General features: G+C 46.1%; 1 protein-coding gene and 2 long non-coding RNA genes across 3 annotated transcripts; all 3 read left to right on the top strand.

The window, feature by feature from the left end:
- The first annotated feature begins 3,694 nt into the window (after positions 1 to 3,694).
- LOC125946536 (uncharacterized) lies at positions 3,695 to 7,101 on the top strand. The gene is made up of 3 exons (XR_007467650.1): positions 3,695 to 3,760; positions 5,668 to 5,724; positions 6,840 to 7,101. It is a non-coding gene; the product is annotated as an uncharacterized LOC125946536 (long non-coding RNA).
- Positions 7,102 to 16,700: 9,599 nt separating this feature from the next.
- LOC119458311 (uncharacterized) lies at positions 16,701 to 29,045 on the top strand. Its single transcript, XM_037720145.2, has 5 exons — positions 16,701 to 16,952; positions 18,637 to 18,692; positions 24,111 to 24,302; positions 26,573 to 26,611; positions 28,894 to 29,045. The coding sequence occupies exons 1-4, from the start codon at positions 16,916 to 16,918 to the stop codon at positions 26,597 to 26,599; spliced, it is 312 nt and encodes a 103-aa protein (XP_037576073.1). The 5' UTR covers positions 16,701 to 16,915; the 3' UTR covers positions 26,600 to 26,611; positions 28,894 to 29,045.
- A 17,260-nt stretch (positions 29,046 to 46,305) lies between these two features.
- LOC119459660 (uncharacterized) lies at positions 46,306 to 51,053 on the top strand. Its single transcript, XR_005193740.2, has 2 exons — positions 46,306 to 46,397; positions 50,761 to 51,053. It is a non-coding gene; the product is annotated as an uncharacterized LOC119459660 (long non-coding RNA).
- Positions 51,054 to 72,089: the final 21,036 nt, after the last annotated feature.

Here is a 72,089-nt window from a genome sequence, read left to right as displayed (position 1 = left end):
GGTGGTGTAACAACGAATGCATGACGACTGAGTAACGGCGATCGGTATGACAATGATGGCATGACGAGAATCTAATGACCATGCTGGAATGACGACAATGCAACTACAACGATTGGTCACGAAATCCGGCAGAAACCCAGTTGCGCAACCTATTAGGCAACATGGGCGACTTATTCGGCGTTGAAGGGGTGATGACGATGGCATGACGAGATCAGATCACGAAGGTCAAATAACGACGGAACGACCGCGGCAGCATCACGACTACGAGCGCATACCTAGTGGTCCAAACTGGCAGACAACTTTGGCCACAGGGACGGGGTAAGGGGTTACTGATAGATGGATGGATGGATGGATCGACAGACAGAGTTAAAACGGCTGAAGCAAATAATGCCTATCGCATTGTTAAATTAAATTATGGGGTTTTACGTGCCAGAACCACGATCTGATTAGGAGGCGCGCCGTAGTGGGGGACTCCGGAAATTTGGACCACCTGGGGTTCTTTAACGCACACCTAAATCTAAGTACACTGATGTTTTCGCATTTCGCCCCCATCGAAATGCGGCCGCCGTGGCCGGGATTCGATCCCGTGACCTCGTACTCAGCAGCCCAACATCATAGCCACTGAGAAACCACGGCGGGTCCATTAGTAACGTAACCTTTAGTACTGTATTCAATAGCCGATATCAAACGATCCAATGTTAATTTTTGCTTTTGTTCTGTGTTTCGCAGTGATTCGACGATGTTTTTATTGTTTTTTCATTGCCGATTGCTCATTGGAAAGAGTTAAGTGCTCCTTACACATCCCATCCAGTGGCACTTGCGTTGCACCAAAATAAGGGTAACCGTGGGGCGGAAGCTCTTTTATTCTTCACCGGGACTGGTTTTCGTACTGAAAGCGCTTTAGTCTAGTAAGATGCTCTAGTAGGGGACCCTACTTTAAACTGCGTTTTTACTATATCTCCAGAGACAATGCCATGAGTCCTCGCGTGTCAGCACGTACTTCGGCTGTTTTTCCATCTTTGGGAACAACGGCGCGTATAAAAGAACACAACAGCTGTCGATCTTCGAGACAGTCTGTAGCTGACATCATGCCTCCGTGTATGTGCATGGTTGTCATATTTGGTGAGTACTTTTGAGCCTTACATCTGCCATAGAAGTCATCGTGGTTCGGTGTTTTTCTGCTGAGCTTGCACTTTAATATCATGGGGTGGTCATATTTATTGAGACTAAACGAAGAATGCATTGGTATTCAAATGCGGTGAATGTTAAACATTCAAGGATGAATAAAATGTAGAGGCAGTTTTTATTTATCAATTTAACTTAAGTCAGACCTTTGGGACAGAAGGTCCACTCAATTCCCACTATTTCTGGGCTCCTTTAACGATATTTGCCTAAAATTAGCATAAGATGTCTTAGTCCACTTATTCACTGTGTCGCTTTTGTATATTTTCAAAGGCACATTGTGTATTTTTGTGGAAGTACGCAGTGCATTAGTACTATCAAAATTCAAGATCACTTTATTGGGCTATCATCAAGAAGTCAAAGCGGAAAAAATCGTATGTGTGTGTATGTACTGTATGTACGCATGTATACATGCATGCATATACTGGGTGTCCCAGCTATCACGCAGCACGATTTTAAAACAGAGGAACGGCGTTACGCGAAGCCAACCTAGTGCGTATTGTTTCCAGTACAGTGGAGTAGCCGCCAGTAATTTTTTCGTTACTTAGATTCCATTATGAATTTGTAATTAATTATCTAACTCGAGAAGTACTGTCCTAATTATCACAATGTCAATGAGAAAGTGGTAGAGCAACATGAAACAACTCCCGATACAGCTTTCCGTTGCTCAATACGTGCTACATAAAAGTGTTTTTCCGAGCATGAAAAAAGCGCGCGAATACACGCAAAGTGCCTCGAGCGGCCAGTCGTGCGGCAATTCTGCGTGTATTCGCGGGCTTCTTTCATGCTCGGAAAAGCAGTTATGTAGCACATATTGAGCAACGGAAAGCTGTGTCGGGAGTTTTTCATGTTGCTCTGCAACTTTATCACTGACACTTTGATAATTAGCACAGCACTACTCGAGTTGGATAATTAATTACAATTAATTAATGAAATCTCAGTAACGAAAAAAATACTTGCGGCTACTCCACTGTACTGGAAACAATACGCACTGGGTTTGCTTCGCGTAACGCCGTGCCTCTTTTTTTAAATCGTGCTGCGTGATAGCTGGGACACCCTGTATACATATACATGTATATATATATATATATATATATATATATATATATATAATTTATTTATTGATACTTCAAATACCCCTTTCGGGGTTTGACATGAGGGCTGGGTATATCTAGTAGGTTATATTTTCAATGAATGCCTTGAACGATGAATGATTGGAGTGGTGCACCGCTTCGGCAGGTAGATGATTCCCGTCTTTCGCTGTTTGAACGAAGAAACAGTTAAGACGAGCGGTGGTGCCAGCTGGAGGGGGATAAACAGCCCTTGAAAGGCTATAACGGAATGAAGTGCTACGCGCAGGTATGATGTCGGTCTGGTGAAGCTTCGAGTGATAAAACTTGTAAAGACGACATAGCCTTGCTGTTTTGCGGCGGTGCTCCAGGGTTGGAAGGTTCAGAGATAACTTTTGTTTAGTGACGCCAATGTGGTAAGAGTAGTCGCAGTGAGTAAACCTTGCTGCGCGATTCTCTATGGATTCCAGTGCTGTGGCCAGGTTATATTGGTCCCCCGCTGAACATGCATATTCCAGTTTGGGTCGGACAAGTGTTAAATATGCTAGTAGTTTTACTGAAGGGGGAATCAAACGTAGATTATGGCGCAGGTAGCATAGAAATTGATTGGCATCGTTGCCAATACATATAAGCACGATCATATACAGCCCACAGGCAATCCAATCCCATATCCATATACAGCCCACAGGCAATCCACACAAAGGAAAGCATCGGTGAAATTAGCTGTGGTTGAACTTGAAATGTAGAAACTACGAAAGAATACGCACGTACGCACCACACACACACACACACACACACACACACACACACACACACACACACACACACACATATATATATATATATATATATATATATCCTGAAATACATATTGAAACGCTTAACACAAAGAAAAAATACTATGTTTTACGCGAACGCTGAGGCCGATGGCCCGGCCTTGACTCCGATGACGGCCGGATCATCGGCCGCAACGTTCATACGATAGTCGTACTTTTGTTGTTGTTAACCGTGCGTATATTTCTTTGCTGAAATTTTCTCCCGGTTCAGCGCACACTTCAAATCGGCTACCTATATCCACATATTAACAACACCAGTTGGCTCCTTGGAGAGTCAGCACGTGTGTCGAATGAGCTCCTGAACAACAGGGTGCAATGTGGCGAACTGGGCTTAAATCATGGATCCGGGGTTTCACAGAGGTGCGACGTAGTGCTAACGCAATTCTTACACATTTACAGCTAAATCGCCACTGAATTTTTCATATTACAACAGAGTCGTAATTCAAGATCACCCAGCACCCTAGGTTTCGCATGTGGCAGTTTCAATGTTAGAATGCCTTCCACTTATTCATGTTGACTCCCTACTTCATTTATATTGCAAGTCATTTGTAGGCATAAAGTAAGAGTTCCTTTGTTCTTATGGTTACACCTTTCTGTTCTTTTTCAGTAATTTCATGTGCTGCAGCGGCAACAGAAAAACCAATTTCCCCGGTGTACTTCCTTTTCCCATGGGTAAATATCGCTATTCAATAAAACAAAGCTTAAGAATTCTTGCCTGACAGTAATCAACGAAAATACAATACCATTTGATTGTTGCCGTGCTTTTGAACAAGACTGGTAAGTTTGTATAAGTTTATTGCGACTATTATCCACATTAGGGACTATGATAGTCGTCTTTATATAGTACAATTGTCATGTGAGCGAGCACCACACAGTGAATGGCAAAATGGAAATTAAAAATGTTCTACACTACTTGCAAGTACGCGATTGACGACATCTCCGGGGCTGAATTCACAAAGCTTCACGGCACCTTATTCACAAAAACATCTTACTTTAACATTTTCTGTAAGAGAATATATCAGCCAATGTAGATACTGGACGTATTATTTGCGAAGACGGTGAGCCAATGGGGCAAAAGGTACTTACGAAGGACTAGCTTTGTGAATTCGGCCCCTCGCTCATAAATGATCTTTGTCATTGACAAGCTAGCTTCGCTAATAATATGCCTTTCATCAAGATTGACAATTTTTTTTGTTACAGGCCACTCAAGGGTAACATGTCTTTTAAACTGAATACGGCCCTAGTTTTTGGGTGGGGTAAGCAGGTATTACATATTTGGTGATGTGATTCATTCTATCCTATGCATTGCCAGAGAAGGTCACAACACAGCATTTCTATGCCGACATCGCATTATGCTTTTGGATTGTTGGCAAGACGCCCCTTTTACAGCCGTGTGGGTCTTTTATCGGACCCTATTTTTTCTTGTGAACCTACAGCATCGAGTTCAGATAGCGGAATTGAGGAAACAGGGTGGAGTCACCAAATTGTATATACGCGTATTGTCGCATTTAAAATATCTTTTTTTGTTAGGCTGTAGGCGAAGATTGAATGTTTATAAAATGTACCTACAACGCAGAGTACGTTACGAAGGCTTCCAGACTACAGAGTCAAGTTAAGTGGTCAAAACTACCGAAACAAATGCTGTCACCTTTATTACTCCCAATTATGTAACCACAAAGCCTAAACACCTGTATTTTACGCGTTGGTACAATACAAACTCCGTGCAATGGTGCCAACACTTGATCTCTACTTTGTTGACGTTTCTGCTAAAGATGTCCAGATGTTTCTCTTAAGCAGTAGTGATTTCGAGGGGTATGAAAGAATATTTGCCGTCTATAATGCATTTTCATGTTCAACTTCACTGGAAGCAATGCGATACATGACGAGAAAGCACGAATAAATTTTCAAGGGTACTTGAGAGGTGCGTGCAGGATTACTGCCTAGCTAATGGCGCTAAAAGCAACATTATGATGAGCAACTGATGGCACTCTAGCCAAGAGCAATTTCTATGAAATTGCTCATAATGACTTAAAAGTTTCGTTTACTTTACCATGCAGTGGAATGTGAAGAATAAGTTGGGTGCGTTTTCCAGTTGAAGGACTGCATTTATATTAGGTCACTCGAAAAGAAACGCACTTGCACGAAATGTTCGTGCGGTGTTTTTGTACTCCGATGGTAACGACGAGCACTGCAGTTTAAACAAATGTGGTTGCTTTCTCTAAGACACTACAGTTCAGGGAGGTAGTCACATACGTCAAAAAATTTACTCTAGAATTCTTGCTAAGAGCAAGTTAAAACGAATCATGACGCTGCACATATCATTAGCCAATCAGAAGCATTACTTACGGAAAGAAAGGAGTTGTGAAATATGCCTCGGAATAATAAGACGAAGTAATTCTAGAGATGGATATTATTACCTCCGAACAGTACGTATACATCTGCTCCTCACGCCCAGAAAGGAGCAAGGTACAGGTACACAAAGAAGCTTCACACCATTAGCGATTATCTAGAACAAAAATGAAGGCAGTGTTTGTGTTTTCAATGCCCATCTTGTCTTTTTTTATGTGTGTTCCTTTTAGCCTGCACACAAGTGCCCTGCTGGAAATAAGAATTTCGACAAGTGCGCAATGAACGAAGTAAGAAAAAAAGACCTTTACATTCTTTGTATGAATGTAATTGTGGTTAGCCTTCTTTTTCTAGGTCACAAATTTCTTTAGTATCTATCTATCTATCTATCTATCTATCTATCTATCTATCTATCTATCTATCTATCTATCTATCTATCTATCTATCTATCTATCTATCTATCTATGGGTGTCTTTAACAGCTTTTTAGCGAAACCGAACGTCGGCTTTTCGAACGCGTAGAAGATAGCGGCCCAACTCACCCAAACCGCCACCCTTGTGGCATGTGAACCTTCGGGTCTGGATCTCCTTCGCCTCATTGATGTATCGTTTTATTTTATCACTATCAGTATCCATCTTAACGAAAACCGGGTCATTATTAAAGGCCTAAATATGACTACCGGAGGACAAATGCTTCTGCTAGCGATGCTAGATACGAAACACTGCGCCATCCCTCTCCATAATATGCCCGGAAGATCCGTAATGCTATAACTACGTGTAAATATTATTACTTTCAATGAAAAAAGTGTAGTGATAAATGTTTACACAGTTTATCTCGTGTCACACAGATTCATCTAAGTAAGCGGAATATATTTGCAAAAATGTTACCCTCATTATGTGGAATCTGCCTTGCATGGGTGTCCTTGAGCATTGGTTCCTCCTTCAGTCAAGCTTCTTTAAACTGTCGGTGTATATTCCCTCTTATGTTGTTCCACATATTTTCACTCAGAAGTGAAATATTATAATGTGGTTCCAAATAGGCTTCATACACTAAGTGAATTAGACTTGCAAAAATGTTCCACCGACATTTAATAACTTATGCAGAATGAGATTAGGGCTTATATATACCGTCCAAATTTCAATAAATGCATGCGCCTCCAAAGAGCTCATGGAGGGATGGCCAAGAATGTAAAAAAGGGAAAATTTACTGCTTGTTCGCACAGACCACTTAAAAATTCTAGTTAAACTAGACGTATAAATAGCGTAGTAATATATTGCCAATAAGAAAATGTACGCCAACTTTCTTTGAGATGCATCCCGAGTTACTTATTTCTGATTTACAACACTCGACGAAGCTCTTCTTTCCGGAAGCACAAATAAAGTTTAACAGAGTTTCGTGTTTGCAGGCCCAACACTGCACCAGTAACGTTGGTTACTGCTGCCACGGCGTATGCCTCTGCTTACGGTCAAGCATCATCATGTGTCCGCGCCTTCAAAAACCACGATACCTCGTTGGCGTGCACTGAATCATTGCACTTATGGCCTATGTATTTCTGCAGAGTAATATGGGCTTTATGGCAGCATAACGTTAAAAGGCGAAACTAGATCGCCTTCATGAATGCCATATCAAGTGAAATGAATACTAATAAAATTCTGCTCACAGGCCTCCGTCGTTACTTTCTTAATACATCAATTACGGCGCTTTTTGGAGGATCAAGATGCACTTCAGCTTGGTAAGGTGGCCAAAGTTCTCCAACTTTGAATTCCAGGCGTTCTTATACGACATTTGATTTCGTCAAGGCGATAGCTCAGTAAATTAGTTGGAAGGAATTGTTTTGCTAAACGTGTAAAAGATTAAACACATGTCAAAGTGGGTGATAAACGTTGAGTCAGCATTTGTTTCAGTTTACTTCACTAACTACCGCTTTATCCCAGCGATAGAATATATTGGTACCGGTCAATCAGGTGGTTGTATCTCATTTTGTTCCGTTAAAGCTGTAGGATACAATTCACCGATATATACTACGGACTTCAATGACAACAGGTCAAATAATGCTTGATGTGCCATGGATATCTGTAGAAAGAAAGTATGAATTAAAATTATCACAACGGATGTGCGTAAATTTATCAATGTAGCTTTTGAACGTATGTTAATTGAGGATAAGGAACCAGCGCGGTTTTCATTGGCTTTCAGTGACTGAAATGAATGTAAACAGTGTCCTATATAAAATGATTTTCGTAGCATTCATATCACTTTGAAGAGCTTGACATGAACTGCTTCTAAAGGGAACAACGTTTATATCGAATAGGCGAATAACATAAATATACATAGAGGTCATGAAATTCTGCGTGAATATTTTCTTCGCATTTGTAGAACATAAACTGTCTATAACGGTTCTTGTACAAACACAATTATGTCAACTCTATCAGCGCCTAATGTGGCTAATCTCTAGTGATTCAGTCTGCCAGTTACGACAAATTGAAGGAGCGTACTCTGTGATTTCCCCACTTTTGTCTCTACTGAGCGTAAAAAGGCAGAACACCCTAATGTATTTCCCACGAATCGGCCGTATAAATGACAGTTATCATTCGCTAAGTAATTAACTTCGCAAGCGGAATGTCACGCGCACCGGCAAGCATAAACGATTCCATGACCTGGAACAGTCGCTGTGGCAATGCTGGCGTGACGGAGAGCAGAAAGAAAGCGGAGTGAACACATGTACTAGCCTCTCCATTCAATGCGTCTCCGAAGCTTGAGAACACGCGAGCTCCAGCACTAGGCGCGAGCGAAGACAGCACACATGCAGACATCAGCCATCTCGGCTACGCAATTTTTGCCCCCGCCGTAGATTGCCTCTAAGATACGGCGCGGGCTACGTACGACCTCAAAGCCGCGTCATGTGCAGCCGCGGCTTGAGTACAAGATGAGAGGTGTGCTGCCCCCTTCGGCCCCCCTCCCCCTCTCCAAGCTCGCGCTCATTTAGAAGGCGCCCTGAGTCCAGCCACTATCCTTCTCGGGTCACCCTAGCATGCTTTTCCTTGCACCTACCGTTAGGGCACACGGTCACGCTCATTTCCCACTTGAGCATACGGAACGCCGACATGGATATCGACAATGACAACCGACGGCAGAATTTCGTCTGGAGTGAGATCATAATTGCTATCACAATAAAACAAGGAAGGCGGGGGGAGTTCAAGTGGACACAATAAACGGATAACCTCTTAAGAGTTAACAGACAATACGAATAAACAAAAGGACTAAAAAAGCTACACATGGAACCAATTAACACTTTAGGGTGTTTTAGAATAGGGATCCAGAGCTTAGGGTGCACCAACAAGCGACTGCTTTGCGTTCGTGGTCTGCCCCGCCGGGAACGTGCTTTGGGGTTCTCGGCTTGTGTTAGCCATACGCGAACCCTTCCTGCCCGTGGAAGCAAAATTAAAACATAAGCACAGAGGAAAACAAAATCAAAAAGAACGCGCAATAATATAATCCATGATATTTCACTGGTAGAAAATTATACTTGAGAGCTTATTATTTTCAATGAGGAGCCGTTGACGCATTTTTGCTGTTTTCCCGGCTACGTTTAGAAGGCGCAAAGCAGGTTTGGACCACCCACCTTATTTTTTGTGGGACGTGCACCGAGTGACACTCTTGTTTATTGCGCAGCAACTTCGGGTTAGGCAGCGACTTCCGGTTTGTCACAGAGGTGGGACGAAATTAAAAATACATCATAAAATTGAAAACATGTAGATATCGATGGTTGTACTTATGGATGATGTTGAAAACCAGGAACCGGAGCAGAAGTGGAGAGCGTCTTGTTTATTTGACGCTTGCAAAAACAACTAAAAAATCCATAGCCCTGTCCCTACTGTGAAGACAGAAGCCAGCGAAGCTGTGACAATGGTGGGTCTGCTGTAGTGAATATTGTCCCCATGATAAAAATGGGCGTATCGTAGTTGGGCATCACCCAACCGGACATGTCTATCATGAACGTTCCGGTTGGGAAACTCGCGTTGTAACCTGGCCGTCACACCGGGGAAGTTGGCGCTAGCGTTGCCGAGTCGTGGACCACCGTTATCGCATTCATGGAGGGCAAGATGACGCTGACATTTGGCCTCATCACCGCGCTCCCGCCACTCGGGGCCGGCGGCTCTTCACTGACGTTTGGCCTCAACATCGCGCTCCCTCAACTCGGGGTGCGCGGCTCTTCGCTGACGTTTCGCCTGGGCTTCGGAAACCCTCACGCTACATTCGGCACGTCGACGATGAGCCCTTTCCCTAGCGCGTTCGCGGCTATGTTGCTCAAACGCGTTAGGACACGTCGTCAGTTGCTCATGGATGGCTCATACCCTATTAAGCAATGGCTCATACCTCCGTAAACACGGCCTCCACGTTACAACGACAGAAGGCAAGTGAACTTCTATGCTTGAAGGATTAGCGGAAACGCAGCCAGCTGTGTAAGCAGACGACGACGAGTGCGTGCAGAGCGCGTATCTAATGGCACATACGCAAATCGAGGCGCATCAAAGAGCCAGCTGCGGAAGAAGAGGATGATGCTCGAGCCAATGCTGATGATGATAGCTTTTTTTCTACACGTGGACACGATTTCCGAGGCACTAGCCCTTAACAGCTGCGCTGTAAAGAAATGAGGGCGTGCGCTCGTTTCCACGCTTGCTTGTCACTTCTTTTCGGAGCATAATATTTAACAGCTCCCTGCCGAACAATTTGCGTGTGGTTGCTTGTTTTCAAGAGGAATCCTTCTAAAGTATCGGAGCTTGTTCGGCAGATTCCAGGTGGTACAGCATCTGTACCGGTCTCCGCAACGTGTAAAGGTCGTTGGTGTTACTTCTTGACCAACAACTTCCTGAATGTTTCTGAAGGAGGAAGCTGAATGGGGTGCTTGGACCTTTCTCGGAGGTTGCTGAACTGAATACGACCTCCCAAGCAAAGAAGCCCTAATTCGTCGTAATATGGTCTGAAGCGCTGGAGTGTAATGTCCATTCTCCTGACATCTGGTCCAAATGCTTTATTCTGTGTGCGACGTGTCCAATAAATTTCAGTCTTCTGTACTTCAGTTGCATCTAGAGGTCTATTATTTCTGGCGTCTGTGTACCTGCAATTTCTAGCAAACCGCTGTATCCATGCAGTTATACGCATCAGTTGGTTATAAGAGCTGTAGTCGTTGATTTTTACAATCGTAAGCACTGCTCGAGCGGCTGCTTTCAAACACGTAGTTTCCTCTTCTAGGCCAACTGTATCCTGAATTGCTGCTGCTGTACAGGTAGTTTCTTCTATTTCGACTGTATCCTCGGTGTAGCAGGGCTCGTCGAAAGTCGTCTTAGTGTAGAGAAAGTTTAGTCCTTTCCAGCAAATCGAACTTTGTAAGAGTTGCTCCGCAGTGGATCCTATAGACAGTAAATCGGCTGGATTTGGATCACCCGGACAATGTCTCCACATGTTCAAATCTGTTACAGAGAGTATCTCTGCAACTCGGTTTGCTATGAACTGTTCCCAGCGTTTCGCTGAATGGCGTAGCCAATGAATCACGATCATAGAGTCTGTCCACATAACTGTTTCAACGCCCTCTAGGTTTGGGGCACGTTTCACTGTTTCAGTTAGTCGAGCTGCAACGAGGGCTCCCACCAGTTCTAATCGTGGCACAGTTGTCTTTTGTAGAGGTGCGACTCTCGACTTGGCTAGCAGTAGCTGAACTGTTGCGGCTTTTTGAAGTCTCGTATCTGAAGGTAGAGCATGGCACCGTACTCCAGTGGGCTAAAGGCGTAGATGGTAACCCGCACATTCTTGTCCAGGAGGGAGCGACCAAAATGTCTCTTTAGTTCCAGCTGATTAACAGTTCTGAGGTCTTTAGTCCAAGCTGTCCACTCTAGAAGAAGGGACTCAGCAAGTGGCGCTTCCAAGGTGTATTTGTCTAACCACAGCCGTTGTGTAAATAACTTGACTACCAGAACGAACGACGCTAAGAATCCAAAAGGATAGTACATGTGTGAGGCAAAACTTAAGATCTGTCTCTTCGTAACCTTTTGTGCGCTCAATGATTCAAGCATCTTCGTTATTGATGGCTTTAAGATTTCTTTGTCCGTATCCGAAACGAGACCAAGAATCTTCTTTTTGTTTTCTACGTCACACTGTTCCTTTAAGCTTTTACTATTGTAAAAATTTCGTAGGTGTCCATCATTTTTTGTCCACTTTGATAGATGCCTCCCTGCCTCTTTCAATATACTGAAACAATCAACGACTTGCTGTGCTTCTTCTTTGTTTTGTGCTCCGATGTCCAAATCATCAACGTAGAAATCGTCTTTCAATAGTTTGGCATTAGAAGATATTTGTCTTCTACCAGCTGGAAGTGGTATCGCAGAGTTGCAGCAAAGAGAATAGGACTGCTGCAGGCACCGAAAGAAATCCTTTCATGCGCAGTCCTTCTACATTTCAAGACCCTTCTTCAAGCCAGGATTAACGAAACGCGTCACGGTCGTGTTCCGCCAGCGACACTTGGAGAATGGCTTTTTCATGTCGGCGGAAATTCCCTTCTTGACTCTGCGAAACTTCAGCAGTAAGTCGAGGATGTTGGGGTTCAAATTCGGCCCTTGCCACAAGACGTGTCTGAGTGATGGTGAGTACGAAGCACTAGAAGAGGTGTCGAATACCACCCGTACTTTCGTCGTAGTTCGGTCGCGTCTCACTACTGCTCGGTGTGGCATATAGTACGTGATATGTTCACTCGTACTGTCCGTTGTGATCTTCTCAGCGAAGTCGCTGTTGTAGTAGCTAATAATGGCAGTGTCATATACCTTCTGAAACTCTGGTTCTCGATGCAGCCTTCTCTGCAGAGACTCCAGCCTCTTTAACGCGACATTCCCGGTTGGCTTTAAGCTGGGAAAAATTGCTGCCCCAAGGCAGTTCAACTTGATAGCGTCCATTGTTTCTAACAGTTGATTCCGTGAAGTTCTTCAGGACATATTCGTTATCTATCGAAAGAATCTCTTGGTTAGCCAGTCCCAGGTGTTCTTCTTCCCAGAAAGACCTCAGTTGCTGGGAAACGTTGGTGTCCGTTGAGCCCATATTGAAGTTTCTTACGGTTCCCGACTTGTAGAACTTAGGTAGACTTCTGGTAACTTCCTGAAGTGTCCATCCTATGATAGTTTCGACGGCGGTCAAGAAGTCGTCCAGTCGATGAATTATGCCGCTGATGAGCTGCCCCTAATAGTCTGCACCTATAAGCACGCTAATTCCAGGCTCAGGCGAGACCTGAACTGCGTTGACGTCAGCCAAACGTAAGTTTTGCTTTTCAACTTTTAAAGTACATTTGTCTTTGTAAATTCCGACAAGTCATTGCATATTTCGGGAACTAATACAACCTCTACTTCAAGTGAGTTTGAGTCGTACTGACTGTGCAGCTTGACTCGTACTCCGCTAATATTTCCGCGTTGCTGAAACGTTTCCAAATCCCGAGATCGTGAGCTGCTCTTCGGATAACACGGTGGCTTTTAGCTTCCTAGACAATCCTTCTGTGATGAAACTGCGTTGACTGCCACCATCAATCAACATTCTCACGAGGCGTTTGCTTCCAGTGTCCAGAGCCCAAACTTGGGCGACTGGAGAAGAACGGTGTAGTTTAGCGTGTCTGTTGATGAGCTGGAAACAGTTGTCTGCGTTTCTGTATTGTGCTTCCATTTTGGGTCGCACATCGTGGTGATATGTCCCCCCTTGCATTTCGCGCAACTTTGTGAAATTGTCTACTGTAGTGGAAGAAGCATCCTAGTTTGCGTAGTTTCTGCTTTTTCTCGTGTAATGTTAGTTTCGTTGGGAAGACATCCACCGAGTGATTTTTGTCTCCGCATAGTATACAACTCTCTGGAGTCAGTTTCACGGTTAACAGAGATGCAGAACCTGTTCACTGGATTGTCGTTATGCGGTTGAGGCTTCTTCCCTCGTCGAAAGTCATCATTCAGCCTGTTCCCAGCTTTTTACTTCAATGCTCAAGAAGTCTAGAAGAACAGACATTTCTCTAGCCTTTCACTAGTAACATCAGTATTTGTCGAAGACAAGCTGCGCTCAGTATAACGGAGTAACATTTCGATCGGAAGATTTTCTATTATAGCAGTTTTCAGACGTATTGGAAATTTATTTTCTTCGAAGCCAAGGTTATGCAAGGATCTCACGCGAGTGTGCACTTTTCATGCAACCTTTGAAGCCTTTAGAATTCTTCGCAGGAATGATTTTTACGCAGGTTTAGGAGACGGCGCATGTGGTCGTTAACAATACGCAACTTACGACCGAATCTTTCTTTGAGAAGTTCTATAGCTGTGCTGTAGCTCTCGTTAGTTGTCAACAGGCCGCTGATGACAGCTTCCGCTTTACCTGTCATGTAGCTCCGAATGTATTTCAATTTTTATACGTCTGTTAGATATCGGTTCTGGTGAACGTTGATAGATATGGCATCGGAGCACAGGTTTAGTACCACAGAGAGCTAATTGAGTGCAAGGAATAATTAGAAAGAATTAAGGAAAGCCTAATTGCCGTACACCAAATCACACACTCGTGCACTTTAGATACCCACCACATCGGTACAGGTTACCGTGAAACTCGAAGACCAGAAGTGACGTCATCTGGGACGTCACACTTGAACCAGGGCTACCCACTCACTATTAATTAAAATAAAACAGTCGCAGTTTTGCTCGAAAGCTGGAGCATCAATTGTGGTAGCAAACTAGTAGATAACTATACGGATTAAGAATAGTAGTTATACGGGCTGCATAAACTTGGACACATTCGCTTACTAACTGAATTAACAAGCATGGTGTCAGCGTGCTCAAGCAAACATGAATAGATCACACTCGATGACCGCAGACAACCACTGTCAAAACCCTGGCGTGAGCAATCGCTGCTGCAGTAGCGAGGGAAGGTTCGTGTGGTCTATCGCTTCAACGGAAACTGAGCGGCGAAAGTACAGCGCGTACAAAGGCAAGAGCCATGTGGAGATCTGTTTCAAGACACGGTGCGCGCAACAGCCTGAAGCCGCGCAAAGTACAAGTACGCAGTTGCTGGCAGAGTAGAAGCCGCACCCCCTCCCTCCGGCGCTGCCCTCCCGCTTTCCTCCTTTCGTGTGGGTGATTGAGGGGTCAGTTCCCCTTGCGCCCGGTCGCAAGATACGCATTTGCTGCCGCAGCTAAACGTCGCCTCCCATCCCCTCACAGCCTTTCGCACGACGGAAGATTTCGCGTTTGCTCTCCGGCGTGCATTCGCTCTCTGCGAAAGCTCGCGTTCTTCGCGCGCTTTCACGCGCACATACAGCATACGGTGCGCGGCGACGATTTTATCGGCCTTGGCTTTACACGGAACCTCACGGCGACGGCGACGATAACGCCGATGGCAGAAATCCGCTTGGAGTGTCCATATATTTGCTATGGCAATAAAACGAGTTACTTAGAGTTACACATCACCTGGAACAGAGTAAACGCGTGCCTAACACAGCCGAGGGGTGACGTCACTCCCTCGTCTCTCGCTTCTACTCTTCCGGCACGCACCTGCTCCGTCGCTATCTCGCGCGCGCCAGCTGCGCTCCGGCTCTCGCTACGCGCTCTCATATCAGCGGCGGAGGGGCGCGTAAGGTGCGCTTCGTCCGCCGTCCGCTAGGGGGCTACGCATCGCGCCCTCCTTCGCTCCCTCGCCCGCTCCCTTGTGCGTGGCGGTTTCCCGCTAGTTCCGTTTGCTAACTCCTCCGAGTTTGGTTTCCCACCCTACACCAGGGTTACACCAACCCCGAGGTTCGAGTGCCACTAGCAGACACCTAAGTGAAGGATTAGGGTCTTTAATTATTTTTTTGAATTTAGTGTTAGGGCCGTGCGAAAACACAAATCCAATGATACTGTTTGGGCTCGGTGAATGTGCTCTGGAGAGCACTAATCGTTAGAGGTCACCTATTTTTTTTTGGGGGGGGGGGGGGCGGGGGTCCCTATTCCCGCTCAGACTCTTCCAGTGTAAAGACAAATAGAATGTTTTGGAGGAATAGAATATAAGCAGGAAGTCAGCAACCTTATTTTACATATGGGAAGTACATTGACTGAAACGAAGCCAAGAGCATAATCAGTCACGCTTAACATTTGCTCTGTTGATGGTCACTCGCCCAAAGAAAAACAAGCGTGCAAAAAATTTTGAAAAACAAGATATTTCTGCGCTTGTGTGAATCAACAATACAAAATAAAAAGTTGCAGTTTCGCATGAACGCGAAGCACTGACAGCGAGAACAAGTTATCAGACAGCTACGGAAGTAAGCTATGAAACCTTGGGCAACCGCAACACAGTACGGCAAACTAGGTTCACAAATTGTCTGTTTCTTACCATTATCACGAGATTCTGAGAGAATTATGCTGAGAAAACATCGCTTTTTCGCATTCTACGCGCTTTATTTCAGGCCATGAGCATCTTGTGCTTCAAAGCTGCAATTCTGGTTTGGTAAAAGCGGTGCCTTTCCTCCACTAATCGAGATAGAGATAAACAGTTGACTTAGCCCAGTCGTTGGATGCGGTATCGATCTATACTTAACCAATCTTTCATTGGAGCGAGTGATAAAACGTACGTGCTGCGCTTCCTAGAGCTGCAGTAGTGATTTTATTTTCTGTGACCCAGGCATTGTTTAAATAAAGCGGTTCTCTTGATAAAATGAACTTTTAGTTGTCAACAGCTTTTGACATGTCATCTGATCAACTTGTCACTGTAGGACGAGGAGACAGCAGCAGACATTCTCCAGTTGTCCACACTTCTGTCCAAGAAGACGTATATTGATTTTGTTTCGACATTATTGGCTCATCGCCTTGGAGAGACCACCTGTACAGTTTTTTTTACCCTTATGACTTTTGAGTCTCTTTATATTTTTATTGTGCTATCCATATCCATTGGTATTTCAAGACCTAAAGAACAAGCGCTCACATTTTTTTGGAAGAAATGAGCCACGGGATTTCTCTTATAAGGGTCGCTCTTTTTCGCGCGCTCTAGAAGCTCGCAGGTGCACCATTGTTTCCTTAGTGACAAACTTTTTTTGATCATCATTTGCTCTGCATTGTTTTCCGCAATATTTCCTAGAATTCCTCTATTCCTGCCAGAATATATATTTTCTTTTCTATAACACAGAACGGTGGAAAACGCACTTATTTGAAGTAATAACCTAAAAGGCAAATAATACTCGTATGCGAAGTGGTTCCCGCCTCACCTCGCGTTATTGTTCGAGAATCTTCAAGTTGAATGGCCACGTTTCTTTATTTCGTAGGTTTGAGGGGTCCGATGCTGATGGCAAATTACAAGCGCAAAATATAAGCAGTTGATCTTCACGGAACGTAACTTGCCCTCGCGGATTTCGCGTAGGACAGCTTACATTTTCGTCAAGCCTTGTGCTTTGCGTGTTTGTTCGAAATCTTATTTAAGAGCGTAAGGCAGTAGTGGACGCTGGAGAGGTTGGTGAATATGGGGTACCCTAGAACTGTGGGGCTGGTCGCTTGTGGTAAGTCTTCGCATGGGCGTGGCTTTCATTTCATTTTGATAGCTCCCTACAAGAAGATGGTGCACTGATGTTAACATAAATGGTGCCATAAAGCACTCTTTTCCAGAAAAAAAATGTATTCTCCATTTATTTGGACCAACATTTTCCCGCAAGCATGCGTAAAGATTAAAATCTCGAATTTATTTTACTCACTCTTCCAGGGCTTACGTTAGGTGAATATTTCGCTGACAGAAGATAATCAGGTAGTTTCAAGCAATACATCATTACAAGCAGAAGTAGTAAGATCAGTGTCATATGGCTTAATTAATGAAATTACATGGCTGAATATACAGCTCCGCTGGTTCGTATAGGTTTCTTTGCTCCAAACATTGGTTAAATCTACGCTGCTCTTTGCGACACAGAAGCTACAACTACAGGCCGTTACTTCTGTGCACAAAACTGTGCATAGAACTTCATGAACCAATGCACAACAGTGTGAAGCTAATCACGGTTCCACTAAATAAAAGTTTTGCGTTCAACACTTTGTACCTTTTGAATATCTGCAGTCGAACTGAAAAAGATATTCGTTCATAACAGCTGTCTGTAATTGACCGGTCACCTACTCTAATAAGTTGTCTAACATCATCATCAGCTGACATCCCAGTTTGCGAACAATTCCAGACTAAAATAAATTTTTACAAACACGGACTCCGTCGAAGTTATTCAACAATCAGGAAGGCGGCGCCGCATGCGCTTGGCTCGTACTGAATGGGCATAATTATTACAATGCCTATAGTAAATGATGCGTGCTGAGGCCAAGCTAGAGTTTGGGCACATGACAGGCCGAGCAGGCATGTGTTCTTAAGCAAAGAGAACTTATGCTGCAAAAGCCGCAGGAAGGTCAACCTAAGGAATGGATACACTCATTGATAGCATACTAGAGAGCGCGGAGACGCCAATAAGTTGTTTACCTACGCTGTCGGTTATAATCACTTGATATATTGTGGAGAACTGACAAAAAAAACCCAAATCTTTCTTCGTATACTGCACGATTGCCTCCCAGACTTCAGCACCTCCTAAGTTCAATTGTTAAAGCTGTTGTGCTAAAACGCCTGATATTGTGGCAATACCAATGTAGGAAGAATTAAAAGTTCGGGAAGCGCCGGCGCAATCTACGGAAAAGAGCTAATGTAAGAACTCTGCGTCCCTAAACAAACATCGAGATTCGGTAAGAGTGTGGCACTGTGCAAGGTGGGCGTAAGGTAATTAGCGCTGTAATTTTTTTATATTAAAGAGACGGACTCTAATACAAGTTCACTAGCTTCGTGATTAAGAATGAAGGCATCTGTCATTAAATACAACCAAACACGCCTACATTGGGCAGATGCCCTAATCGCCGTACACCGCGGCTGCTTATCGCGCAAACCCAATATTAACAGTGGCTCCCTGCCGGTAAACTTTCCTTTGTTCAACACTCCACCACTCTAGCGAATAAATGTTTGCCTGTTAATTTACCCTGTGTTCACCAAGTGATACACACTTGCGTTCGGCATATCTGTGAACCACACTGCAAATGTGCTAAATTAAAGGCATATATCTCACATTGAAGTGTTCTGAAAGTGGCGAAGTAAAAGTAGTTAGCGATTTTGGTACATTAACCTATGTGCTGACTGCAGTTTAATAATGCTATATATGTGTATTTCAGTGATCGTGCTTGCGGTAGTAGCAGATAAAGCCTACGGAAAAGTGGTTGAAGAAAAGGTGAGCTGCTCGGCTACCCTAATATGTTATCATTTACACGCAAGCGGCATTTTACTAATCATACGCAGCCACCCACCCCTTTGGAGGCTGACAACCTGCTTCTCCTTCGCTGTGACTGTCTCGTTAATGTTCTTGCGTTGTGTGAAGTCCGCCTTAAAGCATTGCACAGGCCACTTCGCTACGCTGTTCTTCCTCGTCTTGACGAAGCTGAGCCCTCCGTTCGTGGTGTAATTCCATGTTCTCTTCTTGAATGGACTTGGCGGGACCTTTATTGAGCATCGCTCAATAACGTCGTTTCAAACCTGCTTCTGCAAACCGCCTCTCATCTGCTTCATGTTCTAGTTCCTGTCGCTGTTTCCCTATTTGCGACACCGATATGCCCGTTGCCATTCGGCGTGCTTACGCCGCTTTCCGTTTCACCAACCTTACGTAGTTTCACCTTTCCCTGGTGTCGGTGAAGGAACACATCTCGACCTATCCTATACCTTCAAAGCGATCGTATCAAGTGAGCCGAAACGGTGTCACAACCGTATTTTTTTCGCCACACCACAGCTATGTTTTTTTTTCTTTTATCTATTTCCTTTTTTTTGTCATGACCGTGACACGGCGACACTGACGTCACCATGCGACTTTTTTTTCTAACGCTACCACTCATCTAGCATTACGTTATTATAGCAATTACATCTGTTAAATCAACCAATTATGCATTCAATTTACAGATATAAGGCGTCACGGGACGGACATATTTTGCAGGGGTACTCGCCAAAGAATGCTTACGCATTAAAAAAACCCGACAGAAGCTATTTCACAATGATTGTCGACCGTAATGCGACTAGCAGTCAAGCATTGTATGACACACCGAATTGCTGAAGTCACGTTTACTTGAAATGTGTGGTGCTCGTTGTGAGATTTCCGCAGCTTTGGGTATATGCGACGGACATTGCCTCTAGTATCGTGTCACTTTTGTGTAGCGCTCGGTTGCCGAGGTAATCGATGAGCATGACGGCATGATGAAGACTGTATGACGACGACGAAGTGACGGCGATGCAATGACGAAGAAGAAATGACGTCAGAGGAAGAGAAAGACGGTGTAATGATAGCACCATGGCGACGATGCGCTGATGAATCTAAAATTATGATGATGGTTTAACGATGGCGTGAGGGAAGTCGGATGGCGACGTATGATGACAGCCAGAAGATGTATCGGACTGAAAACGACGACACGGCCATGATGACATGAAGATGGCGGCATGACAACGGATGCGTGACAGCAACTGTCTGAAGATGATGCAAGGACGACGATGGCATGGGAACTGCGGCGTAATCACGATTGAATGATGCCACCATGATTTCGCTAACGTGGCTCGAACGACGGAGGCAGTGTGAAGAAGAAAAGCATGATCATAAAGGGATGACGTTTCAGATGTGATGCAGATGGTAATACGAAAGTGTGACGACGATGCTATGATGACGACTGTGACAGCATCAGGAGAGTGGGATGACGAAATAAGAATGACGATGATGCAACGACCAGGCCGGCGTCACGACGACGGTATGTGAAGGAACGCTTCACGACGACGGTATGACGTTGACGACATTACAATGGTATAGGAAGACAATTGGATGACGACGATTGTATGTCGATGATGGCGTCACAACCACCGTATTACGTACACTTTATGACGAAGATGGCGTGACGAGGCCGCAATGACGAAGGTCGAAAGCCGAAGCTCAGGTGACGGCAATACAACGGCCATACCGATATCACGACAGCTGTATGATGAAAATGGCACCTACGACCGCATGACGACGACAGTATGAAAATGGATTCACGCGAGCAACTTTCTACCGATGACGCAATGACGGTGATGGTATACGGCGGGATAACAAAAAGTGGATAACGACGATGTATTGAAGACTACTGTATCACGACTACTGTATAACGACAATGGTGTGACGACTACGGCATAACGAGAGTCAGATGACAATACTTAAAGGACGACCATGCAAGAATTACGACAGCATCACGACTACGTGCACTGACCTAGTGGCGCAAGGTATTTAATAACTTGGGCCACTATGGCCGGCGTTGAAAGGCTTGCCCACGCCGCTATGACGAAAATTACAGGACGAAGCTGGAAGGACCATGATGGCGTCACAAATAACAACGACGAGCACCTATTTAGTGTACAAAGCTGCTAGACAACTTGGGTCACTGCGTTGGCGTAAGCCACTGCAGAGATAGATAGATAGACATACACAAAATGCTTGAAGGATGCAATGAATGATAATCACTTTACTAGATAGATAGATATATAGATATATAGATAGATAGATGAAATCGCCCGAAGGAGACAAAGAATGCTAATTTCATTACAACGCACAATAGCACTCCAAGAGGAACTCGGGTGGATGTCGCCAGTAAACAGGGCCCAAGAATTTGGTTTTCCGTAGGCGAACGGTTCTGAAGGTTGTCGAGCGTGGTGATTATCACGTTTCGTTGTAGAGTTCTTAACAAGAGTGAAACGCAGGACATGATGTTTAGTTTCTAAAACGGAAATCTGAACAAAGGAAAAAAGTATTATAACAACACACTTGAGCCTTATCTGAAGGCTTCTCATGGTTATCTTTACTGCTACACTTTTCCATTCTCTATCATGGCAATGACATGATAACCTATTTTATATGCCTCGGCAAACGCTTTGAACATTTCGGCTTTGACTTTTCCTTTAGGCGCTTGGCTAGCTTACGACTACATAGCTGGATTAAGCAGTCAATCGCGGCAAACAAGGCACTTATGAGTGTATGCCAGTGCGTTTTGCGCCAATACATCTATTTAAGGCAGTGTCAACTACCGTCATATTTTCACATTATGGAATCCTCCCAGTAGGGTAGCGGCTTCTGGTCGATGGTGATGCTTCATAGTACTTAAAGTAATGGCCTCTTGCGCTATAGCCTTTATATCCTGCACTGACTGTCCCCAACTAACAAGAATAGCTTGGGAGTGACACGTAACAATTGCCCGCGTGTCTGTCACAGCGTTCCTGTTACGAATGAAGGAATGGACCCGCATACAGATAAGGCACGTCGTTCAAACGAAGAAGAATTTCTCGAGTATCATTCAAACGCAAATCATTCCGAATTCAGGCAAGATGTTTGCGAAATTCTACTTACCATCCTCAAAAAGGCGACATAGATCATGCCACTACCGCTCTCTCCATGGAGGCTGCCACGTCTGCGCATTCGAGAGATAGCTCTGCCTGTGATCTTTTCATTCCTTCGACAGGCCAGGCATGTCCATGGCCTTTAGAAAGGGTGACGCATGCATCATATCAGCTGTATGCGATGAAACGGGCGATGAAATGGGTACTACGGCAACTTCAACAGCAACGGACAATTTTCACGGAGTCGAAAGCAGCATTGAAAAGCCTTTGCACGAAGAGCACTAGATGAAGCAATTACATTTTGGTCTACAGCAAAGGATACCTACACCACTTTGCATCTAACGCCAAACATGCGATGGCATTTCAGTGGCTTCCGGGACATTTCGGTATAATAGGTATTGAAAAAGTGTACGAGGCTGCCCGCAAAGGCCACGTTCACATCAAATTTATAAGAGCGGCTCTTGCAAAAAGTGAGGCTTCATCTTTGGCGAAGCGCTACTCAGTGAACGGTATCTATGCTTGCTTTTGTCTATCTAATCATCTAATTTTGTGTTTAATCGTTTTACTGCCCACTTGGTTGACTGAGTAGTACGCGGTCAAATTGGTAGCGCATTGGAAGGCTTAGCTGAGGTAAGAGGGTTTGAAACCAACGATCGGATTATCTTGGGTCATGGAGTATGCATGTGGTAATCTGTACATACCTGCCGCTCTACAACGAACCTATTTCACGCCGGCATGGGCCACTGTAGGTACGTGACTGTCTAGAAATTCTTTAACGTCACATGGTCTGTGCTGGTCTTAAATGAACCCCTTCTATGCGAACTTGGGTCACTGGGAATGTGCAAGTAGGTGTGTGCCGATCTTTCGTGAACGACTCCGACAACAATTTGCGTAACTAGCCATGTGCCAATGGGGATGTTCCGCTTTACCATGAAGAAAAAGAACATTTAAATTTCTCCGATGCTGAGTGTAATCGAACCCACGTCCCAAGGGTTCTTAAAGGACTGCAAGCCGAGGCATTAGGAGGCTGCGCCGCAAATGCACAGGGTATGTGCCGATTTTGAATTAACGTCTTTCACGCCAATGCTTTAACGAGCTGTGCCGGCAATGCACTGCATAGGTGCCTCTCCTCAATGAACCTCTCGCCAAATTGGGACACCGAGCATTATGTGCCACTGGTTGTGTGGCAAGCGAGGGAACAATTCTCAGCGTTCGCATCGCATCTCAGGCCACACGTACGACTTCTCGGTATTGCCACTAGGTGGAGCAGCGATTCCGGTAGGAAATGCGAAAGAGCAGCCCGTTTTAACCATAGCGAGCTTCTCAGCGTTTGGACGCACCGGCGCACCATTCATTTTGGAGGCTACACGCAAATTTTATGGCGGCGGCTCGAGATGGCGCCGAGTATTGTTTGCAAAGCGCGAATGGTAATCTTGCTGCAGTACAGGCCTCATACATAACTCGTTTCGACTGTGGCAATACGTTGTGTCGCTATATTTATTCAATGCTAAGTCGACAGTCATCGCCTGATCGGTTCGGCCGCTGTTTGTATAATTGATAAATAGGTTTGCTCTCTAAACAATGACTCACACAATTGCCTCCCTTCATCGTCTCAGACTCAGATTCTGCTGCTGATAAAATCACAGGACCTGCACATTGCCCCCCCCCCCCCCCTTGTTTTTCTGCCACTTCTAGGGCCTTTTATTTCCTCCTTAGTAGCATCCTGGCGCAAATAGCCTGGCTTATTACTGTGCTTTTCATTAAACAAATTTCTCTCGCTCTCTTTGTCATTCTAGAATGGTTAGGAAATGGTTGCAGAAGCTCAATTCTATGAAGTCGGCTTTTATGCCATCGTCTAAGGAATAGTCTTCCACAATTCTACGGCTTGTGCGAGATATTCTTCTACTGAAAGTTGAATAGTCGAATTCCACATTAAGGCGCTATTTGACAAAGCCGGGAATAACAGCCTGGCGTTGAGTAGCTGGTTAGAAGGCACTCCTGGAGTCACCCTTTCCGCCTTTGATGCCCAATGAGCTCCATGCTAACATGAGAGTACCGCTAAAGGATAATGAGAGAAAAGAAAGGACAACACAAGGGCTTACGGTGTCATTTCTTTCCCCTCGGTATCTTTACGCGCTACCCTCCTTTTACCATGGAACCATTCCAACTCACCTACATGTCTGCCTGGCTATTCTATGAGGTCCCCTTTTTTCACACCACGTACTCCTAATATATACTTCACTTCTCACCGCAGAAGAAACTGGTCGTGCCTTTGACTGCAAAAAAGGGTGGTGACGCCGTCTCCCCACCGAAGCAGGCGCTAGGAAAACCACCTAGCTTTAGCTTCCCTCAAGCTCCCGGCCCCATCCCTACCATCACATTGCCGAAGGGTCCATGGAAAGGAATTTACCTCGTGTACCCGCCGATCGACCTTAGACTGGCTCCGGTAAGTTTTGAAAAAAAAAGGGCTGACGGCAGCTGCTTGGCTTTGTTGATGGCAATTTGCTTTCTCTACAATATGCTATTAACTCACGGCGCACGGTTAAAAAATATCAGGCGTCGTATTTTTTTAGGATATACAAAATTGTTTATAGCGGCTTGTGGTAGAAAACAGCATTTGTGTCCTTGAACTGGATGCTCGAAGAGACCGGCATTTTTTGCACAATATAGAGGCATATTTGACAGTTTAACAAAATTTTCCCCTGCTATGTTTTTAACCAATTATACTTTAATGCACACACTGCAATTCAGACATTGTGATCAGTGTGTTGGTAAGGCACACTTTCTTGGAATGAATCATCATTGCGGAGTTATGAAGTTCGAAACTTGATAATCAACTTTCTCATGTTTGAAATTTTGAAAAAAAAATGTTTCAAAAAAGGTTGGTGGTCGTCATCGTAAATGTCCTTGCTACAGTCACTAGATTTCGACCTTTTCTTTTAAATGGAACAGGTCTCAATAACTTACATGGAGCAGAGACTGAGCAAAAGAATTTCTATTTTTCGTGTATTTACGTGTGTATAATTGAGCACTCCTAAGGCATAACTCTTCGGAGCAGAGTAGATAAGTCTGAAAGTAAACACCGGAACACTGTTGCAGTCAGCCCGAAATGAAAACTGAGTTCACCGTGACGGAGAACAGAAGGAATGCAGACGCCTGCGCCGCATACTGTGATCTCTATACGAGCATTTCTTCTTCCCGTCTAACTTCGCAGCTTCACATGGAATTAAACTTGGATATTTACCGCATAAGCGATGATTTGAGGCTTGATTTCACACTCTCTTTAGGTGTCAGCGTTAAATTAAACATCGTCGTGGCCCTGACGGACGTGTCTCTGAAGCCTGTCCGTTTAAGGTTACACGCGCATCAGTTCCTACGTATTTTTGATCTTTCACGGAAAGTCAATGGCGCTATATAGTTTCACTTACCTTCATCTCATGTACAGAGTAAAATTGAGATGTTGCACGTTCGGTTCCCTTCAGTATCATTCCTGATATGGACAGGTGAAAGCCCAGCAACTAGCTGAGCCCGTCGTCATATCAGTGACTTGGACTTGCACGTCTTTAGCAACGCATACCAGAACACATTCTCTATCGTTCATGGTAGTTCACGGATTGTAACTATTCAGACACTCATTGGCGCACACAAATTCACGAAAACATCGAAACGGCTCAAGGCGCAGGAGAGTAACACACCAACTGAGCACTGCTTCACTCGCGCGACTGTGCAGCTCAAGAAAAAGAGTATTAAATTTTCTGTGTTTGTTTTGTCTATGCCGTAAATTCCCGATCGCTGGAGTTTACTTTTGATGAATCGAATAAGCAGCCTTTCGCTTGCCTATTATCCTTCTTGCTCATCATTTTATAAACAACAACAAAAACAACCTCGCGGCTGGAGAAGACTGAAACACTAGTTGACGTTAATAAGCGAAAGAACTTCTTACAATAACTTCCTATTCTTATCAGTTTTTTTCTATCTAAACGCACCCCCGACGATCGTCCTAGATTACGCGGAGGCAATATCAAAGTTAAAGCACTCTAGCTTTGATAACTTCTTTCTCTGACGACTGATGACTGAGCCCATGCAAGAAACGACCATGTTGCATATGGAAATCTATCATATTAAGGCAACGTCACATTCTGCTTAACCAAATAGCATGAGCGTTACATGGAAGAAGCTGAGTGTGGGCTTCGTGGTACTGTGTAAGATCCTGGCATGGCTTCGTCTGGCGAAAACGCTTTGTCCTGTGTAAGGAAGGACCAGTGTGAGCATGTGAGTTTGCTGGCTTAGCCTTAGCCGCGCTTCGCGACAGCCTGGTAGGAACTAGTTATTAGAAAACGCTGTACCGATGATAGAGAGCTCGACGGATCAAGCAGTTTTCTCAGTAAAACAGCAATGCTAAACGTAGAATGCAGGACCCAACTTTAATGTTGCGACTACTGATCTAATAAACGAGTTTTATTGCACACGAAGCAACATAGATTTGGCCGCAAAATATCGGTGTTGTAATCATGGAAAAAAATAGACGCATAAGCATAAAGAAAGATATGGCTTCTAAGGACAGTCATCATCTGTAACTGCACGGGGTCACTTAAATTTATACCTCAGCTGGTATGCAGTTGTTTACTTAGGTGTGGCGTGTTTTATCCGTGCTAAGGGAATCCAAATGCATATTTGGGCCCTCCGATAATAATTTTCTGTGAACCTCTTTTCCAGACAAAAGTCAAGTGGGATACGCTGTAAAGAATTCTGGAGGTGAGAATATTTCCGAATCTGTATTAAGGTCAGAAGTGGAAAATAAATGTTACACCTAGAGAAATGCCGTATTGGGTTACATCAAAGCCAACCCGGCGTGCCCGAGCGCATAGCGTGTTTCGTGACACTCCAAAAGAATTGAATAATGTTAACCCCGCGTCTTCAAAGTAGGTTCATATATATGGATTCCAAGTTGCTGAATGCGATGTTAAAGTAAAAGCAAAACTCTTCGGTGGCAAGGAGTGCCGTTAATCGCATTTTGTGCGCAATCGGCAAAAAAGGTGACGAGCACACGGCTTCACTGATAACATCTTTAGTCTGTGTGTGTCCGTATGGTATTTATATTATTCTAACTTGGATTATAACACCTATTTTGAGGATGCCTATGACGCGTTATTAAAAAGCAATACCTCGCGGCGCATGAGTTCACATTTTTTCTTACATTTCATAAGAACTCAATATGTTAATAATTTATACTTTGTTATTTGCTGTTTTCGTGCTTAATCTTAACTTATACCGAGATTCCTGGTACCAAGGTAGTCGAATGACTCAAGACCGGCCGAAAGGATAGCGTTACTCAGAGATTAGGTGATATCTGACGCTAGAGGACAGCCGTCATTTCGATGGGTACCTGCATCTTTCTTCCCGGTAAGTTTCCCGGTCACCCGGAAGAGCTTTGGGGCACCAAGCTACCTCTAAATGTTTGGGCGTTGTGCGCATACGCACCTCCTAAAGCAACTTTCAGGTTATGGTTTACGGATGTCAAACCTCTTAAGACTACATCTAATTTCGCGGATCAATACTGGTAGCTCGCTAATGCGGGTAGCAACGCTCTTAGATTCCTAATAATAATGCTGTCTAATATTTGAGTGTGTGATGATAGGTTTCCGTCCCATGTCCCCCAGCGCAGCAGACGGATGTTCTAGCCATTCGGCATAGCTATTTTGACATTCTGTATGACATCGAAGCGTCTCTGGTATTGACGAAGTTTGACATATCGGCAACAAGACACTGTAGAGGCCAGTCTTTTCACGCGTTGTCTACAGTTATCTGTCGTGCTATGTACTCCAGGTTGCGTACTCTTAATCCAGGGAGCCTCCATGAGTGTACCTATGTCCAATGCATTTAAGTATATTTGTGTAATCATGAACCATCCTTAACCCAATCGCTGCCTCCGCGCAGCGCCAGTAAAATGAGTTCTATGCAGGCGTTCGAGATTGACGTGAAGCGTTCTCTTCCGGGTACTTTCTCGTTCACCGCAAATGATGCTTCTACTCAAGCGCCACCTGCATGTCTGGAGTACTTCCTCGTTCTCATAACGTTTGCATGCGTGAATGCATTGTATTCGAGTTCACGTCATGTGTTCTACTAAACATGGAGTGGGGTATACCGAGGTTATAATCATGCTTATAAAGCCGTACTCAAAGGCAATGCGGGAGTCCGTGTTTCATCGCCCCAATTAGCGGGGCCCAGCAGCGAATGTGAACTATGCACACATCAAAATTTAAGATGTTTTATTACATGGATCACAGAGAAAATGCTTCACATTACCATGCATACACAAAATCTTTGAGTTCTGGTATATTTCTTTTTATTTTTTGGGTGACATGAAAGAGCCTAAAGAATTGATTTTACAAAAGCGACAACCTTTGCAGACCAAGAATAATAATATATATGTGCCAACTGTCTACAAAATTAAAGAAAACGGAAAATCAACGCATTGAAAAACAATATAATTTCAAAGACTCAATGACCGATCTTAAGCAGATTCTCTAAAAGTGTACCTCTGCGGTTAGAGGTTTAGCCTGTAGCGTAAATTGTTTGAAGCCGCATATTGAGTGGTGAGAATCTTAATAAAACATAATAAGAAGCACAATAATAAGATGGAAAGACGAAACTAAGAACCTTGTCACCAATGGCGTTTAGCTTTGGTAGGAGAAAGTGGGGGAAATGCCGAGTCGAACAGAAAATCGAAGCTTATATGGTTATAAAGTATTGTGGCCATTTCATCTCGCTTTCACGTGCACTTTTTCTCCACGGGCGTGTCCTCCGAAAATTGTGTTTGTGTTTTAAGCGAACTTAATGCTATCTGCTCCCGAAAGAAAAAAAAAATACTTTTGATGTACACCTGCATATTTGTTGCCCAATCGGTGTGGCGCTGTCCTGCTGCTTTTGAACAGCCCTCTGTTCTGACGTAGGGAAACTCCAGGGAGTGGAAGAGGCATAGCGAAAGGCTCTAATAAAATATATACTGCACCTGTTTTCTTGTTTTTTTTTTTCAGATGTTGAAACTGCATCGCAACTGATTGCAGATGGATGATACTGAATTTCTAGGACAATGATGTGTTCATCTCCGATCCGCCGAAAATAGAAAACCTGTTCATGATGTTCCTTTTTCTGTCTTGAGCTGCAATAAACTTGGCCAAAATATTTTGTTTTGTAGTGCTCAATATTTTGTTTTGTAGTGGCACTCTGGCCAGCGTGAAGAAGCGCGTCACCGTCGCATCGCGACTCCCCCGCCTACCGAGGGAGCACTATAGAATCATCGTTAGACCCCGAGGTGGCCTTAACGTCAAGAATGTAAGCCAAATCAAGGTGGCCCACGCCCTGGCGTTTGGCAGCGCAACTCACTCCGGCCGAGATAGCCGACGACATTGTGTGTTCCAACCCTGTGAAGAACATTCTCATCGTGAGTACGCCAGTCGAAAAGAACGCCCGAGCATATTCTAGAATCGAAGCAATCATGGTCGGGAAGGCCAACTATGAGGTCAGCTCTTACTTGGCCCGCACCGGACAACACATGTAAGGGAGTCGTCAGAGGCGTCGATCTGGACTTTAATCAAGAGCAGCTCAACAGCATGATTGTGCAGCCCGAGAAACCCCAGAGCACTGGAAATCAAGCGCATCAAGACGACTACAACGGTCGTCGTTCTCTTCGACGGCCTGAAGGTGCCCAACTGCGTCATGTGCGGGCCAAGTATGTTACGGTGTACGCTTTACTGTCGACCAAGGGATGTGTGCTACGCATGCGGAAGGTTAGGCCACCGGGCCGACGTCTGCCCGGCGCCCGAAGATGTGATTTGCAGAAGTTGCGGAGAGCCATCGCCGTCCGAGGATCACACGTGCACCCCCGAGTGCGCCCTCTGTGGAGGGCCTCACCCTACAGCGGACAAGCTATGCAAGCAGCCATTCCAAGTTCCATATGTGGTTCGCAGAAGAAGACACGAACGTCAGTGTGCCAAACTACCTGCGCCGACCGGCGCAGACCAGGTGCGGAGCCACAGCAGATCCCCGTCGAGAGGGCGCGCCGGCGAACCGACACCACGCTCTTCGTCCAGGAATGGGCGCTCCTGCTCCAGAAGGCGCTCGCGATCCAGGGGACTGCCTGCCGTTCGACTACAACCACCGCCCACTGGAGAGACCCGCTGGGCAGACTGTGTCAAGGGAACGTCATCCACGGTAATGAGGGAAGTATCACCACTGCCAGAGCATGGCGCGGCTAGGATCGAAGAACTCGAGCGCGAAAACGCTTTGCTAAGGAGCGCCTTTGAGCGTCTTAAAGCAGAGGTAGCCGAACTAAAGTTGGCGGCCGCGTCGCCGCCTTCGCAGTCGCCTCTCCCATCAGGAACGGTTGACATGCATATTGAGACCCCGTCGGAGACGCCTGCAGCTGGGCGCCCCACTAAGAAGAGAACCCTGTCCGAACCCTTACGAGATGAGGGATTAGAAGAGCTCAAATCTGAGTTTAAGGAATTCAAGACCGACATGAGAGAGTTTCAGACCGAATTAAGGAATACGCTCAAGTCACTTGGCGAGGCGTTCTCCGCTCTGAGCGTGAGGGTCGGAGCGCTCGAATCTGCGGTGGGGATTGGGTCGTCGGATTCGGCGGTTAGAGAACCGTCTTGAAATTATGAATCATGGAGGGTCGACCTAGCAACATCGTAATTTGGCAGTGGAACTGTTGTGGATCCCAGCGTAAGAAAGCGGTCCTTCAGCAATTCATTAGATCTCATCCTAACAAGCCGCACATTATCTTACTCCAAGAAACGTTGACGGGATCATTCACCCTATCGGGATATAGGTCTCACTGTATTTTCGGGCAAGACAAAAGGGGCCTCTGATCCCTTGTGTCGAAGAAGTTCACCACCATACTTCATGATCTTTCCATGAACCATACCAAGACTGAAAACTTGCTAATCAAGCTCGTACCAAACGGGCAGCTTAGGAACAGCCTCTTCATTCTCAACATTTACAGTACTCCTAGGGACATGAGACAACGCTTCACGTCACTGACTTCACGAGGCTGCTTCCGACCACAACCTCACTCTAATCACTGATCCCTGCTTCCCAACCGGAATTGGCAATTCATGTTCCAGAGACACCACTCCGCATCTCACCTTTGTGGTCAACTCGAGGTCGGTAATCTGGCAAAACCTTAACGAAAGTATCGGTAGTGATCACTACATTCTCGCCACCTCGATGGAAGTCCACAGCAGGCCCCCGAGAGAATTTAAATTCACAGATTGGGAACTTTTCCGCACAATCAGGGAGCAGGGTGCTGAGGACCGCCAGTTGCCGGAGTCTTTCGACCACTGGGTAGCACAACTCAAACAGGATGTGGCTGCGGCCACCAAGTTCATAGTTACTGATCTTAAGGTCCACAGGATGGACAGCCGTCTAGCACACTTGCTCGAAGCAAAAAACGCACTTCTAGTTAGGTGGAAGAGACAAAAGCTCAACCGTAGGCTCCGCAAAAAGATCTCTGAGCTGAATCGCGAGATTGAGGAACACTGCCAGACGCTCTCTAGGCAACAGTGGGACGAGGTTTGTAGCTCGGTCGATGGCCAGATGCGCACAGGGGGCAAGTGGAACTTGCTTAAGCACCTGTCTAATGAATCAAACTCCAAACCCAACCAGAGAGGGGCAATCGACAAAATCCTCCATGTGGCCAAGCAGGAACACTCGGAACAAAAAATACTCGAAATACTCGCGGAAACATATCTGCCGGTTGATCTCTCGGGCGGCGCCGACTATCCTCCTTACGGGGGTTCGCACGCGGATTCTCTAGACGAACCTTTCAGCACGGCTGAAGTGAGCGAGGCCCTCATGGTACAGAATGGGCGATCGGCCCCGGGCCTGGACGGGATCTCTAATAGGCTCTTTCGTAATCTGGACGATGCTTCCATACAAACGCTCATGGACGAGATTAACAGGGTGTGGGAACAGGGAGCCGTCCCAGAATCGTGGAAACTGGTGTCAGTCATTCTTATCCCGAAACCGGGACGCCCCCTTAGTCTCCCTAATCTCAGGCCCATATCGCTTACATCCTGTATAGGCAAGGTGGCCGAACACGTCATTAACAAGCGCATTTCTAAACACATTGAAGAGCATGGTCTCTTTCCGTACAACATGATTGGCTTCCGGCTGGCACTCTCGACCCAGGACACCATGATGTTGATCAAACATCAGATTATCGACGTGCAGACGAGAGATGTCAGGGCAATCCTGGGCCTTGACCTGGAGAAAGCCTTTGACAATCTCTCGCACATGCATATTCTCAAATCTATCTCCAGTCCTGGCTTGGGGCATAGATTCCATGCATTCATCAGCTCCTTCCTCAAAAGCAGAAGGGCCACGATTAAGATAGCAGAACTCAAATCAGAACCACTCATTCTTGGCTCCAAAGGTACGCCACAAGGTTCGGTGGTCTCACCACTTTTATTCAACATTGCTCGCTGTGCGCTCTCCAAGAGGCTCTCTCAAGTCGAGGGCATAAGTCATACCCTTTACGCCGACGATATCACTGTCTGGTGTACGGGCGGCAGAGTAGAGGAGGCATTTCAACAGACTGTGGATTACACCGAGGCTTTCCTTAGTGGAACCGGACTCCGACTCTCTCCGAGTAAGTCGGGACTTTTGCTGTATAGACCCAAGAGAAGGGGTGTCAAACCTAAGGGCTGGGTCCCCCTTTCGGACGTGAATGTAAAGTTTCGCACCAGCTCTGGTCATCTCATACCTAGGGTAGAGGTCATCAGAGTTGTTGGCATGCTTATAGAGGCTAATGGCACTAATGGGCAGACCATAAACAAGCTTACAGCTCAAACGGAAAACATGGTTCGGCTTATTACTAGAGTCTCCAACTCTCGAGGTGGAATCAGGGAGGACAATTTAATAAGGTTGTTTCACGCTTATTTAATGAGCAACATGACCTACGTTGCTACCATGCACTGCTGGCAGTATCATGAAAAGACTAAGGAGCAAAGGGCTCACATTACAGTCTCTCCTTTTCCCCGCAACGTGCACCCGCAGCACAATGCAGGGAGACGGAGGGCCAGGGGAGAAGCCCTGCTCAAAGAAGTTCGTGCAAACCCACATTCTGCACTGAACGCCTCATGCAACTGGGTATTCAGCACACTTTGGAAGAGATAATCGAGGCACAGCATACGGCGCACATGGCCAGGCTCTCCTCCTCGGCCTGATCCGCCAGAGCATCCAGAGTGTGCTAGGACTCCCTTCGAGCACTAGCACGGAACGCCTCATGCAACTGGGTATTCACAACACCTTGGAAGAGATAATCGAGGCACAGCATACGGCGCAGATGGCCAGGCTCTCCTCCTCGGCCTCGGGCAGGAGCATCCTAACCGTCCTAGGATGTAATCCAGCTCTAGAAGAGGAACACAAACATAATCTCACTAAGGAGCAAAGGGCTCACATTAGAGTCTCTCCTTTTCCCCTCAACGTGCACGCGCAGCACAATGCGGGGAGACGGAGGGCCAGGGGAGAAGCTCTGCTCAAAGAAGTTCGTGCAAACCCACATTCTGCATGCTTCGTAGACGCCGCGCAGTAAGGCCGATCGGCCAACTTCTCGGCCGTCACGGTTGATCATACAGGTTCTGTTCTCCTCTCTGCTTCTATCAGGAACGCCACTCCCGCTAAGGCTGAGCAGGTAGCTATCGCCCTCGCTGTTCTTGACGATTCTAAGCAACAGATCTACACAGACTCACGAGCGGCGGTCAGGGCCTTTGCGTCCGGGTCGCTATCAGCTGAAGCAACTCGCATTTTAGGTCATAGGGATATTTCTCCTCATAGAATCATCTGGTTTCCGGCTCACCTCGGATCACATCTGGCCTCCATGGCCAACTTGAACGAGATCGCCCACGCCCGAGCACGCGAACTGACTTACCGCGCTGGGCAACCTGGGGGATCTTCAGACTCCAATTAAGCAGTCTTTAGGGACGTTCTCCTCACTTTTAATGAAATCATCAAGCATTATCAGTTGGGCAGGAGGGTCTGCCCCCTTCCTCACACGAAGCTCCCTAGAGCACAGGCATCTACCCTCCGCATGCTTCATACCAGGTCATATGCTAGTCTTTATAACCACAGTCAGTTCATCGAAGCCCTTGATCCAGCATGCCCGGATTGTGGCGCCGCTTGTACGTTACACCACATGCTCTGGCAGTGCCCCTCATTACGGGGTCCTCAACGCACAACCGAAGAGGAATGGAGCTCCATGCTCAGGAGCTCAGAACTTCCACATCAACTCAGGGCCGTCCAGAGGGCCCGCGACGTGGCGGTGAGGCTCGGCCTACCCGTCCCGATGTGGGAGTGGCCCGCTGCTCTACCGTCTTGAGCGGTAGCGCTCCTCAGGACCTAAATAAAGTTCTCTGTCTGTATGTCTGTCTGTAGTGCTCAAATAACATATTACTTAAAAGTGAATTGATCATTACAGACGTGTCCGAACCATCTTATCTTTAAAATTTACAGTCACGCTCAAATGAAAGCGAGCATCAGAAAAGCTACGCGTCCCATTTCTCTTTCACATTCTCTAAAATGCGAAGACTAGTGCAACCTGCCGTGGTTGCTCAGTGGCTATGGTGTTGGGATGCTGAGCACGAGGTCGCGGGATCGAATCCCGGCCACGGCGGTCGCATTTCGATGGGGGTGAAATGCGAAAACACCCGTGTGCTTAGATTTAGGTGCACGTTATAGAACCCCAGGTGGTCCAAATTTTCGGAGTCCCCCACTACGGCCTACCTCATAATCGGATCGTGGTATTGACACGTCAAACGCCATAGTTTAATTAAAACTAGTGCAATTCAAATACATTTAGTTTTGAGGTAGAGTGCGATAACATTGCAATCTGTGATAATGGAAAAGCTTGTAATGTCATTTTGTTGCATTAGACGTAGTATCATTTGGTTCTTCCTGCTAGCATTTAAAATCGGGGCGATTTTAAATGCTAGCAACAGATCAGCATCAGTGCTTTGCGTTCGGCTCGGAATGTTCTGCATTATTGTGATGCGTGCGTTTATAATTTTACCATATATTGCGTATGCTTGAGGTATTTAATCTCCCAATAATTTTTCAGTATTGTCAAGTAAGTAGTTGAAGGTGATTGTGCTTAGCTGAGAGGTACTCCGATAAATGCAGTGAGACAGACAGACGTCCCGGAAGTGAGCAGGTCATAAGCTTGAAAAATAAGTACATTTCATCCAAAGTTACAAAATATATGGCAGAGCTGTTAATTAGGCTAGCTGAAGATAATTAAAATAGAAAATTATATACAATGATAATCTAATGAATGAGAGAATGTGTTCTGGGGGTTATACGTTTTCAGGAATGGAAAATGCAAAGAAAAAATAGGGGTTTTAATTTATATTTGTGTATCGTGTGATTCGAATAAGCATTCTGAACTATCACCTCCCAAAGATATTTGGGGACTACGTGTATATGCGAAGGCACAAGGTCCGGCTTTGTTTGACCTTTTTTTGTGCTGCTATGGCAGTTTCATGGTTGACAGAGAAAAAAAAACGAAAGACAGGGAGGTTAGCCAGGTTTTCCTTTCTTTGCTACCCCACGGTTTGGGCAGTTGAAGTGGCCAGAACAAAAAAAAAACGGAGAAGCAAATGAATAAGAAGTAATTCGCGCGCAACACACATAATGACATTAACCGTGTAATGAATGGTGCTCGCAGAGCACAGACATCGGTCACAAAAGTGCACCATTGCTCGCATGATGGTCGAGTCAATCGTTACATTGGGTTTAGAGTGCAGCTCTTAAGCACCTGTTACTGCATTGAGTATCGGTAGGTAAGTGGTTCTTGAGGGAAAGGGAAAGGTTGGCGCTATCTTCTGCAGCCCTTGAGGGAGCACGGCTCAGCGCCATTGAGTATCGGCGTAACTTGGTGTCCTCGGCGTAGCCAAGCAAACGAGCACAGCGAAGGATGAAAGAGCGAACGCGGAGTGCAGCAGGGGATGAACGACGGCGAGAGCGAAGAGGGCGTGAAGACGAAAGCGGCTGGAGGGTGCAGCAGAAGCATGAGGAAGAAAGCGGAGGAGGAGAGTGTGGCGAAAGGGTGAGGAGGAAAGCGGAGTGCCGCAGGAGACCTGCTTCACGGCGGCGACCCGACATGCAATGAGCACGTCAATCGATACCATATAAGGAAACCAAGCGCTGGCGTAGGCTTCGGGCCTACTGCGCATGCTCTACTTCGCCTGTGCCACCTCTGCTAGAGAATGCGTTCCGCGCGAGCCTCGCGTTCCCGCGTTCACGCTTTCTTTCTGAATAGTGAGTGCCGCAACCTTGGAAATGCTTCGCCTGCCGCTGCTGCTAAACGAGCTGCCCATGCAGAGGTTCAGCGCAGCCACCGAGAGGACCCTGTCCTTCAGAATCAGATTCATAGCCACAATACAACGCGAATTTAAAACACCTAAACATGCACCTGTTTACGCCAGTGCAAATGCATTTACGTTGAGATTTTTCTAAAAGTGTCTCTTAGTTGAATGAAGTTATGCTAATAGGTTTGATGCTATTGATTTTCTGTACGAACGGGAGTTTCTTTTTGCGCCTACTAAAGATATTGACCTAATGTATTTTGTTTATTTTCTGCATTTCTCTTGAATAGTTACTTGTCGTTTGTTGTTTTCTTTTGTACAATTCAACGCCCCTCCTGTGTTTACCAGAAAAGTGATTCACCTTATGTATGAATCAATAAATATTGTTGCAGGAAGAAAGCAGGCCCACAAGTGTAGCATAATGTATAATGCAACTGATGTATATGGCGTTCAGGCAATGGCCAGAACCTTCGTCTTCCACTAGTTCGTGTCACCTTCTTCGTTCCCTTCACCGTAACATCACCCTCCCGGTGTGGTTAGCTGCGTCCCGGTGCAGGTTATAGAGCCTCACTTAATGTGGGGACATAAGGCTCGAGCCTGGCGACGTGAACAACATCGCTGGTGACGTTGGGAGACATTGAAGACTGACCTACTGGGGCGATCTCGTCTGTCACGTCGGAGAGTTTATGTAAGATCAGGTACGGACCAGAATACTGGGAGAGTAGTTTTTCCGACAAGCCGACGCGACGTGAAAGCTTCCAGAGAAGGACAAGGGAACCAGGTGAAAAATGGTGGTCTCGGTGCCAAAGGTCGTAGCGTCGCTTTTGAGAAGCTTGCGAGACCGTGAGGCGATGACGAGAGACCTCTCGGGCCTCGGTGGCTAGGACAAAAGCATCGCAAGCGTAACCAGTATTAGATGATTGTACTGCGGAAGGTAGCAACGTGTCGAAGGGCAAGGTGGGGTCGCTACCATAAAAGGTAAAATGGTGAGAATCCGGCAGTGTCACGACGGGACGAGTTATATGCAAAAATCATGGTAAAGCGACGTCCTAGTCGTGCTCATCGTCGTATACGTACAGCCGCCCTCAGAATATTTAGGAATATGGAAAATGTGAATAAGTTGAATTTTCTCGCTATACTTCACTACAGAGTGTGAAATGTATGTCAGGAATGTGATGATTGTGCGGAGAAGTGTCAACTCTACCTTTCAGTTGAAGGACTTGTGCCTAGGCTGGGATGAAATTTAGATTTTACTCGCATCTCGTGTTCCGTAAGCTTTTGAGGAAGTGTGTACATGGCCAGCATTTCAGTTCGTGTGCGGTTGAGTCATTCGGTGAGGCTGTTCGTTTGAGAGTGGTACGCGGTAGCAATCTTGTGTTCTGTAGAACAGGAGCGGAGCAGATCATCGTCGACCTGCGATAGAAAGTAGCGGCCGCGATCCGTAAGAAACTGGCGAGGGGCTTCTTGGCGCAGAGGACGCAGTAAAGAAAGAAGTCGGCGACATCTGTAGCGCAGCTGGTTGGCATTGCTCCTGCGATAGCATATCTCGTAGCATAATCTGTTGATACAGCAATCCATTTGTTTCCTTTAATGGAAATTAGAAAGGGGTCAAGAAGGTCGAGGCCCACACGGAAGAAGGGCTCTCTAGGGATATCAAGTGGTTTAAGCAAACGAGCAGGGGACGTAGCAGGCGTCTTCCGGTGCTGACACAGGTCGCAAGAAGGAACATAACGGCGCACAGAGCGATAAATGCCGGGCCAGAAGAAGCGGCGCCGCAGGCGGTCGTATGTACGAGTGATGCCCAGATGTCCAGCAGTAGGAGTGTCGTGAAGCTTCTGGAGCACGGTGAGTCGGAGATGGTTTGGAACAACTAGGAGGAGCTCCGGGCTATTAGGACGAACGCTACGACAGTATAATGTTTCATTACGCAAGGTGAACATCCGGTGGGAAGGGTCATTGGGCAAGGAGCTTAGACGTTGCATTAGATTTCGAAGAACAGCACCTTGGCTTTGCTCGTCACCAATATGTAGAAAGCCAGAGAGGGACCGAATACTGATGTCCAAGTCTGCATCGGTATCACCCGGTTCGATCCACGGGATACGGGTGATCCACAGGCAGTCAGCGTATTTATGCAGGCACCGACTTATATTTAATAGAAAATGTATATTCTTGTAGACGCAATGCCCAACGTGAAAGTCGTCCAGTTGGGTCCTTCAAAGAAGAGAGCCAGCAGACGGCGTGATGACCGGTTACGACGCAGAAGCTCCGGTAAAAGGTACGGTAGAAATTTCGCGACCGCCCTTAGGAGCGCGGGACATTCCCTCTCAGTAATGGAGTAATTTCGCTCGGGCGTGGAAAGAAGGCCGCTGGGGTAAGCGATGACACGGTCTTGGCCCTGTTGACACTGAGCGAGGACAGCACCGATGTCATTACCACTCGCGTGAGTTAGTATTTCAGTGGGCGCAGAAGGGTCAAAGTGTGACAGAATAAGGGAAGTTGTAAGCCGCTCAATCAGGGTAGAAAAGGTTTTCTCCTGCAGTGGTCCCCAACAGAAAGAGACGTCTTTCTTAAGAAGGTCAGGGAGTGGACGAGCGATCTCGGCAAATTTTTTCACAAATGGCCGGAAATAAGCCAAGAAAACTGCGGGCATCGTTCGTTGAACAAGATACAGGAAAATTTCGCACGGCTTGAACGTTCTGTGGATCATGTTGGATTCCGGCGGCGTTTACGAGACGGCCGAGCAGAGTAATTTCACGGTGACCGAAATGGCACTCGGACGAGTTTAGATAAAGGCCAGCACTGCGAAAAACGGAGAGTATAGTCGTCGGGCGCTGCAGGTTGCTCTCAAAGATCGGCGAAAACACGGTCACATCATTGAGATAAGAGATACATGTAGACCGCTTCAAGCCGCGCAGGAGAGAGTCCATCATGCGCTCGAATGTAGCTGGCGCATTGCATAATACAAAGTGCATGATTTTGAGGTGATAAAGACCGTCCGGCGTGACGAAGGTGGTTTTGTCGCGGTCCATATTATCGGCGCTAATACGCCGATAGCCGGAACAGAGGTCACTTGATGAAAAGTATAGGGATCCGTGAAGGCAGTCAAGAGCGTCGTCAGTGCGAGGCAGGTGATAAACACCCTCCTTCGGTATCCTGTTCAGGTGACGGTAGTCAACGCAGAAGTGCCACGAGTTGTCTTCTTTCTTTACTACGACATCCGGTGATGCCCACAGGCTACTGGAATGTTCTATGATGGCCATCTTGTCGACCTCTTTCTGTATGATGGCCCTTTCTGTTGCGGAGACACGATATGGCCACCTATGAATGTGGCTGGCGTCACCGGTGATTGATGCGATGCGTGACAGCAGATGTCTGGCCAAGTGGATGGTCGTACAATTAAAGAATCCCGATAAGATGACAGGAGGTGACGAAGAGCTGTTGTTTGCTCGGAAGGAAGGTGAGGGGCGATCACCTTACAAACATCGTCCGCAGGCGTCGAGCACGAAGGAATGGGTGACAAAGGTGCGTTGGTACTCGGGAAGGATTCGGAGGCCAAAGAAGAAATATCAAATTCATCCAAAGGAGTGATGAGTGCGATGGCAATACCATGTGGCAGCACATGCGTCGAAAATACAAAATTGAGGATGGGCACCCGGGCGCAGTTTTCGAGGATCCGGATTAAGGAGCTTGGTAGGGGAATATGGCGTGACAAAACCACGTCAGTAAGCGGCGACACGACGTACTCGCCATCAGGTATGGGAGGACAGGGCGTAGCCGCCTGTGGAGACAGCCTTGCAAACTCAGCAGAACATAAGCGGGGTGAAGCACAAGTTATTGCGTCTGCGTCGGCAGAAAGCGGCAGATCCAGCTCTACAACACCTGCGGAGCAGTCAATTTGGGCAGAGCGTTTCGAAAGGAATTCGAGGCCGAGAATTAGGTCGTGTGGACCGTGCTCAAGGACGATAAATAAAACAACGCTATAATGGCCCGCAATGGTCACACGTGCTGTGCAAATTCCAAGAACAGGTGAAGTATTCGCATCGGCGACTCGCACAGTGCACGGTACGGCGGGCGTCAGAACCTTTTTGAGCCTTCGGCGGAGAGCAGCGCTCATAACTGAAAGCTGCGCTCCTGTGTCAACGAGAGATGTAACTGGAACACCATCAACTTCAATGTCCAGTAGGTTTCCACGTGTAGGCAGGGTCAACAGAGGATTTGTGGGCCGGGTCGGAGTTGCAGCTTCACCTCCGGGAGCTGCACCGCCTAGTTTCCCGAAGGGAAGCGACCGGTTGCAGATGGGGACGAAGAGCGGTGAACGCGAGGCGAATGGGACCGACGGCCTAGCGGAGAGGGGTAGCGGCTGGATCTTGTGGGAGAACTGTCGGCGTTGATGTTCCGAAGGGCGAGAAAGTGCGACGGTCTGGCACTTGGCGGTAGTGACTCGGAGACAACCACCGAGGAGGCGACGACCAGTGGTTGCAGCAATGACGGGCGATGAGTCCAATACTTGAGCAATTAAAACAGATGGGTCTATCATCCGATATGCCCCAGTCAGCTGGGTTGCGACGGAGTGCCGGAAATCTTTGCGTCTGGGAGTGAGCGGCCGGAGAAATCTGGTAGGTGTTCGTATGGCGGACCTAGTAGAGATATGGAATGCCCAAACTCGCTATTTCATCCTGAACGACCACTTGTATAAGCGAGATAGCGGGCACGCTTTCCCGACAATTGGAATGAACTCGTGAGGCTTATAGCGCATGAAAAGACAAGAACGAAGGGTGAGATGACACACACAGGCGCCTGTGTGTGTCATCTCTCCCTTCGTCCTTGTCTTTTCACACGCTATAAGCCTCACGATGTCAAACCAACAAGCCCAAATCACTGCATTATGGAACGAACTGGAGCCGGAGCCTTGGCCTCAAGCTCACGGCGAACGATGCGCGTTCTCTCTTCCGGTCCTGTCGGCTGAACGAACTGCAGCGGGTTTTCGCACGAAGATGTTGCGACGGTATTGGGCAATCTGTCAAAAGTTTGAGTGACGCGGAGGCCCTTCGCTTGTGCGAAGCGCCGGCACTCCTTTATAATTGCATCCACAGTGTCACAATCCTTTCACATCAGGAGATTGAACGCATCATCTGCAATATCTTTTAGCATGTGACTAATCATGTCTGCCTTGGTCTTGCGGTTATCAGCCTTGCGACAGAGGGCCAGCCCATCCTGTATGTACGCGACATAGGATTCTGTTGACGTCTTAGTGCGTCACGCAATTTTTTTTTTTTTGCTGACAACTGACGACCGACCGGTCTGCCAAACAAGTCTCGCATTTTTTTCTTTGCAGACATCCCAGCTCGTTAGCTCAGCTTCATGTGTATCGTACCATTGCTTCGCAGTTACGCTCAGATAAAATATCAGGTCTGCTAGCATCATTGTTGGATCCCACCTGTTGTCGCACACTCGCTCGTACAACGTAAGCCAGTCCTGGACGTTGGCGTTGTCCGTGCCACGAAATGTCCCCAGGTCCCGCGGATGAGTGAGGATGACCGTTGTCATGGACTGCTGAGGCGTTGTCGCTTGTGTCGGTTGTTCGGCCATTGGGTGCGGCAGGTAGATGACGTCCACTGCGACGTTCCGCGATTGTACCCGGCACCTCCACCAAAATGTTGCAGGAAGAAAGCATGTACACGAGTGTAGGATAATCTATACTTACAACTGATGTATGCGGTGTTCAGGCAACGACCCGAGTCTTCGTCTTCCTCTAGTTGGTGTTATCTTCTACTTTCCCTTCAGCGTAACAATATTTCAACATCAACGAGTATTTAATCTATCATGCTTCACTCTACAAAATTTTTTTTCATGGGCGCCGCCATATTGCGTTGGCAGCAGCACCATCTATGAGTGGTCGCCCTGCTTGTTTGGGCTGCACTTTGTTGGGTAGGCCAGGAAAACGCTCGGCGGCATTTGCTGGTAGTTGTTTTCGTGCTCAGAGCGCCTGCTCAGTATGACGTCGCGTCTTTTACATTGCAAACAGTTCTACATGAGATGGTCTGAGGAGATTTAGCTCGGAATGGTCGAATTTTCTTGTGATGAGGCGGATGTAGCACCCTGCCCAATTTGCGCGCGTCTTATAGCCGACAAGCGGCCTTGGAGATAACCTGCGTATTTATGAATATTCGTTTCACAAATGTGTTCTTACTGCAACGGTCTCCGTGTTTTAAAAGCTATAGTTTAGTATAAGCGTTATCATACCGAATAAGTTGCGCTGTTTTCTTTGGCCGATCTTCTGCCCGATGTAGCATTTGCCACATCATAGGGGGATGTAGTCATGTGGCAAATACTACATCGGCCAGACCGGTCGTTGCGTTAACGACATATTGAGAGAGCACAGTGTGCAAGTCCGTGCACTAGCGAGATCCGGTCACTTAGGGGAACATTGTAAAATATGGAACTGCACAACAATATTAAACAGCACACGTGTTCTAGGCAGGTATAAGGATGCAAAGTGCCGTTTGATTCTCGAAGCTTCCTGCTTTCAAAAAGAAAACGATAAATGTGTCCGTACAGCTTCTACCGCTCTGTCAATGAAGGAACGCAATTAACCTGCATCAAAATATGTCTAACATTCATTTTTGCTAACTAGCTTCAAGCATGCGCTACAGTTCATGTTCCGCCGTCTGTTGGCGCATGCTCAGTGAATGTATATAACTGCCCTTTTCCTTCTTCTTTCTGTGGTTTTACGTGGCAAAACCAGTTCTGATTATGAGGCACGGCTATAATGGAGGGACTCCAGAATAATTCTAACCACCTCGAGTCCTTTAACGTGCACTGCCACGCAAGCACACGGGCGTTTATTGCATTGCGCCTCCATCGAAATGCTGCCTGTCGCGGCCTGGGTATCGATCCCGCATCCTCGTGCTCAGCAGCGCAACGCCTTAGTTGACTAAGCCACCTGGGCGGGTGACTGCTCTTTTTTATGCACTACAATCAGTAAGACCAGCGTCCTACCTGTCTTTGCATATTTCCTTTTCTCTTAATGTTTTCCTATTTTTTTAAGCGCTGGAAATCTATGAAATGGCCAGGACTTCCGTGCGCGAAGGCTTCTTATATCGCTTTTCTGTATACTAGTAACGGCGTAGCTGAACTTTATTTAGTGAGACGGTGATAGCCTATAAAGTTGTTTTTGCACCCCTGGCTAGATTTTTTATTTATTTTCTTGCTATATTGAAACGTAAAAACTAAGTGTTATTGAATCGATTTTTATGTGTACAGAATAGACAAAGCTTTGGAGGAGTTTCCATTTAAATGAACGAGATGGCAGAGCTGTGTTTACGCACTTACTGTGTGGCCTACAGGTGCATTTATTACACCTTCGAAAAATAAAGAGAACACAAGTTCGGAGCGGGGATCTAAAATTAAGTAGTGTAGTAGCTCAACGAAATGCCGTAGTGAGGCACGAAATGTGATTCAGGAATTATAGGGCAATGAAGAGTTAGCGAGAAGCCTTGGCAATGTGTAGTACCAAAAGCTTCGGCAGCAGAGAGATTCTTAGCAAGACGATTCAAAATTCTACCGTACGTCAACGTCAAATACCGTAGCAAATGTTGAGCGCATCAGGAACTTACTCCATGTATATCGCCGTGTTGCTGTGCGAATAATATGTAATTACCTTAAATTATACAGAGATGTCTGTAAGCAACACTTGCACGTATTCCCAGGCACAAGCAATCTCCAAACTAGTCTCACATATTGACCTATACACACAGACACCACAAGAACAACTCTTGTTTTAGGCTCAGAAAGTATTCGGTGAGGGTGTCCCGCTTTTGCGGTAAGGGAAGCTTTAGTTCGGGAGCGTCTGTGTAAATACACGGGTAGAGAGCAACCACTTACCTTTACAGTTTTGATTTAGCCCATGCATTTCAACAAATGCTTGAAAACTGCAAGATTAAGGAAAATTCAGCGTCAATTTTACACCTCTGTAACACAACAATGAAAAACAATACCAAAAGCGTGCAAACTAAGATAATAATACATCTAAAGCGGACAAAAAATACGAATTAAAAGCAGGTTTAATATAGACTACCCAAATGAGAGGCGGCCTTTTGGAAAACTACTGTAAACATTTTAACAATTTCACCTTATCTGTACATGCAATACTTCTAATTTATCAGCTTTGGATTCTCCACCAGCTGTAATTTACAACCTTGCAAAGTTTGGTGCTGGCGCTGAATTACTGATTTGTAAACTGCGCGCTACTATCTTCTTAACTTTCCAATTTTCTTGAAATTTTGTAAAACATTTTAGGTCATTTGCTTATTATATACTTAGAATTAAAACTTTCCTGACAAATGGGAACAAATTTTATTTGAATCGGTCTAGGACTTGCCTGATAAAAACATTTCTGCGATTGTGTCTTTTTTCAATGGGTAATAAAGTTATTCTCAGGCAAAGTTTTCCTCTTAAACATCCCTACTTGATATGAAAGTTGATAGTAACAGTGTGACCCTTCAACAAAACAACAAAGCAGGTAATGGAATGGTCACTGTATACAGCCTCTAAAAAGTGAAAGAATAAAGATATAAAGATACATTGTTCATCGAATTTTTCGATGATAGAGACTTTGTGCAGATGGACAGCTGATAGAAGCTAACAATGAACCACAACGTCTAGATTGACGTGTTAGGACGCCGGCGTCAAGTTATTCGGCGGGGACATCATGGCTAAACACTACACACTTGATATTTACTGGACTGATCGCTGTGCGATTTGTTGTTGCTTCCACATGTGGAATTACCGCCGAAAGTGCAGCGTTATGAAGACATCACAGTGATCCACACTGCTGTGACTAATGAGCTGAAGAATATCTCGTGTGAAGTTTTGCTTCGTACGGCATATGGCTGGATTTGTTGACCACTGTGCGTATAGAGCCAAGCGGAGTACCCTGACAAAATTTAAAAGAACTCGCTTGTAAGTTGAATGCGTTTTTTTATAATGAGACCCGTAGCGCTTTTGATATAGGTGTAATTCGCTACTGGTGTAGCGTTCTCTTTGAAAATGTCTTCTACAATGTCATCATTTTCTACAGCTACTTCAGTTTCATTTTAGTGCATCGCAATCACAAGAACTGCTTCACTGCAAACACCGTCTAAGCGCACTCGTTCCATGTGTTTAGTTTTGTGCTCACTCTTCCTCTGAGCTGTGATATGTTGTCCTTCGTTGTACAGTTTTTCCCTGTTTCGGAGTGGGAATTGCGTTTGTTCGGAAGTCAGGCGCCCACTCATGTATAACTGTTTTCTTTCAGCGTATAGTGCAGCACGACGTCAACGGATGGTTTCACTTTAAAATAATTTTTTTGCGACTTTCCTAAGTCGTATATTCCGTGAGGTACCCAAGCCTAGATGTGGTTCGAGCATGAAGCATTTACTAAAAAGAAAGGATACCGCCACTTATTTGGACTGTTTTGGCTATGACTCAGTATTTCGCACGTATAAGAAGTATGAGTCAGAAGCTTTACATATATCTGTAGCAACATATAGGCGCGTACATAAAACCCAACAAAGAGGTTTAAAAAATCGTTTTTGGATTTTCGAAATGAGTCCACATAACATGCTTCTAACTATATACATAAGCCTTTCATATTTCATCTGTACATTTTACTGTTCTCGCGTCATTTAAAAAGAATAATGTACTGCTTCTTCCTAACAGCACTTTTTCATAAGACCAAATGCTCTAGTATAGGGAATTCGTCTCCAATGCAACGTGGTACATATCTAGAAATAGATCTGTTTTGTATTCATGAATAACGCTATAAATTCCAGCCAGCTGCGCTATTGTAATGCAGACATCTGAATAGAGGTTCGTCGACTTGCGTAGAAGTGATGTCCGAATAACGAAGCTCAAATAAAACAATGACCCTGTTTTGCCAAAAATCATGTGTGATGTTGTTTGTGTGTCTGTCAGTGGCCAAGGCCTACTTGTCGACATTTTCTAGAAGCCTCCTCTCGAAGCGTTTTTCCATTTTTGATAAAGCACAAGTATCTGAAGAAGTGTTATAAGAAGAGATTTCAGTTGCGAGCGGCAGTCGTTGCTAGGACATTTACTGAGCCTTTAGCTCCCTATAGAGAACAGCATCATTACAAGCATCCAGGTCTCCAAAGCCATGCGCGTCTTCACAGCTGGTGAGTATGAAGCTTAATACTAGCTTGACAACTGAATGTGCTTGGTCTGCTGTAATCACATAAAATCTGCTAGGACGCAGTCCCTATGTATATTCTCACTTGGAATACCTGCACTTCCAGGAAGCCAGACCCACTATTCAATATTAAATAAAATACGCATAGAAAACATAAAAGGGTGCACAGTGGGAATGGGCCCATGACGCTTGTAGATATTGCTGATTGTAATCACAATCTTACTTAATTACTTACTTAATTAGTGGCGTCACTCTTCTCTATACCCGGGGTAGGTAACGCAGTTTATACGACATTGCAGAACATCCTTGCTGAAACACATGAGAAAAGGAACTTGGGGATATTCGCGTTTCTTTTCTTACAGCGAAGCTCTGCCTACCATTTCCGCGAAGGTACCACAAAGTTGCAAAGTTGTGTGGCGGTCTCGCCGAGCTTCATAGAATAAAAGTTGACTATTGTATACGGCATTCAAAAAGGCAACCTTTTTCATGCCATACTTAACGAATAATCAGTATTTGTGTTGCTTAATTTGTGTTTTAGCGGTTCCTCTTTAAGAGGCCCACTGGGAGGAGCTCGAATTTCGTCGGTACTTATTTCAGAAGTTTAGTTTTAGTATCAGTACTTTTGAGTACGTTTGTTCCACAGCGTATGATAACGCTTTGTAACTTGTTGACTTTAAACGTAAAATACAAACCTCTGTACAAGGCTCGGATACAGTGAATCCTGAAAAAAATGTCACAGTTTCGCCCTAAGGGCGAAGCAATGAATGCGATAGCAACACAGCAATGTCATACGAAGTAAGGTGAGCGGCCTTGGTAGCAATATGAATTGTAGTAAACATGAGCTGATTAAGTAAGCAGGTGTGCTGCGGCGTAAGTAGACCGACATGAAGAGAGACTCGTTGACCACGAGAAGGCGCGTGTGAAACGGTGGTGTTGATGAGAAGCGCTTACCGCGGGCAGCGCGTGCGAAGGGACACACCTGTAGTGCTGCACTGCCGATCTGGGCAGCATTGCATGTGTAGCGTGCGTTGGAAAATGTGGCCCGACTATTACTAACTGAATGAACAAGCGTGGTGTGAGCGCGCACAAACAAACATGAATAGATCACACTGAATTACTGCAGCCAACGACTGTCAAAACGCTGGCAGCGAGCGCATACGCCGCGCAGCGGGCGAAGGTACGTGCGGTCTATCGCTTCAACGGAAACTGAGCGGCGAATGCACGGCGCATAAAGGTCAGAGCCGTGTGGAGATAAGAGACGGTGCGGTCGAAAGAACGACGAGCGTGGATTAAAGTTTGTCTATTCATCCATCAGCCCAGTAGCTATTGCCGTAATGTAACCTGTGATTGTCCACCAACAGGAAAACTTCTGTAAGTGAAATGCAAATAAGAATAACCAGTGTAATATTTATATTCATAGAAGGAATCTTTCGGAGAAGCTTTACGAGATCGAGAAAGCAAGATAGAATTATTTATTTGCAGTAATTTGTATGGTGTATACGAGGCTTTCCATCTTCTCATGTATTCGGCACAGTGTCAGCGAAGGCTCGCAACTTTGGTGGTGCCAGTGAACAGTCGAGTGCCAATCACAAATGGAGTCTTTCAATCGTAGGTAGATTAGTGTCCCGCCGTGCTTTTAAACACTTATTGTGTGTATATGCGTCAAAGTAGCTGCCGTCAAACAACTCGCCAACTGTTTTGCAGCCCCTCTGATATTCTAGGCTTCACTTTCATGCTGCTGCCCAAGATATCAAGTTATGTTGATATCCGTTGCCCTCTAGCTATTGTAACCTGCAGTTAAAAGTTATTGCTTAGTAACAATTCTGTAATTTATGGAGTACCACTTAATTTATTCAAGCCATGTCTATGCAAACTTGGCAGCTTCTCGAGTATTTTGGGACGACACCAAGTTAGGCCATTGCATTGTGCACTAAAAACTGCCCAGACATATAGTTGTACAGCTCTCTTTTTGACCACAGATTGAACAAGAACATTCTCACGGATACTTTTGAGGTACGGCGTATCTTACATGCGTTAGAATAATTTTGGATTTTCTTTCACAGTTTTTCGATTCGTCTAAATATGCTTGATTTAATATGCTGATGAAAGATTCGAAACTTAACAGGGGCGTTTAGTAGGGTTGGGAGGCACCCCAGTATTGTCGCAATGACAAAAAAGGATTTGGCAACGGGAGAAGAAAGCGATGAGTGCCAAATATACAAAATAGATGTTGGCGATGAATGATCATCCGCAATATTACGGAGCGCCAGGTAATGCCAAACGCGCATTTGAATTTCTCTCTATTTCTAAATTTATGTAACCAAGGGAATGCACCTTAAATGAAGAATTGTCAAGAGTCAATACAACCTTTTAAATTTTGTAATGCGTAAATTTAGAATTGTGTAATTTTGTAAATCTAGAGTGGTAAAATAAAAAAAAACTGTGCAATAAGAATGCCTTGGCTGCATTAGAGCGGTAAAATTTTAACATCGAAGCTGTTTAACCTGGGCATCTGCCGTCGGGTGTAACGCCGAAATGTGGGCCGATCCTGGTTGTAGTGCTGAAAAGGTCTAATCGAAATGACACATTGCCCTGTGAACTAGCGAAGCTGGAGGATGGTTCGTCGAGTGCACGCCGCAAAAGCTCCGCCTGGCGATGACGTCACCATGCGTCGCCTAGCAACGCTTCGCCCAGCTGCGCCAACCGCGCCGAGCCTTGCCACAGCTGCGTGAGCCGCGACGTCATCGCGCGCGCCGCATCGCTTCACCTTAGCTTTGCTGATCCATGACGTCACCGCGCCGTACGGAGTGGTTGTCGCGGCTGTGCAAAGGCGGCGGTAAGCCGTGACGTCACTGCGCCGACCCACGGGATATATAGCTCCGCGTCGCCGCCGCTGCGACAAAAAAGCCCCGCCATCTCCGCGCCGAGCACATCGCCGCGAAGATGGGACGGCCGAAGAAGAGCGTCACTCCTGAAGAAAAGGAAGCGTGGCGCAAAACTCGAGAGAGTGAGACAACTTCGGTCCGATCCCGGGTATCGCGCCGCCGAAGCGGCGGCGAAACAACGGCGATTCGCAGATCGGGAGTTACGAGCCCTCGAAGCCGAGAAAAAAGGGTTGCAGCGTGCAGTAGCGTTCATATACTTTAAAGACCGAGTGTTCGTTGCTTCTTGGGCTGTCGACAATTCCGGAGTGATCTTGCGCAAAACGAGGCCGAGTCTCGAAGCATAACCTCGCAACAACTTGGCCGAACCGAGATAAAAGTTGGTGGCGTCGCCAACTTCGCTGTTTGCCCCGTCTTTGCACCACTAATGTGAAGCTGCGCCTAATTTTTATATTGTGGATTCAAGGGTGACACATAGGAAATTATGAAATTTACGCGTCTGGGTCACCGTCTGGTACGACTGAATAACGTAAATATTGGTGGTTTGTGGACTATTTCGCAAATTTACACTAAACTAATAAAATTTAGCATTCTTAGCAGAAAGCGCGCCGGATACAATCAGTATATCAATCGCACGCCTATTCGTGGCACCATTGTACATTTGCATTTGATGTCGGGGCCTTTAGCGAGCTCCTTATAAACAGTCGTTGATGTGTTACTTTGTGTAAGCGATGAGTCAACAGGTAAGCCGGGAAAAATGTGCACTCAATAAAATTGTGCCCAACGCTTTTAATAAGCTACTGAAAACAAATATATAGTCAAGACAACCTTTTTTGAAAACAATAAAAAAAGCTAAGTCGGTTGGTCAACAGTAGTACCTGAAACCAATATCACGTGAGCTTCCCCTGCACCGCCAGTCGTATATTTGTTGTTGAGCGTCACCACGTATCACGTGTGTACTTTCTCTTGTGACGCAATACAACGGCGTTATATTAAAATAAATAATTTAGGAAGAAATTCTGCATTCGGTCTTTTGTTGTGTAAGTCTTCAGCAGCAATGTGAATGTCACTTGTGTTCAAGCAATAAAGTTTTAACAATAAATGAAAATTCGAATATGTGCTTGCCTACACGGTGACAACCGTAAAAAAAACGTAGGCGGCCCTAATCTTTCACTTAGGTGTCTCTTATTGGCACTCGCACCTCGGTGTTGGTGTTCTGTGGTTTGGTGTGCAGTAATCAGTGATTTCTAATTATGCCAGACACTTCAGTAGCTCAACTTGTAACTAAACTTATACTCTGCCATCATATCTATAATGAAACCCATGAATTTTGAACTGTACTATATTTTCTGATTTATTTTGAATTTCGTCCCCGGTCGGCTCAGGAGGTGAACCGGAAGTGCTGAGCAAGAAACAAGAGTGTCACTCGATGATCGTGCCACTAATTACAGCAATATTTTCTTGCAGCCAGTACACTCGTACTGCTCCTGCTTGCGCTTTCTCGTGCAGTGTCCTCGCGATCACTGATGCCGATGACACTCCAAAGTGGGCTCTCCTCGACAGGATCTTCCATGGGGGGTGAAGGTACAGAACTTGAAGAAAGGTCTCTCGCCGAAAGGAACCTAGCCACAGAGCGGCTCTTACCAGAAGAACGCTCCAACATGGAGTCGCCCCTGGTTGCGTATCCACCCTTCAAGTGAAGATGTTTGTCAGAAGCTCCTAATGTTCGCAAAAATTTACTGCGAAAACCCTCAGGGTGCCCTTGACCCATAAATAAATAGTATTGCCCGTATTTGCGCGTCTGCTGTGCTTACTATTATTATTATTTGATTTGTAAACATATACACAGGAAAGAGAAAGCGATAAGCAAGGCTGGCAACTGCCACCAGAAGGGGCACAACGCCTGCCTACTCTTCGGAAAGGACGAAAGAAACATAGAAGGAAAGATAGGAAGGAGGGGAGGAAGGAGGAAAGGAAGAGCGAGATGACAAATCACAAAGAATAAAGTACAACATACAGTAGGGCCCGTCCCTGCAGGTCAAGCTACTAGAGAATGTAAAATAAAAGAAATAGTTGCTGCGGGTTACAAACGTGCCCCTAAGTTCGTTGCTTCTAGAAAAGTAAGGAGAGCACGATGAGCTTGATCACGTCGAGACGCACAGCCACTGGGGTATAAACATTCATCTAGAGTCGTACACCGCAGGCCAAGGAGTTGATAGTCCCTCACCCGCGATATGCATTGCGCATTGAAAGCGGGTCATTCCAATATCAGGTGCTCAAGCGTCTCGCAGCCACCGCAAGACGTACACGATGAGCTAGTCACACGTCCTTGTCTGTGTAAACGTTCGTGCACATTAACACAGCCAACCCTTAGCTTGAGTAGCTGCGCTCTAGCGCGACGAGGCAAGCCTCGACCGCGGACACGCGGCGGGAACGTTCCATTTGCTGTGCTTCTCCCTTCATTGTTTTTAATGCATTAGCATTCTTCGGGCACTTCAAGCACTTTCCGGGGAGAATAAATCAATCAATGAATCTATCTACGTTTGTATCTAATCGTTTTCTCTCGTACCAGAGTCACTGGGTAGTCCGTGGTCGTAAGGTGAGAGCGTCGGGCTGGTGTGTGGAGATAACAGGATTAGAAAACGACCATCGGACCAACTTGGGTCACAGAATATGTGCGAATGTATACATGGGTGCCACTCTTTAACGAACCTATTTCACCCGGACATGGGTCACAAGATGCGGGACAGGGTAGGTACCGCTGCTCGAAGGAACTCTTTGATGCCGACCAGGAGCACTGGATATGAGACATTCGTTCCGGGCCGGTCTCCAATGAACTTCTTTTATGACAACTAGGGTCCCTGATTATGTGCTAGTAGGTGCGTACCGCTCTTCCAACGAACGTTTTTGACGGCGACTTGGCTAAAAAGCTAGGTTTCACTGGAATGGTGCCACTCTACAATGACGAAGATTCCTCGAATTCACCAGATGCTGAGCGGAATCAAACCAACGTTACAGGGGTTCCTCAAGGACAGCAATCTGACGCATTAGCAGGCTGTGCCACCAATCGACTGGGTTTATGTGCCGCTTTCAATGAAAAAATTTCACGCGAGCGCTTCAGTGAGCTGCACCATGAATGCCCTGGGTATCTGCCGCTCTTCAATGAACTTCCTTCCAACTTGGGTCATTGAGTAGGTGCCACGATGGAACAATTTTCAGTGTTTCCTGACACCCGCGCGCCACGCTTGTTGTCTCGGAGGCCAGTGCGACTTCTCGGCAGCGCCAGCAGATGATGCCGCTTGTCCAGAAAGAAGAGCGAGAGAGGAGCCTGGTTGCGACATGACGCGGCGTTTCTCAGTGTTCGTACGCATCAGCGCGTCATGCAGTTTGTAGGTCGCGTGCAGGGTTCGTGGCGGCGGCTCTAGATGGCGCCGAGTGTTCTTAGGGACGCGCGAAAGAGGATTCCAAGTGTAGTACACGCCTCACACATATCTCGTTTCAACAGTGGCAATACTTTGTGACGTAACGCACCTTAATGTTCGTTAGGTTGTTTTTACATGTGCTATCTAGCACTTACGGCAACAGTGCAATAAAGTGATTAGACAGTTTTAGTTTAGCGTTTTTACGCTCCGCTTAGCTGCTGAGCGGAGCGGAAGCACGGATGCGCATGCGCTCTCCGCTTAGCCGCAAGCGGGCTAGCGGAGCGAGAATCACGGTCCGTTTACAAGCTGCCTAAGCGGAGCGGGGAGCGTTGCTGCCGTCTTCCGCTAGCGAGGGTGGGCGATGCACGCGCCCTCTCTCGCGCGTGCAACGAAGCACCTTGCATCAATGCAAGAGTCGTGCGAGCGCGAATAACTTGTGTAATACACCTCCAACTTGTTCTTTAAGGAAATAAAGTGAACCGCACAGCTAACAAAAACGTCGCCTGCGCATTGGCGTCCCAAAGGATTGGATTGGATTCGAAATGTAACCTCGCTGGCTATCACGTGGGGTTCACCAATTCGAAGCTTCATTTTCCACTCGGTAAAATGGACCGGCAACGCATTGCAAGCACCCTTCTAGATACTTCATGAACAAATAAGTTATATATATTCGTTGTACTTTGTAAAAGTGACAAAACGTTTTTTTTTATTTTGTTTCACTACGCTGAATATGGCCAGAGGGCGCTGCAACTACGAAAGGTCCGCTCCGCTACGCTACACGCATAACTAAAACGTGAAAATCGCCCGCCGCTCCACTGTGGCTTAGCGGGGCAACTCTGAGCGGAGCGGACCGTAAGACACTCAACTAAAACACTCTATTTAAACGCATTACCGGACGCACTGATAGGTGTGACTGGCATAGTTGAAACGACGCACTGCTTGCCACCATGTTTCCTTGGGAGATGTAAATGGCAAAAATGTTTGTGCCATGCCCGGCATAATGGCGCCTAGGAAATAAACAAAAATTGTAGTTTGCTGTGACGGAACCCGAGTAGCCTAGTGCTTTATACGTATTCGAATCTTCTTAATTCTAAACATTCATCTCGATTCTGTACAGTAACAGAGCAATTTCTAAGGGGGTTTCGTACTAGCGTATGGCCACCGAAGTTACCTACAGCACGCAGATTTCTTTTTAATGTTCGCACTGAACCTCACCTAAAGCACTTTAGGTGCAGCCTCAGTCAAGTCCTGGATAACATCCTGCACGTAATTGTTCCCCTTCATCTCAGCAAGAAAAAAAAAATGTCGCAGTTTCGTTGGAAAGGCGAAGCATCGATTGCGTTAGCAAATTAGTAGACAACTATTCGAACTATAAGGATCGCCCGTAAATACTTGTAAACATTAGCTTACTAAGTTAACAAGCATGGTGTAACGCGTGCACAGGTAAACATGAAGACATCTTGCTCGATGATCGCAGCAACTCGCTTTCAATACGCCGGAGTGAGGAGGCGCGGCAGCAGCAGCAAATTAAGGAATTATCTCTCGTTTAAACGCGAAATAAACGTCGAAAGCACAGCGCATACGAAGCTGACGGCACTAGTTGCACTTTGTCCACATCGCAGATGGCTTTGAAGATGAGGCCCGCACTGGTTCCCCCTTTTTCCGCGTCGCAGATCGCTTTCAAGACACGACGCGTGGGCGTCGTGTCTTGAACGCTCCCCTTAAACGGCCCCCTTTTCTCCCCCACCCCCCCTCCATGCCTCGCGCGCGACAGACAAAGCGCGATTCCGTCCCCGCCTTTCTCCTTGAGCCGCAATCGTCGGCTGACCATCGCAAGCTTTCACTCGCACATACAGCGTACGGCGCGCGGCGCCGATGTTACCATGTTTGGACTTTATGCACCCTAGCTCGAAAGCGGGCTCAACGTTCCTCTTTAGAGGCTTTCACGCGGATGGCTAATCGTGAGGGCAGCCGTATCATTCTGACTTGTGGTATCAAAGCCGAATAAACTGCCAACAAGTGTCTTTCTAAATCACGTTACTACGAACACCATTTCAGCGCACTGTGAGAACCGTGCAGGCTGCAATAGAATTTAGTGCACTCTACTTTGTCTGTACACAGCTACAACCTACTGATCGACGTCAGTGAAGAAACGCAATAAAGGGTCTCTCGGGTTTATTGTCTACTCATGGGGGCTCCGTGGTGCATTAGGGGAGTCTGTACCGGTAGATAACACTGTCTGGTGCTGCGTTCATGAAGTGCGCAATATTCAAATCTTCAGTGACATGCATTACTCTTCCAGAAGGCAGCGCGGAAATCTATTGCCAACAACAGCGATGCTTTTCACGACATAAATGTAGTTCTTGTTTCACAAAAGTGCTCGCACGAAGTTTCTGGCACAAGGCCTTGCAGAATTCAGCAATTAGATGTCATTAACTAAATATTGAAAATTTCATTTCTAAAAATTCGGTATTTCACAATACATTACCAATTTTTGCGCCTAATATGATTCTTGCCGATGCTGCAATGTTTCGTCGACAAAAACAATAATTTTCTTGGGAATCACTTTTAATAATCGAGACCATCCTCGACCAAAAACGTGGGAGAGAAAGATCAGGTAGATGAGCGTCCAGTTTGCTACCCTACAATGGGGGAGGGGAAAGGGAGAATAGAAAGAGGAAATAGGGAGAGTGAACACTGTGCGTGCACGCTGCACTTCGTGCAGCAACGCACCTTGATAGCAAAGTCCAAGCAAGTGTCTTGCTTATACGTACATTAGGCTGCCGTCATTCTGCTGTGTGAAGCTAATCTTTGTGCTTTCTCATTGCTGGTGATGTACGTTGAAGTCACCTCGGATGACCAAGAGAGAAGTACTCATTACCAGTACGTTCCAGTAAGTAGCAGTAGGTCATTAGAGTAAACCGCGGCTTTTTGTTTTTTGTTACTTCAGTACGAATAGAGTGCTGCGGATGAGCCCCGGTGCTCACTGAAGACTTGCAAGCTCTCGGAGTATGCAGCTTATTCAAGAGCATTCGGAAGGTAATAATCAGAGACTGGAGCATCACAAACACCTGCCGGTCTTCTTGGAGCAATATTTCAGGAGCACGCGCTGTGCACTCTATACAGCGGAGCGCTGTATCGTTTGAAAAGGTTCTGGCTCCGGCTGTGGCTTTGACTGTGTCTGTGGCGTTAGTAGTGCGTACCAAGCCGTATTGTTCTCCATCATGACATTGTTGTCAGATTTAGATTGGATTCCGCCAGGCCTAGGTGGAAGAGGAGGAAGTGTTGTCGGTTGTGGCGCACTCTTCACAGAGGCATCGGTGTTCTTTGAAGTCCGACGCCGTCGGGACGCTTTCACAACGGCCGCGACAGCTTCCAAACGAGACGAACAGTCTCTTAACATCTGCTTCAAGGCCTCCTTTTCCTTATTCATTTTTGGCCAGTCCTTAGAGGAAGCGCCACGGAACCCAACGCAATTGGTTCATTTGAGAATCGTGGCAGCACAGGCGCCTGCAGCATGCCATGGACACAGCACGACCAAACTAGCACACGGCGCTCACGTGTCCCTGCTTCATACAAGGGCCGCATTGGAGTGGCCTTGGAATAAATACTCACACGGGATGTCTAAAGTGACCCACTTTAAGGTACGAGGGGAGAGACTATTCCTTGAAATTTTTCTTCACAGAGCGGGATGTGTCGAGGAGCAGTGCAGGGGGTATGGCGACTCCGTCAATGGCTGGCTTCACTGGAATCGGCAAGTCAGAGCTGGAGATGGAAGACGACTCCTCGTTGTAGACGATGCCAGTTGTGGAACCACTGTCAGTGGTTATACGAGCGGACCTTCATGCCACCAAGTTCTGCAACTTTACTCAAAGTGCTCAGGCAGTATAATGTGCAACGTTAATAGCCAACGCAAGAAACATGGAGTATGCAAAGTAGTCTAAAGCTGGTATATACCATCTCAACTTTAGCTTACTCATTGTATACTCCTCGAATGAATGAAGATTGTTTTTAGTCTGGGCACACTCGGTTTCTGTTTTGAAATGCCGCACAGAACATGATTTTGTCGATAGAGGTGAGCTGATGTTTAAAGTGGGAAAGTTTGGAGTTTGTTGAAGGCACTGCACTGCCCATTGGTGAAATGTATTGCGTGTGGATATTAAAAATATGAGCTAACATGTAAACTGCTATCGCCTCGCATAAGTTGAAATTTCCGTTATTTCCTAGCCTACAGTGACTCTGCGTGTCTTCGTGGATTTAGTGAAAGGTGTATCTCGTATCTTGAGATACACAACACCCCAAATGATGAATAGAAAATAAGGATACTGATAGCCGGCTTAAAGAATGTATTATGATACAGATACAAGGTAACCGAAAAGGCTCTGAGGATAGTATCTAGGACACCTGTATCTTCGATACTGGCTAGTCCTCACATCAGGGGAGATTATTTGCTTCTCATGTACCGTCAGTAGGCCGAGCGGCACTACGCCAACTTATAGACATGATCGCCCTGTCCAGATTGGTGGATATGAAAAGAAAGTACAATAGTAATTAAGCAAGAAGTCAAGTTTTTAAAGAGCTCTTGTGAGATGCGTTCCAAACGCTTTTGTATTTGATTGGTATCTCAACATTCAAGATTGGCATCACAGCGCCCCAAGCACCGGGCCATAATGTGCAAGTTTGTTTTAGATCTTAGTTATATGTAGTTTTTTGTCTTAGGGGGGGGGGGGGGGTTATTGCCACGGCAATTTCTCTTAATTTATGATGTTTGGTGCGCATCGTATTCGGGCTATAAGGCCGCTGTTCTCTATGAATACATCAATATCTTGTGCTTTATGTTGTTGTGTACTCCCCAACTATGGCAAATTTTTTCCCCCACTATTATTGCAATGTGATATCGCTGTGGTTTTGTTTTATCTATGCGCTAGAAAAACATTTGTTACATGTGCGTCTCTTTGCTTGCCTTAGTAATACTTAAATCATACAGCTATTGGTCTCCTGTGGCGAGACTCTTTAGGTGGGTTTTTCTATTCCAGCGCTTTTATCGACTTCCTTCGTCTAGAAAAATGGCCCAAGCGTGATGATTTACTTCTTTCACCTTTTGCAGGTTCGTCTTGTTGGGTATGGGGCGATGTGGAAGATCTTCTAAGAAGCACCAAATACAATTACTAAAATTGTGTAAAGTGCAAATACGTGGCGGCCTTATTACCCGTAATGTTGCGTATCGTAGAATAGGACAGAGATTCTTATGCGTAAATAATTAGTCCTGCCTAGGCATTGCTGTTTTGAACAACCAAATATCTCCTATTAGCTGTATACCTGCCGTTTCTCTTTTTAATGCTTTGTGCCAGTATTATTTCTAAATCGTTATATGGCTCATGGGGCAGACAATACGGTGTAGTCGGCTATAGCGTGACCATGAGATGGTACGAAATGTCCAGAAGGTCCATGTGTGCCAATCGAGGCAGTTGATGACGTCAATTAAGGCGAAGTTAATTAAGGCACGTTTAATTAAGGTAGAGTCCATTACGGCACTCCGACCCACGATCATTCGTGGGAGTCGAACACACGACCGTTGGTGTTAAGGCAAAGTTAAGAAAGGCAGAGACAATAAGGATATAGTTAAGACACTCAAACCCACGACCTCTGGCGTTAATTAAGGCGAAGTTAATGAAGGTTGAGGTAATTAAGGTATATCTTTAATTACGGCACTAGAACCCACAAGCGTTGGTTGGAGTTGAAACCACGACCTCCGGTGTTAAGGCCACAAATAATTAAGATAGAGGTAATTAGGGTAATCGAACAAGCTATGGCGGGAGTCCAACCCTCGACGTTTGGTCGTCGCAATACTTACGCATTCATCTACGTAGTGATAACTAAGTGCTCCTTCATTTTTTTTACAGCGAAGTTGCATGTGGCTAGCCGATACTTCCATCTGTCGCCTGTACGCCGAAAACTATCATCATCATCAACGGCTCGAGTGTCGTTGTGTTTTTCCACAGCTAGATCATAGGCGGCCCTCGCCGCCATTGCGCGAACACGCTCGTGCCCCTGCTCCCGCGCTCGTCGTCTTCGTCTTCCACAGTGGCTCCATTGCCGCTCATTATTCCAACGTACAATTTCACTTCTTTTTTGTCGTCGTAATGTGGAGGCCGTGTTTAGTGGGGGTATGAGCCACTGCATAAGGGGTGTGAGCCATTCATTGTCTTACTTCACGGACACATTTAATTTTGGAGCAATTTTATTTGAAGAATCCCAAGCGGCAATGCGACAACGTCGGACTGCGGGCATACCGTCAGTGACGTCATTCTGTCCGTTGCAGCCGAACGTGTGTGTAACCTCATTAAGAAACACAAAGTCGTAACCAATAATCGAGAAAGACTTTATTGAACCGTCAAGATTGACCAAGTGATAAAAACCGGGGCCGCACGTTTCAGCTTCGCTGGTTCAGCACCCGTACGGAGTGCTTGGGCGGTGATTTTTTTAATGCAGGGAAATTACCTATTTCAACGCGTGTCGCTGCGTTTGCGTGCTGGTGAATATGATTGAGCCGCCCCATGAGTCCGTTTTTCTGCGGGTGGCAGGCGCTGGAAAGCTTGTGCTCGGCAGAACAAGAGCGAAGTAGGTGGCCAACAACGCCGGACAAGAAAGTGCGGCCGCGATCAGTGAGGTGCTGCTGGAGTGCGCCATGACGGAGGATGACGCCATGTAAAAGGAAATCCGCCACCTCAGTTGCACAGCTCGCGTGTACGCGTACCGGATCGCGTAATCACGCAGTCGTTACACCGGCCCATTTAATGTAAGATTTCAACGTCGGAAAAGGGCTGAGAAGATCAAGACCGACGCGAAAGAATGATTCGGAAGGCACATCGATGGGGTGAAGGCATCCTACAGGGCTGGCCAGCAGAAGTGGCGCTGTACGCGCTCGTAGGTACGCGAAACGCCGAGGTGGCTGCAGCAGGGGCGTCATGCAACTGCTCAAGAACTGAGGTCGGGAGATGGCGCGATACAACGCGTAAAAATTCTGGTCCTTCAGGGCATTAGCTGCGACGGTATAGAGAACGTCGTCGTGGAGCACGAACATGCGCAACGTAGGCACTGAATGTTCAGAATTGAGACGATCGATAATACCACGTAAGCAGTCATCACGCTGTTGTTCAGTGCGGATGTCGCGCAGATCAGAAATTGTCAGGACGCAGGAGTCGGTGTCATGCGAATCTTCTTCAGGGTGGTCGACAGGATGACGGCAGACGCAGTCGGCGTCCTTCTGCAAGCGGCCTGACTTGTACAAAACAGCAAATGGATACTCATGGAGCCGTAGCGCCAATCTGCCCTATCGTCCAGTGGGGTCTTTAAGTGACGAGAGCCAGCACAAGGCGTGGTGATCGGTAACCACGGAAAATGTGCGGCCGTACAAGTAGGGGCGCAATTTGGCTACTGCCAAAACTAACGCCAGGCATTCCCGTTAATTCATTGAAAAATTCCTCTCGGGGGTGACAGGATGCGGCGGCGTATGCAATTACACGCTATGCGTAACGCTGCCATTGAACGAGTACAGCCCCAATTCCATGGCCAGTGGCATCCGTGTGAAGTTGAGTGGTGGCAGATAGATCAGAATGAGTCAGCAATGGGGGAACCTAGCAAGCGTACGAGGGCAGAAAGGCTTTGGTTTGAGCAAGGCCCCATGTGAAGGTAACGTCCTTCTTAAGTAAGTCGGTGAGTGGGTGGGCGGTTTCGGCGAAATTCTTGACATAACGACTGAGAAACGAGCACAGTCCAACAAGGCTCCTTACATCTGCGGTGGAAGACGGAACAGGAAAGTTCTAAGGAAAGCACGGTATGCGTTTCGCCATCGGCGACGCTGAGGGTGCGTGATGCAGCGGGTGTGAGAACTTTGTTCAGGCGTCGGCACAACTGGTACGGATATGTGCGCGTCAGTGTCAATGAGTGCTGGAACACTGACGCCATCGACTACAACGTCAATCAAGTTCTGTTTCGTCGGCAAAGTGATCAGATAGTTTTGCGGTTAAGTCGTCAATGCAGCGTCATCTCCGGGAGCCACATCGCTTAGTTTTCCGAAGACGGGCGTCGGGACTGCATCGGGAATGGCGGAAGACGAGCCTGCCGCGATAGGGACGATGGTCGACGAGCTGGTGACAAACGGGACTGGTTCCGTCGGAATGGCGACGAGGGACTTCTCCAAGGAGTACGAGCGTCATTGTTTGGCTGATGCGGTTCAAATGGAGGCTGGTAATGACGCTGGCTCTGTTCGGGGCGATAACTGGTGAATGGCGGTCGCAGAGGGGAGGAGACAGGACGCTTGTTACAATGGTGAACAACGTGACTGATACACCGGCAGGCAAAACAGATTGGCCGGTCATCTGCGGCTCACCACTCGGGTGGATTTCGGTATATACATATACAGGTGTATTTACAATACATACAAGAGAGGCAATGAGACGTAAACAAGATGGCTGGCGAGACCGATTCTACCTCTACAAGTCAAATCGTTTTCTTCGGACTGACGCTACTCTTGGTTGCGCCGTAACGATATTCTGCTTTATGCTATCGGTAAATACAAAATTTCCTAATAATTACGGCTCATTTTGCTCCAAATGTTTCAACTATTTCCTAATGGTACCATTTCCGCGTTTCACAGGCATTTGTATTCAAAATCAGAAGTTAGCACTGGCGTAAAGCTTCCTCTTAAATGCGGGAAATAGCGTCTTCAAAAAATTTATGATGACAGTCGAGGTAAGCAATTTGAAAAGGGGGCTTTTGTTGATACCGATAACCAAATGTTGACATTTGCGTTTTCTGTTATACCTGGAAGACTCGTAAAGAAGCTTGCATGTAAAGTAATGTATAAACACTTCTTAATTCCTAGTGCTATAGTAAGGTGCATTGTTGCCTCAGCGGATCTCATACACTATAACTTGTCGTTGAGTAGTGCTCTGTTCAGAAATTTCTTACAGAAACTTCTACAAGTCAGAAGTGCATGTCCGTAAGCATCACCAGAAATCAATGCTGCGTGCGACGTCTTAAGCTAAACCTGCAACAGGATGCTCCTTCGCACAAGCAGCAAACCCGTTTCCTTCTAGCAGTGATGCATTATTCCATTGGCGAGAAACAACGAAAGGTGTTTTCAGCCTCATTATTTCAAGTCGATAGACCACATATCCCAAATTTCGTTGATAACTCACGAATGAAACCTCGAGATGTTCTACTGCCGTGATAGACCAGGGACGGCTCTGTATAATCCGAACACTGGTCAACGTCATTCATTAAGTTTTTTTGTGCCATAGCTCTCTAGGCTAGTAACACAGTAAGCTGCGTGAGGCTAGTCGCATGTCTGTGTGCTGGTCACCTACGCAGGTGATGGCGACCACATTTGTTAGAAGCGGCAGAAGAGCCCCATTGTAGTAGTAGTAGTAGTGCTAGTAGTGCTAGTATTTGCTGTTGTTCTAGCGCATACCCATATTGGGTATTTACACATGAAGCGAGTGGGTAAGAGAAACTGATGAGGAAAGGGCAATTAACAATTTGATTATAGCCCCCTATAGAGAGAAAAAATTTAGCACGGGGAAAAAAGTAGAAAAACCGAGTGCCCCAGTCACTCGCTGAATGGCATTCTCCGTTATTCGTAGGATGGCGCCCCCTCCAACTGCCGATAACAGGAGCGTTACAGGTGCGCTCCCTTTAGCACACAGCGCAGCAAAATTTATTTACTAAAATGCTACGGATAAGACAGAGAGTCTGGAAAGGGAATATATACAGTAGCAGCAACATACAGGCACAAAGCACTAACACGGACCAATGTCCTCGTAGAACACGTCTAGAGCATGTCATTTGGAAGGAAACGTTCCGTCGGACGCGGCTGGCTGTTCCACACTGGTTAAGTGCGGTGTACTTCGCGTGTGAAAAGCATCTCCATGACTGCGGAAGCACTGAGGAAATCATGAGGAATGGGTGGGCGCTGTTAGGAGGATACAGGCGTCCCACGCGCAATTACCACGCAACCTGTGCCCAGCGCATTATATGAAAACCTTTCATCAAATAAGATATCTAAACTGGAAGGTTCAATTGTGTTTTGCGTGTAAAAAAATGTGCTTGTCCTGGCAACCAGAGGGACTCTTTATGATATTCCCGATTTATGGAAACCGTATTTCTACAACATTATAATCTACATTGAAAACATTTATTTCTTTATTCTAGGAGAATCGGTTTGCGATTACCATTACGGTACTGAATGTGTCATCGCTTCTGTTGGGCAAATCCTCGTCCTGTTCCCCAATTCCACAACAGATGGTTTTGCAAGCTCTAGTTGAAGGTTGGGAGAACAATGAGGCGTCTATTGTCACACAAATAATGGAAGAGCATGCGGAATACAGCAACCGCCCTGCTGCAATCAACAGGTGGATTTCAGATTACTGATATTCAAGAACGTTTTGGTACTTCCTGCACAATGAACATTTACATTCATTTGTTAACTTTTTTTCGGTGCCTTTTTACCGCCGTCAGCGTCATATACAAAACAGCAAATCAAACAATTGCGTTAGCAGCTTTATTGTTGAAACGCTTTTTGCTGCTTTGTATTAGGGCAATCGCTGACAGAACTATTCACCGTTTATTGTTCTTTATCAATATTCAAATCTAAGCCTCAGAAAAGGTTCCTCGTGGCTCTAGTCAACGGTACCGCAACTCTGAGTGAGTAGCTCTTTCAATGGCTATATTTATAGTCACATCTCAAAGCCGTGATATCTAGGACGTGACCACGAAAGAATAGATAAATTTAACACATTAACGCTTTTAACTATTTGTATGACAAGATTTCTCGTCTTTAAAAAATGGGTGGGTCTCTCACGATGTCCAAATTAGTTTAAACGAACCTTTTCTTTATCGGTGTTTGTGAAGAATTATGTTCCTGCCTAGAAGTCACTTTCAAGTACAGACCACGTGACTCAGTTGGAGACATTTTTACTAGAAACTCCTTCACACAGCATCATCTTGTTGTACTTGATTATGCGGAAGCGACCAATGACAACGACGAAGAAATGACGACGATGACATGAAGATGACTTTACTATGTTGACGAATTGACAACGATGAATGGAATACAATGGCATAACTAATAACTAACACAATGGCATGATGACGACAGAATAAGCACGAAAAAGTGGCGATGATGCAACCACCTCAACGCCGTAAAGATGACTGCATGGCGGCCATGCAATGATGACAATGACATCAAGGCGATAAAATGATGATGATGATGGCGTGACAGCGATGGTGTGTTTGTCTAGGAGCTCACATCCGTGCTTACGTGTGTAATCATGTTTAGGAAAATTCCCACCATTCCCATCATATGAATTCCCACCAATGTCGCCCTAGTTTCGCTTCTTTCACATGCATCAGCTGCCTCTGCGGTTCGCCTCAATGTACAATTTACCGGTGTTTTCTATATGTCCGGTACGTCCCAGTCGTGCAAGATTAGCCAGCAGGCAGGATGGATTACGATTGTAGGACGAAGATGGCGTGATGAGAAGATCACATTCAGTGTGACCCACACATTGTGCAAGACAGCAGCCGCCACAACAGCAGCAGCAGCTGCGAGAAAGTCGAAGGAAGAGGGGAGAAAAATCTTCGCTTTGAAGATATGCGCGAGATGTCAGGTATCAGTGCGATAATTTCTCGCACAGTGCGTTTCGTTAAACGCGTGATGTGGTTCTAACGCTTTCATAAGCACAAAATAAATCGTCAGCAAAACACAAAATGCTTTGTCTTGAAACGTAGATTTGCATGAACTTCCTGCCATACTTCTTTTTCATGCTAGACCATTTTGGCGTTCAGAAAAGCAACAAAGCTTTCAAGAGTGGAATGAATTGTCATTAATTATTTCCCTCATGCATGCATTCATTATGGAAACAATATTCTTGGAGCACTTGTTCTTTTCTAATGCTTAATTCATTGGCCTTCTTTTTTATTGCAGAACAAAGACTGATTTTCTGTGACATGGCGCACGCATGCTTCGCACGGAAGATAAGAAAAGCTGTCGGTGCCCTCAAATTCAAATTTCTTGGATTGAAAAAGTGCATATTTCGGTTCGGACTCGTAAGCCCCATCCCTCGTGAGCTAATACCAATGGTGAGCACATATGCTGGTGCGATGTCCTGTTTAGAAGAGCCATCCTTGGACGAAGGAAGCCAGCGCCCACTCTTCAGCAAAAGCTTATTGGTCATCAGGGAAGAACAACAGGGGCTTGGACCGCTTACAGGAATGTCCAATGCTGCGAATTTGTTGGCGAAACAAGTATTTCTCGAGGTAGGACCTACGGTAAAGTAAGTCGCAGTGGAGATGTGATCTTCTGTTGAGACCAGCCTTATTGAATAGAAGGTACTTCCAGCAAAAGTTCTTCACTAGAAGATGTATTCGGTGGCCTCAAAATTCAGCGGTTAAAAAGGTGACTTGACCTAAAACACTCCAGTGGAATGCCGAGCCTTCCTTGCACATCTAAGATCGTTCCAACCAATGGCTTCGTTCGAAGAATTAAAAATAAGAGCATTCATGAAGCGTTCATCTCGCCTCTCCTTTTTTGTTCATCGATCTGTGGCGCTATTTCTTGCTAAGAGGGTTGCAAATTTACCTTGTTCTAAAATCTTATTCGTTCATATTTCTGCTAGAAAAATAAAGGAAAATCAGTTCAGAGAGTGGAAATAGTGACACGTGGTAAACAAAGTCAATTAAATTCCATGGTGTTCTGTGTACAAATAATTTCAAGTATAAACAGCTGAGGATGCAGTAGCTTCTAGAGTTGGTTCTCGCTCAACAAAAGCTGTATTTTCGGTACGTTACGTTCACAAATAAAACTTTTCGTGGACGTCGATATATTAAGCGAACGCGTTGAACTTCCACTGCTCTAAGGAGGCATAGCATCAGGCGCTATTTAATGCAGAAGCCGAAGCGTCCTCCAACGCCGCCACACAAGAATACTGCCATCGTACACTAAAAACTGGGAAATAGTCATTGTGATGCCTGGCACTGCAACTGCTACAGCTCTGTTTACCAGAGGATTGGTTGCACTATTTAGAGCATGGTTTTGAGCTGCTATGAGAGTGCAGTACCGAAATTTGTCGGCGTCGCTCTTTGGTCTTGCAAGAAAAAGCCCGTCTATTCTGATTCCAATTATGAGCAAAAAATTACGACTCAAACTGGTTTGCATTGTTCAACGTTTGTTTACATACCACGAAACAATTACAAATCAACAGTACAAATTTATTTTGTGGGAAAACTTGCAAGTGCACCTGAGCTACACGGAAAAACGAAAGAAAGAGTACACGGACACATTCTTGCGAAACAATGGGCCAGATAATATTGCACCTGCACTTAAAAAAAATCATCGGACCTTTCACTACGCGAAGATGGTTAACCAGCGAAGCTGAAACGTGCGGCTCTGGTGTTTATCACTGGGTTTATCCCGAGGGTTCATTAAAGTATTTCTCAATTATGAGGTTACACACACATTCGGCTGTGACGGAGAGAACGACGTCAATGACGGTATGCCCGCAGTCCACCATTGTCGCTTGCGTTCGATGTCCCGAGTTGGCTAGGCGGCGTGGTTAGCAGAATTCGTCCGCATTACCGCTTGCTATTCTTCGAAATTAAATCGCTTCAAAATTATATCTGTCCGTTACGTAAAACAACGAATGACTCATACCCCCTTAAGCAATGGCTCATAGCCCCGTAAACTAGGCCTTGCAATTACGATCACAGAAGAGAAGAAGAAGAAGAGATGCACTTTATTGAAAGAGCCGGCAGTTTGGTTTTAGTGGCGTCAGGTGTCGGATCCAAGTCCTAGAAGAGAAGTGAAATTCCATGCTTGAATGGTTAGCGGCAACGCAGCCAGCTGTGGAAGCAGACGACGACGACGAACGCGGGAGCGGTAGCACGAGCGCGTGCCGAGCACGAGCCAACGAGCCAGCTGCGGAAGAAGACGACGACGCTCGAGCCAATGCTAATGATGATAGTTTTCGGTACACAGGCGATTTCGCCTAGAAACGTCATCAAACGTGACCACACAACCAGGAAGCGCATCATTTCCTAAGTTATATATTAGTCTCCCACCCCAAAAATATTTTTTATCATCACCATCATCATCGTCAGCCCATACTTATGTCTGCTGCAGGACGAAGGCGTCTCCCTGCAATCTCCAATTGCCACTGTCTTGCGCTAGCAGATCCCAACTTGCGCCTGCAAATTTCCTCACTTCATCACCCCACCTAGTTTCCTGCCGCCCTCGACTGCGCTTCCCTTCTCTTGGTATCCATTCTGTATTTTTGGTCTTTGGTATTTTAACACGAAAGTGTTTTATGCCGGGGTCCACCAAGACTTCACTGACGTATTTCCGTCACGGAAATACGTCAGCTTACAATGTACACGAACATAATACAAAGAAAGAAACCAGAAGAAAAAGTTCCACAAACATGCAAAATCTGGAAATCGAACCCACGACCTCTCGGTCCGCGACGATAGATCGCCGAGCGTTTAACCCATTGCGCCACAAACGCATTTGCAGAGAGCTACACAGACGCGCCTTATATATCTAACACTCCTCCGTGTACCCGCGCTCTTGCTCGGGGCGGTGCCGCCGCCTACGAGCAGAAAAGAGAAGTACTGCATTATGACACTAACGCGCACCGACAGTGAACGCTTCGGTGGTCTCAGCACTACGACGCCTCGATGCCAGCATTCGAAGGGACGCTGGCATCAAGAAGCACTACCAACGCCGAGGTGAACGCCACGAGTACGGTGGCGTTCACCGTACTCAGCACAGCGGAGCGTGGCCTCCGCAATTAGCTCTGAAAATGTTTCTGAAGTTGATCGCGGAGGCTGCAATTACGACGCGCTGTACGCGCTGATTTGACTCGGTGACGATTCAGTTACGTGCTTTGTCTTGCGCGTTGTATTAGTGTGTCAGTTACGTGCTTCGTCTTTCGCGTTGTGCTAGCGTGTGCAGCGTAGTGCAGCTTCCATATGCACGACGGTTGCTCATGGTCATCGACGTTGGTAGTCGTGATGGAGGAGACGTGCCACCAGGCGTCAGCGTGGGTGCATCAACGCCTAAGGGCGCTTTAGCCACAAAACACCAATAGACATTATATATCAATGTGCAATAAACATTACACTACTTCTGTGAAGACACGTTTCACTTTCGTGTTCTATACCGATTCCTATATAAGAGGGATCAACCACATTTTTTGAGCTATTGATTGGTCACTTATTACAAGAGTTGTTCCAAACGTGTCCACGGCTAGAATTTGTAACAAGCCGTAATGAGTGAATGCTTTCAATTATTCACCGGGTAAGCAGGTGAAATAAGGGCATTTAGATCTGTGTGTGTGTGTGTGTGTGTGTGCGTGTGTGGGGGCAGTATGCTTGAGGCCTCTATGGGATAAACAGACAAACGTGCGCATCTTGTTTACAGCTTTTGTGATGACCCACCAGCACAAGGCTGCCCGACCAGCCCAAACGTTAAACACTTTCTTTACGCGTGTCCTTCTCTTCACTTTCACGTCTTTCAATATTAATATATATATGAAGAAAGTAGTGCTTCTTATCCTGTGTCTAATTATCTGAAAACAAAATGGAGGCGCACGTCAATAAGCAAAAACAAACATTAAATTTTGATGTTGCCGCCGTGATCCGGCCTTCATCAAGTGCGCGACTGCAGGCACGCAGAGTTAATTTCATGCAGCTTCTTTGTAACGTTCACACACACACACACACACACACATATATATATATATATATATATATATATATATATATATATATATTATCCAAAGCGCTTTGACGTCATTGAAGAGCGAGGGGAGAAACAAGTCACCGAATATTGCAAACAAGTGAATCGCTCGACTAAACGAGACTAACAGCAGTACTTTAATGGGGTTGTGTCAAATACAGTGCTCAAAAAAAAAAGGTGAGTGCGCAACAAAAAAAAATTTACATTGCTTTGCACAAATATGTAAGCGTGGCTCCAAGAACGACGTGATGGCGGCCAATGTGGCGTGCCATCATCTTTACACGCATTCGCGAAGAGCAAAATACCCAGTGGAACAACGGATATGGCGTGCAGACCAGCCAACAGATAGAGCGCCTACTTCTGTTGGTCGCGACACGAGTCAGGTGACATATGTGGCGTTGACGACATCAATGGCACGACCACTATACGGCGTCTCGATGGCGAGGAGACAACAAATTCATGACGATGGTATGAAGAGGGTGGCCTAAAAACAGCCGTATGACGGGAGTCGGATAGCAAAGTTGGAATGGCGACGCCGCATCGACGACGAAAGCATCATGGCCATGAGCACATAACTAGCGCGCCAAGCTACTAAACAGCATGGGCTTCTACGTCAGAGTAGAAGGTGTGCCGGTGACGGCACGACGAGCATTACATCACGAAGCTGAATTGAGGACAAACCATGACAGCTGCATGACCACGAGCAAACACCTAGCGACTCAAGCTATAGTAGACAACTTCGGCCACCCGGTCGGTGTAAGATAGATAGATAGATAGATAGATAGATAGATTAGATAGATAGATAGATACATAGATAGATAGATATGCTCGAAATTACTAAAGTAGGTAAATAATGCTAATCGCAATGAAAGTTCATTGAAATGAGTGACTGACACGTCCATTCGTTCATTCGACATAAATCAAGCGGCAGTTAAAAGCCAAACATTTTCATTGAATCACACGAAACATCTCCAAATGGCTTGTCCCGTATAAAAACGGCACTTGTTCCAGATAGAATATCTGGAACATATGTGTATATACAACCTTGCGGGACCAAATTAAGTCCACACAAAAAAAAAAGTTGTCGCAGTTTCACCTGAAAGGCGAAGCATCAATTGCGATAGCAAATTTGTAGAGAGCTATACGGAGTAATGATATTGGCCTTATCAGCTGTATAAAGTTGGACATGCAGCAGCACCGTCAACACGCAGAACTATTGTCGACGCCGTCGGCGTTTTGCCCGCGTTCGCTCAAAATGCGTGCGGCGTTGGTGACTGTTGCCGGAGCCTCTGATATAAATAGGCACTTGGTGCCGCAGCTAAACGTCGCCTCCTTTCCCTCCCCCTCCCCCCTCCCCCACGGCCTCTCGCGCATCGGAAGAAGGCGCGTTTGCTCTACATATATGGTGATTGTAAAGGAGGAAAGAGACGCCTACTTCTGCAGCCCTTAAGCGAGCACGGCGCAGAACGCGCGTTTGTTCTCCGCCGTGCGTTCACTCCCCGTGAAAGCGCGCGCCCCTCGCGCCCTTTCACTCGCACATGCAGCGTTCGGCGCGCGGCGACGATTTCATCTCCATTGACGTCATACGGAACCTCACGGCGACGGCGACGGCGACGCCGACGGCAGAAATCTGCTTTTGAGTGTCCATATAATTGCTATCGCAATAAAAAAAAAGCAAGCCCGGCCCGACCAAAGCCTGCCGTGAAGGCTACTTTACCCAGACCGGCCCGGGTTTTTGGGCACAAACGAGCCCGTGCAGTGCTCTGGTAGCTACAAAAATGACGATGCCCTGGCCACGAAGTAGCCACTACACTAATATGCAGTCTATAGCTACGGTGGCACCGAAAGGTGCTGCTCGTGTACAGTGCGCGCAGTGTAAAGAAATTATTACTTCGTCCGCGTGGTGTCAACTCCTTGCGCTCATCGTCTGCTACTTTGTGTTATCGTAGCCGGCGAACGGGGCATTTGGTAGTGAATATTCTATGGACGCATGGTGACATGACGGTTTACTCTACCACTTAGGACGATTTATGAGCATTTCTTTTTGTTAAAAAACGGAGAATCCTGGCAACAGACGCAATGTTTTTTTTTTGCCTTCTCTCTAATATTTGCTCCCATACTCCCATCTAGAACGGAAGTATCTTGTTGGGCGCTGGGTAGCATGACGACAATATCAATGCTAGCAGCTGTTAGTCGTAGCCAGCAGCACTTCGGTGCTTGCTGCGATTACAGACAAGCTATAATTATTGAAACAATTTTTTTCTGCCTCCATTGCGCAACTAATGTATTTAATTCTGCCCTGAATACCATCTCAGGCAGAAATAAGAGCGAATTGCACATGTCGGAATCAATGTTATACGTGAAGCTTGAGGGCATTGATTATTGAAACGATATGAAATTGTTCATTCTTTGAAACACAATTCAGTGCACACCAACTTTCGCGCCTTGTGTGTAAAACTAGCAAGACGCGGAATCCCACGCCCCCTCACTGAAACCACGTGATCTACGCGACCGTTCATTACGTGGTATTCGGGATCACCACACTTTTCAGCAGGCCATCTACAGGGTCATCCCAATTTACTAATGCAACCATCTCCAGAAACAACCCACATTGCTCGGCAAGGCCCCGACCGATGAGAGGTGCAAGCTACCTTGAAATAAGATGTCGAACGTTTCGCTTTGATTAAAAATGTCGCAGTTTCGCCCGAAAGACGAAGCATCGATTGCAATAGCAAGTTAGCAGAGCGCTATACCAAGTGAGGAGAGTAATTTTATCAGCCGTATGAACATGTTAACATTCGCTTGCTAATAAATTAACAAGCATGGTGTCAGCGCGCACAGCAAACTTGAACTAATCAGACTCGATGACCGCGGACACTCGCTGTCAAAACGCTGACGTGAGGAAACGCGGCAGCAGCAGCGAGCGAAGCGACCTTCGTGTTGTCGAGCGCTTCAACGCAAACTTAGTGCCGAGATCACACAGCACGCGCAAAGCCACGAGCCGCCGCCGCACCTATAGGCTCTGCCCCCAACGCAGATCGCTCTCAAGATAAGGCCACACGACAGCGCGCAGCCGCGATATGTATACGCATTTGCAAGCGGAGTAGAATGCCAGCCCCCCCTCCCTAGCTCCCCTCCGACCGATTTCGCGCAACGTTGGGTGCCTCGCGCGTGGCGGAAGACGGCGAGCTTCTGCCCGCGGTCCTACCTTTCGCGCTGGCGAGACTGAGCCGCGATCGTCGGCTCCCCGGCACGCTTTCACTCGCACATACAGTGTATGGCTCGCGATGACGGTGGTATCGTCCTTGGACTTTACAGGGAACCTCAAGGTGACGAGGCCGGCAGAAATGCGCCTGGAGTGCACATATAATTGCTATCGCTATAAAAACTATGCGCATTATTTAGGCTATTTGTTACACGGGAGATATTTAGGTGCCGTTTGCAGTTTCATTGCGAAGCATACCCATTCTGAAGTATCGCCGAGAATAGGCACACGCCTAGTGGCCCATAACCAATGACTAGATCATAAGAATAATATAGTAAAAGAAGCCGGTGAATATCACGCATTATTTCAT

Source organism: Dermacentor silvarum, chromosome 7, assembly GCF_013339745.2.
Source record: "Dermacentor silvarum isolate Dsil-2018 chromosome 7, BIME_Dsil_1.4, whole genome shotgun sequence".
In the NCBI taxonomy this organism is placed as follows: Eukaryota; Metazoa; Arthropoda; class Arachnida; order Ixodida; family Ixodidae; genus Dermacentor; species Dermacentor silvarum.
The sequence above is the reverse complement of the archived record's forward strand: the minus strand, read 5'-3'. Positions and strand labels throughout refer to the sequence as shown.

Bases quoted from the DNA above. Each gene is read 5' to 3' on its own strand.
- LOC119458311 (XM_037720145.2), top strand. From the start codon at position 16,916: ATGGGGTACCCTAGAACTGTGGGGCTGGTCGCTTGTG. The intron at 16,953-18,636 runs GTAAGTCTTCGC...TGTGTATTTCAG, and splicing joins TGTGGGGCTGGTCGCTTGTG to TGATCGTGCTTGCGGTAGTA. The intron at 24,303-26,572 runs GTAAGTTTTGAA...CCTCTTTTCCAG, and splicing joins TCGACCTTAGACTGGCTCCG to ACAAAAGTCAAGTGGGATAC.